The following is a 72,089-nucleotide window of genomic DNA, read 5'->3' on the forward strand; positions in this document are numbered from 1 at the left end:
CGATAAATATTAATTAACTGTCCTAATTTTATTTATTGCCAGAGACACCGTCGTCGAAGGACGATTGTCTCCGTTCTTTATTTGATTTTTATTTCCAACGGAATGGAAATTTGCTTACTGGATTATTGATGTTTTCGACTTCAATGGGATTTCTTTATTGAATTGTTTTTACTTCTTTTATCGTCGCACTCGCTTAGTGAATTGGATATATTTTTATTGTCAGCTCAGCTGGTGGAATGTTATCTTTTTATTACAATTGAACTACTTTTAAGTAATTTATTTTTCTTATTATAAAATCATTTCGTATGTTATTTTTTATTGTTGTTACTATGTTTCACAGACATTACCGTCCTTTCTTTTACATTTACGTTTAATTTTTAAATGTTTAAGTAAAAACCTACGTCTTTTAAACTATTTTAACGACTCCCTAATAATGTCCAATTTTTTTTAAGCTTATATACTATACTTCATCATATTGCAATCATCAGATTGTACGCCAGTATCTGTGCAGCGGTTGTCGTATTTGCTACGTCAAACATAGTGATCGCATATCGAGTCTCGTCTGTGTAATACACGCACGAGTTATTGTTACGTAATATCGCTACGACCTCTCGATGGACATTTATACAGCTCCCGCCCCCCAAAAAAATAGAGCAAGGGGGGCCCCAATAAAGAAGGTCAAACACAAGGTGACAAGACACGCCCAAGCAAGAGGGCGCACCGAATAGCAACTGCCAGGAGGCAGAAGCAAGAAGAACAACACAACACAACAAGACACTGACGACGACTCCAGCACCACCATCGAAGGAGAAAAGCAGCAACACAGCAAGTCTCTTACAGCGCGTCGTAGCGCCGGGAGGCGGCGAATAGTATAGCGTAAAAAAATTTTTTATGACCCTGAAACCGACGAAGTTGTAAAAGTCCCACAAGGCTAACAACGAATACATCAACCTGAATACAGAGTTATACAGCTCCAGATGTTCGTTTTTTGATAGACAACGATGACCGCCTCGCTCTTTATCTCCTGATCCTCGCGGATTATGAGTGTCCTTGAACCTGTCTCTTTACCGTAGCCTTGGTTAATAAAATGTTTATTGGGTTAGGTGTGAGTTAGGTCACAGGATGTTTCTCTGTTTTGCGGTATGTTAATTCTCAGCATCCTATAAATTCACTAACATACGTGTTTATTAGGTGGACGTGAATTACCACAAGAACACGTATTTGTTTATCAAAAATTAACCCAAACGCAATTGCAGCTTACATTACTGACGGCTTCTAAATTCAAATCGGTGTTCGAAATTTAAATTTAAGAATAGTGCGTAGTTGTCAGCAAAACGAATGTTTCTTACGTGAACGCTGCACCGACTTCGTGGTAGTCACACCAAAAGCTCGAGTTCCGCGAATGTCTTATGAATGCCGTGCACGTACAATTTATTCACAAACGATCCCGGTCGTCAATCTGTTCATAAAAGTGACGTCACATCATTAGTACGTCGGAACGTGTGTAGTTTCCCGTCGGAACCGATAAGTGGTTAGGCGATATCTCGCCGGAAGTTGCACGTTTCGGCTTAATTCCGCCGCCCGCGTGCGGAATAACAATTGCACCGTCCAATGGTAAAGGATTACGCGGAACAAACTATCCGTGATTTTGTCATTAAAAAACTTCGCTCTTTTCAGTTAAAAATCTTTGTTAAAGTTGAAAATGCTAAGGTGTCCATGTTTAAACTAAAAATTGACAGGTTCAAGCTCAAGGAGGACCCCTCGTGCTTCTGTGAACCGGGCGTGGGCCAGACCGTGATCCACCTTGTGGCCCACTGTCCGGAGTTCGGAAGACTGCGCGCAGATTCCGAATGCCGGATGGTCAAAAAGATAGAGGAAAGGAATATCTCGGCCATCATGCAAGACGAAGGGGAGAGAGTATGCTTCCTCAGCTACTGCAGGAAGGTGGTAATAAATGCAATAGGTAAAAATAAAACGAACACTAAAATATAGAAATAAAAGGAATATAGTAGTAGCAAAAATGGTGTAATAAATAGTATAATATAAGATGATAATTACAAAGAAAATACGTGTTAAATATTTGAAAAATAAATAATGTTGCTAAATAAAATAGTAAGGAAACCTAGAATGTAGTGGTTGAGAATGGATGTATGGCTAATGGAATGAAAGAGAAAGACTGGGAAAATTGTAGAATGAAAGAAACAGTACGACAGATAAGATGATATATGAAAGAGAAGAATGATAATAATAAAAAATATGAATAAATTACTAGAATTAAAAAGTCACTGTCCCACACGAGATAGGGGAACGAGAGGTCCCCAACAGCGGGGACCATAAAAAAAATTGATTGAGTATATCGCTATTAAAAATCTTGGCTCTGTACAGTTACTTTTTATCATCTACAGGGTGATTGGCTATAGACGTAAAAGCTTTAAAGGCATAACCAAATTGCTGTGTTACGTTTTAAAAATAACTATATTAAAAAAGCTTAATCAAAATTCGAATTGCAGCATTTAAAAATTAATTATTATTTGCTACTTATCCACCTAGACTTTTTACTGTCAGAAGTAATATGCCAGTCGCATTATAATAGAAATAATTAATTAATATATTATATTTCAGAGCGTTCACTTTATAAATGATGATTAAAAATAACTTCAAAAGCTTTAAAGTTTTTGACATTATCCATTCTCTCCTTTAAAGTCTAACCTTTGACCAATCAACTTGTTTACAGTAAAGCTCTATTTGAACTTAAATATTATCTTTTTTTATACTTAAGGCCTAAGTTGTAAAGTAATTAAGGATATTGCCTTTACAAAGCTCTAATCATTTAGAATTTATCGGCTTAATTCTAAAGATCTTTTTTTGTTATCTTTGAAGGCTAAAGTAAATTGATTTTGACTATAGAATGAAATTTTACTCAATGACATTTTATGGTTTCTACTATAAAGTTCTCGTGGAATTTGATCATGCTCTTTGCATATTAATACACATTTTATTTCACATTACATATTTAAGACCTAAAGACACCTTTAAAACCTAATGTAATTAATGAATAAATCATTTAAGTGCTCGGTTTTTTAATGAGAGATTTTTTGTTATTTAAACTATATAGCTATTTTTGAATCTAATATGCTAGTTCTAATACTTGCACGCTATAGTATGTATCCTTTTTTTATAAAGAGTAATAAATATCACAAAAAGCTTACTACCTTCAGTTACTTTTATTATTTATACTTTAAAGTTCTTTTATTGAGTATACTTTACTTTATCCTTGATGGCTAAACTGACATTTTTTTAACAACAAAGGTGATTATGGATTTAGCCTTTAAAAGGCTTTGCTTTGTTCAGTAACTATTTATTTTTAAAACACTAAAACTCTTTTTTCAGTTCAGTATGTTCTTTCTTATTTTGCGCTGGAGTGAGTATATTAATAGCATAAATAGCTTTGCTGTATTCGGATATTTTTATTATGTATACTTTAAGGTTCTGTCCAAAATTGAATATATTATATATACTTTGAAGGTTTGTCTATAATTGAATATGCTATATAATGTTAAAGGACTATGGTGATCTTTAAGCGAAAGACTGATTAAGTATTTTGCTACTTAAAAGCTCTTTTGTAATGTTCGGAGGTCAGAAAGGCGTTTTGAAAATTAAAACCGAATAGTGTCACAATAAATATAATATTTATTGCACTGAAAGAACGCTTAAGTGAAAAATTTTAACTAAGACTGATCAGAGGCTGCACTACAACTTAGCTTTAATGCTACTACGAACGTATTGCCTTTACTAAAAGCTGGAGGACTATTCATAGTGTCTTGAAATAAACAACCCATTGTACTTTATTCTGACAAACAATCACTTCCAATGTATTTTACTTTAACTTGAATAACAATGAGTACTTATATCAATTTAATAGTATATAGACATCAATTAGGTACAACAAATGAAAACATTTTTTTTTTCTCTCGCACCTCTCTCTTTTCTGGGACAGGGACTTTGTTTTTATGTAATATTTTTTTCCCGTAATAATTTTATTTTTGCGCTCTTCTATCGTTCCTTCTATGATTTTTTATTCTTTTATTTTCTTTCTTTCTACAATTCTTCTTTCTTTACCTTTCACATAAATTTTACCTTTTATTCGACACCATTCTCTATCTCCTCATATCTTAACCATTACAATATCTTAATTTATATCACATTTTTGGTCTATTTAGGTATAGATTTTTATATATATATTACTTAAAATACTTATTTATTTATTTGCCTATGTTTACACTTTTATTTACATTCTGATAAGAACATAACACTTTTAATTATTAATTATTTTAAAATCTCTCTATGAAATTGATGACGTAATGTTTTTCTCGTGGTCATACCCTTATGGCTAGTGCCTTTTTAATGATATTTATTGGCAAGGCTTGAAGCAGACCAATTTCAAACATTCCTGTTTGATATCTAAGAGATAGATCTAAGTTAAGCATTGCTATTGCTGAAATGATGATCACATTGGTCGTAGACTTTTTTCTTTAAGCACTGAAGGATATCGGAAGAGAAACTCATTGTAACACAATTAGTTACATCGCATAACATCATTTATGATTTTAATTGACAGAAATTTTTTTAATACGCTCTATGTTTCGTATGTAAAAATTATTTATACATATCTTTGTCGATTTTTCTCTAAATAACAAACTTTCAAAGAAAAATACAAAAATAATTGTTGCATTTATTTCACTGTTCCCAAACTTTTTACTTAAGAATCTTGTACGTATTGAAAATAGTCTGTGTATGAATATTAAAACACCTCAATGACTCCTGTATCTTATCTTCTTCGCTATAAAGAAGGATACACATTAGTAAATATATCGCAGGATCTTATTGAATTCTATTTTAAGTAATAAATATAGTTCAATAAAAAATAGATATAGTAAGTCATGTCAAAACGTAAGTCAAGTATTAGAATAAATTATCCAATAAAAACACAATGCAGCGAGTGCTTCCGATATGGTTCGCTTACCGCCGGACGCCAGTTGCTTCGGCGGTTAGTTACAAGCACGGGTTCGAACCCCACACACGTTGGTGGCGGTTACTAGTTGACTTTCGCGCTTGAGTTCAAATAGCTAGCTTTTGTTTTGTATACTTTTTATTTTTGAATTCGGAATACGAGTCGTACGGTAACAAGATATATATTTTTTTTTTGTTTAATGGTTGTGTTAACTTCTGTGCACCGTGAAGTTTTGTTCTGTTTTGTTTATCAATCTGTCTTTGAGCTGTATCATAGGAACTTCTCGATATGTGGTACCTCATGCATGGCATACTCTTCCTTCAGTGTAAGTTTATATTCTCTATACTGTTTTTTATATATGAATAACCATATGATATCATTACAAAAATTATAACTTGTTACTCAGTTTCTTCGATCTATTTAGTTTAAATGATTTCAATTACTTTTAAAATTAATTATTACTAAGCTTTTTATTCATACAACTTATTGTAATATATTTTTTAAAGTTTATGTACTGTCTAAGTTTAATTTACTAATATTTTAATCAGAAAATCACTGGATTTGTATACACTGCATTTTGGAAAGTGTGCAGCGCAATTACGCCAAATAATTTTCCCATCCCTGTATTCTATCAGAGAACAAGACGTAGGGATTCGCGACATCCGTACACGGTTGAAATACCTTCCACCCGCACTAAGCGAAACACTTTTATAGTGCGAATAGTCAATAAGTGGAACAATCTACCGGAGTTATTGTTTACAGCAAATTATAACTTGAAGTCTTCAAGACAAGAGTGAACAAGTTTCTTCTAGATAAACATGTACCAGCGTAGAGCATCATCGCTTAACATCAGGCGAGTTGAGGTCAAATGCTTCGCCTATAAAGGATAAAAAGTACGTCTGTGATTTTCTTACTGAAAATCAGGTCCATAGTACCAATTAGGCTGCCCTGTTGTATGTAGCTAAATGTTACCTTTGATTGTACTATTTTAAAATATTATACTTGTAATTTGCAAATGAAAATTCTTTTTTACTTTATTCCATTTATTATATATATATATATATATATATATATATATATATGTGTGTGTGTGAGTGTGTGTATGTGTGAGTGTTTTTGTATGTATGTATATATATACACATATATAACATCGTAGGTTTCGTCATCGTTGATATTTCATTTCATCATGATACCTATTATGGTTAAGCTTAATACACTTTCTTTAAACATTGTATATATATTTGTATATATATTTCTTTAAATATTGTAAATAAATGTATTATACAAAGTAAATAACGTCAACAATAGTTTCAATTACGATTAAATATAGTGTACACGTAAAAAGCGAGGCATAATATCACATGAACTATAGACACCTAGTAGCACTAGCACTAGCATCTAGTTTCATCATGATGTCCACGGTTACACATATATCACTCCTATAAATTCCTCGGTGTCCTCGGGCGTCTTTAATAAGGCATCTATTCACCTTGTGAATGTTCTACGTATTTTTATTCATGCTTTACTATATACCCCTTTTTGGGTCTCCTTCCCCCACCTTTTCCATAAACGTTACAAATTCGGATAAAATGGTTTTTCAATTTTTATTCTACATTCTATTTCGTCCTTTACATTATCTTTTATTCGTTCCTTTTACGCTTCACGTGGTTTGCCATTCTTTACTTGCATATCTTTTTTCTTGAATCTTTTTCCTTCCTACATCTACTTTGCCAGATCTCAATTTGTTACATTAATTATTACAGATTATTTTTTATTCCAAAATCATTATTCTATTTCTATTTCTTTTATTATTTTACTATTTGAAACTATACTAATTTCTTTCCAAAAAAAAACTTACTCTTAATACTTGTTCCTATGCCTGAAACAAAATAGATGTTATTTTAATTTATTTTTATGACGTCCGAAAGTCTTACCCTTATTTTTATTTCCGGAGTCAATATTTTAGAACCATGAGAACATAGCTGCCATTCAGTTTCTCGCACTGTTCTTTAGGCATACTCATGTTGAATGTTGAAAACAGATATCTGTTTCAATAAAACATCTACATATTTCGAATAATTCGAAAATAATATTTATCGGTAAATGATGAAAAATAAATTGTTTGATGTAGCGACGATTGGATCACTCATTACGAGACATCGAATGATGTGATATGTTATTGTATCTGTGTGCCAAAGACAATTGGATTTGCGAAATATTTTTGCATTTTTATTTAAAAAACTGATTATACGAGTATAACAATTATATTTATACATATATGGGTTAACGTATAAGAATTTTAAAGGGGTGAAAGTATAAATCATATGTTATTAAAATTCTTTAAATCTTTTACTACTATTTTTAATCACCCAATACAAAGTGATTGGTTTGAATTAACTTTTTTTTTAATAATGAGTCTGATAAATAAATACTGGCAGTACAAATTCTGCAGGGACCGCTGATAAACAATAATTAATTATGCAGTCCGAATTTTAAAAACTTTTTTTCTTACTTACCGTCATTACGCTACTTATAATGTCTAAACCCATTGATATGTTTGGTGTATAATATAATGTATTATACTTATTATATATTGACAGGTAATAAGCTCTAAGTAGTGGCAGCTGAGTGATAGAGGATTAATGACTTATGACCTTAGGTCATGGGTTCTATTCCCGTCGTATAATCTTATGTAATTGACACAATGTGCACCTATTATACAGGGTTGCAACTACCCACAGATAAGACTAACTTTTACACGATGTGCAGCGGCGTCTTTTGTGTACCATAATGTCACACTGCGCGTTCCAAAGCGCCTTCCAAGATGGTGATTACAGTGTATTCCCCATAGATATCTTTGGTGGAGACCTAGGCCTTGTAGGAGGCATCTATGGGTTGAAACGGCGAAATGAGCTATTCATACACCCTTTTAAATCTTTATTATTCTTTTATTCTTTATTATCTTTATTTTTTTCAACTCTTTATTTTTATCTCTTTTATTCTTTATTCTTTATTATCTTTATTATTTATTATTAATTTTTCTATAATCAATCACCCTGTATATTTATACTAATACATTTTAATTTATTTAACTTTATATTGTACAACAAAATACAGCGATTTCTTCCATATAACCATTGATTAGACTTAAATAGATATATACCAAAGAAAACCAAAGTTTGCGGTTAATAAATATAGAGAGTACTTATAAAATATTTATTTTATAAATAAATATATACTGTAATACATAAAGTAAACTGTTAAAATAAAATATATACAATAATTTTTAATATTACGGGGAGTAATATTGAAGCTTTAATACTGCGAGAAATGAAGTTGTAAAATTTGTCCAAAAATTTAGTTTACTTTTCTAGTTTACGTACATACAGAGTTAAAAAAAAATATTTATATAAACTGTCAATTTTATGAAGATTGAAGATTCAAGTGAAATGATTGAATTAATGATCTCTGCGAATTCTGATAAGTACATCAAGCGCCGATTATAATAAATAATAATTATATATATTTTATAATTCTAATTATAGTTCTGAAAGAGCTTGGATGCTAAGTGAATTTAAAACAAAGTACTGAATGCACTAGGATCGCAAAATTATTATACAATCGTTTAAGAACAAAAGGACTTTGCAAGCACTCGAATAAAAATGCATAGAAGAACAATTATTTGGAGCGTAACTCGAACAAAGACCTCTTACTGAAGCTCACTGGAATAGAATGTATGCTATTTCACTTAGCTTTAAAATAATTAATTGAATTGATCTTAAACATGGATAGAAACCAAATGTATTTTTGCTAAATAACATCGATTTTATTAAAACACTTAACATCGAGTTACCTTTATAGTTAAGTATGCTTTTAATGAATCGACTGAAATTTTAACATTTTAAAATGGTGGTCAGTCTGTGAATAAGCTACCACCGGGTCGGAATGCTAATTTGGTAAAAATAGCCAGTCAAAACCTCAACATTTGGTGTTTTTAAATTGAGATTTGACAAACTTTAATATGCAAATTAAAACATCATTATATGTGTTAACAAATCAGATTTATATTATACTTTTAATTTAGATTAACAACTAAGAAAAGGTATGACAAAGATATATCGCGGAAATTTTTTTATAAAATATATGCCTACACTCAGACTTATAAAATATTTCTGTCTTCGCTAAAGATATGTAAGGAGAGATATACCATAACCGCCACACTTAGCAGCCAGGTTGACGATCGCAGTATGACATTATGGTACACAGAGAACGCTGATGCTCACCCTCTAGGAAACTTGTTTGGGCGCAGTGGAAATTTTATAATAATTCAGTGCTAATGCACAGTGTGTAGCGAAATAATCACAGTTGTCAAAATGATTTCGCTTATCTGTCAATCCATCGGTCTACGCATGCGCAAAAGCTAAGGACGCGCGGCGTATGATTTGTAGGCGGTTGTCAAAACCGCGTCTCACGCCGAAAAATATTGTGATATATAGTAATGGCGAACGGCGTCAAGTGACATATGTGTTGTTGTTTGTCAATTTGTATTAAATCTTTCGTGCTGTTATGGAATATTGAATTAAAGACTATATTAATTTTGAATCAATGATTAATATGTACAAATGAGTTGTGAAAGTTTTACTAAAAATTATTTCACTCATGACAAGTAATTTATTACGGCGTTGGTGTATCTGAAGTTGTAGGCGGATGACCTTTAAATTAAACTGTGTCTATCTTACATTTTAGAGCGTTTTAATTTTTGCGCTCCAGATCGCTAGGTGTTGTCTCCAACATTACCTATCGAACCTGTTAAAATCCACCACATGTGAATTATATAAGATTGCATCTCGGGAATTGAACACACAACCCACTATCGTAAATCTCAATACTTTACCGCTGGACTACAACTGTTCAACGATAAAGTATTTATAATATGTTATTCAATATCTATTGAAAAGACGACCGGTGAACTCTTATAATTAGTGCTTAGATGTTTATTTAAATACCGTCCCAATAATAATACTTTAGATCAAAGATTTCTTAATTATTTTAATTAGGATAAGAAACCTTCAATTCCCACACAGCCAAATTACTTAACACAATCCTACAAACTACAAAATCTTATCTGTAGTTTAATCCTATTTACATGAAGTACTACATATTAAGTAAAATCGAATTTATGTGGCATTTTAATAAAAATCGAGTATAATTCTACTTTATTTCAAACGATAAACGTTTATTACAAGACATAGGTCTATCCCAAAGTTCGCAACGATGACCGATGTTGTTCCGCCCGCATACAAGGACTTCCCGCGACCTTGACTTTGTCCTTGGTCTACCTAGAGGCTCTCACGCGTCTACCGTCTACCTGAGTAAGCGTCTACCTGCTCGTGGTCAGTGCTCGAGAACCTTTCAACCCCTACGGCCATCGGTTCCACGAGAAATGTATTAATCATACTTGTGTAGTTAATTATTTCTGAACTTTATAATCACAAATTATTTTTTCGTTGTCTATTTTTTATATCGTTCTTTATATTATTCTATATATATTTTTTAATATCATTAAGCAATATTAAAATGACTAATCAATAAGTAATTTGGCTTACATACGGAATAATAATCTTTGTGTAGTTTTGTTGATTTTCAGCTTAAAAATATCTACTGGATATATACCATACTCACCACTGGTAGGTCTGTTGACAATCGCTGTGTGGTAAATAGTATAATATATAGTACGCAGAAGAAGCTGCTGTCCATCCTGTGGAAACTTATTTTTGAGTAATGGTAGTTCCTATATAATTAATGCATATTAGATTATATTAATATTAGAAAATGACAAATAATCAATAAGTAATTTGGTTTATATAAGGAATAATAATATTTGTGTAGTTCCGTGGATTTTTTAATTATACAATTTACAAAACTGGTCAAAAATAAATATAGTGACCACATCGCGGTGACTTTTCTGTTTACTCGTTACACAAGTGGTGAAAGTCGTCTGTGATTTACCATTTGAAAGCATTCACTTACACGGGAGTTGTTCGGTCTTGCGAATGCTCATGGAATTTGCGATTCAATTATTTTGTTACGATTTTTCCCAACCGCCTGTAAATGTGGGTACTAAGCGAATTTTTCGGTACATCAACAACTCGACGCTCAATTTGAAATTTCTCCTTTCTTGTTCTATACATTCATCTATTTATTTATTTAAATAGGACATCCACTTGTTCCGACATAACTTAGAACTAAGTAAGAAAAGGACCCAGTCCGTCGCATATAAATAACAAAGCGGCGATGGACTAAACTCACTCTTTGTTTGACACTAATCGGTGTTACATAACTCCTGAAGATACCCCGTGGAGGAGTGAAACACGTGTTAAGAAATTTGGCGGTGGCAGTTGTGTGATTCGCATTGTTTGCCGCATACGCATTTATCAGCGGGCTGGCGGGCGGCGCATTTTATTGCATGACTACCACCGCATATGCGGAAGTGGCTAAATATTGGTCCATTTCTTACTTATTATTTTAACTTACGTCTATTACACAGTATAATAAGTAATTTTCTTTATTACATTTTGTAACCTTTGTGTTTTAAATTTTTTACTGCATTCTTTGGTCTTTAATAGCTTGTTTTTTTTTATCTTCTGGCAGTAATACAAGGTCATGCGACTTACTTATTTGAGTCTACATTCCCTTCTATTCATTCGCGCAACCGAAACTGGTATTCAATCCGTAACGCTGAAAATACCGAGCAATTGGTGGCCAGGTGAACCACGGTCTGTCTGACCTTTACAAGGTTGTATGTCTACCTTGTGGTTGGACGTTCTTACTCCATGACATGTAGGCAATAGCTATCGTTTGTTTCGCGCCCTGCCCACTGTCACTTCAATTTGATATCCGCTGAGCAATGAATTTTGCTTACGAATTTCAGTCTTTTGCATTGTAGAGCGTAGCATAAGTTTAGTATCAGTGTCGAAAGGATTTGATCCGAATAATTAATGAGAGATCGATTTCTGGAATATTTACCCTCGACTGTTTCAGTCAACTTTAGAATTAGAAATTAATTGAACGTAAAGTCTCGATATTACACATAGAGTCGCAATATTACTGTTTATTGTGATTTAGGGAATGTTTCGAATCTCTATTAGTAACATGTGGTAAAAAAGTCATGTCATAATATACAGATATAGATATACTTCATTGCTTATTGATAATTTATTCTCTATATATCCACATAAATACAGTATATTTGACGCATTTGTAAAATTAAGACACGATCAAATTATGGCATTACTTTTGCGCCACCTCATATTAATATAAAAAGGTGGATTTTCTTACAATATTATATTGTAACTATAAAAATAGTATAAACGCATATAATTATACATTATGTTTTGTATTAGTTCTGGTATATTATCTGATGTCAAAATAGATTATTCTAAATATTTATAAGGTGTAAACGTTTTACTAAAACTACTAGCAATTTATTTTTTCCTACACAGGACAAATCTTTTAATTTGTATACTGATAGACGTTTGTAATTTACTTAAAAAAGAAAGTGTCATCTAAGTCATATTTTCACTGTCAATACTACAAACATCTTTTTGAATTATTAATATCAAAAAGATAGAGATTAGTGATCATAGGTGGCGGGTTCGATTTCTAGGATAAAATGTTATATAATTTACACTTTGTGCATTCATTATTTAAGATTGCTACTGGTCACAAACAAGTTTCCAGGATTTTCAGGATAAGCAGCAGTGTGCTCTGCGTGGCAAAAATAAAAAATACCAAAATCACTGCGATCGCCTGCTCGACTGTCAAGCATGGCGATTATAATATACCCCGCCATAGATATTTTTGGAGAAGCCATATGCCTTGCAGTCCTCATTGGTTCCGTAAAATTTCTTAAGACTTGAAATTATTTACATAACCGAACTTATTCTTCTTCTTTCTTCTAATGGTTTTAAATGACATGAAACGCACTTAAATATTTTCATTGCTTTAGTGAAATATCTAGTAAATGCAAGGAACATTTGAGAAGCGTCTCGTGTCACGTTTTATAAAACCGTCACATAACATTTTGTTTTGTGCCCGTAAATAAATTCACCATCAATTTCGTCAGCGAAATTGTAAAAGCTCAGATCGCGTTACAGAAAAATTGGATCCACTCGCGTAACTGATAGTGACGCGCGATGGTTATTTATCATTTTATGTCGATATATCAATCTATTTTCGTAACGTGAACATTTAAATTATTTTCGACAATTTATAAATATGCATTCGCATCACTAAATTCACGTTGTAATTGACTATTTTTTATATATCCTCCGATAGCACGCTTATTAGAAAGCTCAATTTCATCATGAACAATGAAGAGGGTTATGTTCGTAGTTTTCCTGTGCAGAAGAACTAAGATCATCGACGTAGGTCGAGGAATCGCTTCTCCGAAGGGGCAGTGGTCGACGCACATCGCTCGTAAAACCGATGGCCGTTAGGGTTGAAAGCCAATATACGTGGCATGGGTAAATCTCCCATTGGATGAACAGAAGACATAATTAAAGTCACGAGAAATTGCTAAATGCTAGTAGCGCAATACCAGTCATGTTGGCTGTCTTTGATACGCCGTGGGCGTCTATCAGCTACAAAAAAAATATTTTAATGAAGACAGCGATATAAACAACCAATCATTACCAAACTCCTTGTTTATTTTAAAGACTATGTAATATATCGAAATACATAGCACGCAAAACAGATAGCCGAAGGCGGTATGATGGTTCTGGTGTGAAGACCATATACCAAATGCAGCAACCTAAAAACTGAATAGACAATCTTATTAGCATATAGTCATTTGAAGATGCCGCGTCCTATATTTCTAACAGTGAACATACTTCGGTTGAAATAATGATTATACTTACATCAGCATCTATAGTTGGCGCAAAAGTAATGTCATAATGTAAATGTATCTTAAATTTTACAAAAACCGTCAATTGATAAATATTTTATCGTTTACTTACAATTATTTTTTATATATTTACATAATAAATGTATATAGTGACATCTATTGACATTTGTAAAAATTATGGCGCATATACATTATGACATTACTTTTGCGCCACATGTCATACAGACGAATAATTTATTTAATTATTTTATAATGCACTCAAGATAATTTATAGTAATGATCTATGTACATCAAGTAAAAGATTGCCAGGAGAGTCTAATTTGATAAAAAGTAGAATCAAATTGTTATCCATAATGGCATCAATTAACTTAAAACTTTGAGAGTCAACGTATCCTAATTTGAGAATAACCCATATACGAGAGATCGCGAGTTCAGCCTAAGTTCACAATCAATATCGATATCAACATTGAACAATTATATTTCAGTTGTAATTATCCCAATGCTAAGACAAGACATCTATTTTCGATATCTTTGGTACATGTTCTTAAAATACAGATGACACCTATGCTTGATAAAGCTATATGTCGTCTTTTTAGCTTAAGTATATCTACGAGATATATACCATAATCGCCACCATTATTAAGTCTGTTGACAATCGTAGTGTGATATTATAGTACGCAAAGAAAGCTGCTGCCCATCCTGTGAAAACTTGTTTGTGCGCAGTGGCAGTTCCTATATAATTATTACACAAATTGTAAATTATTTAAGAATGTATCCCGGAAATCGAAACCACCATCTTACGGTTGCATACAGGCTTCCACCACTGGGCTACCAATGTTCTTTTTTAGAACATAAACATAAGTTTTTAATCAAATTCATTTGTTTGCTCTTATGATATATAACAGATTGTTTATTTCTTCTTATAATGTAACAATATTGTAAGTTTTGTACACTTATTCAAGAAGTACATGAAGTGATTTGTTTCTGGTGTACGTATTCTTAAACAAATAACGAAACTTATGCATAGAATGTAAAAGTTTACACATCCAAAGTACATTGGATGTCCATTGAAGTTTTATACAGAACTTTCTAGAAATATAACAAATAAACATTATATTAAAATAGAATCACAGAAGCATTGCTATATTCTTTACGATAGTAACTTCGGATAAAACCTCCGCTCATTGCATATTCATAAATGTCTCAAATCACTTGTAAAGCGAAAGACCGCCGAAAGAAAGATTCCAAAGTGCTCAAAACGTACGATATTGGCGCTCGAGAAGCCGGTTTTCACGTGTTATGCAAATCGAAGCGGAGAAGTTTCTGAAAGTTCGTCACACTCTAACACTTGCGAAACTTAAAGGCTCATTGTATCCGATTTTTGTGTAACACGGATTGTTTTTAATATACTATATTTTAAAAAAATAAGTTTTGCTGCGTCAGAAAATTTACTGTTCCTGATTAGAAAGTTATGTTTGCAGTGACCAGTTGAACGTATACTTTCAATCGAGACGGTTGTGACCAAGTTTTGTCGCGGTAGGCGGGCGGATAAATATGAAATATTTTCAAAGTATGCACCATAACGCGTAGAACAGATAGACGCTGGAGCCTTGAGGTTTTAAAGTAAAGCCTGCGGACCGTATAACCTTGTGAAGGTCATCGGAAGACGCCGAATGCAGGCCGCTTCAAACCGGCGCTATTGGAAATCTACGGGGTATGCCTTTAACCAATAGTAGACTTGTGCGACTGATAGATAGAGAGAGATAGATGATATTGAGTTTTTTAGAAATTAACTCAATTAATCGAAGTAATTATAAAACTTAATAGCTATATCTTTGGAAATCATGCACTTTTAAATTAATTAAGTGTAATAAATCAAAAAAAATATTCTTGAATGTATAGTCACCCGAACGCAAAAAAGTTTCACAACGTTGAAAGCAGAGAATAAAAAATTCAGAGCTAAAAGTGACACCGGGGAGTGCCGGCTCCTTATTAACATCAGCCCAGTCACTTTCAAGTTCACTCGGTTTTTCAAGAAACTTCGAATTATTCTTTTGAAAATTCACACAGAACAATTTCGCAGGGAAAGTTATATTTTAACAATGGAATTTGTAATATCCCTTTAAGGAAATTTTCAACTACTTCGATGTCTGAATTTCATTCTAATATACATTCAATTCAATGTAAGAAATTTAGCCACTATTGTAATATTCTATTTCACTCTTATTTTATATCATACTACTTAATATTACACGTACATCGTATTTTTATGATTCTAACTTGTATCGCTAGTGTTTTTTTTTTTGCAATATTTTGTTTTCGCTTTTACTAAACGCGGACAGTTGAGAGAGGGTTGCCGCTATTTGATACGGATCTATTTTCTTCCAGCTGCGAGGCACGACAGCGTTTTATCATTATTTACAATATTTCTCTTATGGGTAAATACAACTAAAATTTATACATATTAACAATACAATTTGGAAGTTTTACTCAATGATACATTATTTGGTACATTATTTTATTTCAAGCCCAAGCGCTACAGACCGTTAAATGCATTGAGGTTTAGGACAATGTGTCGGATCAACTCATCAAAAGATTCGTCCGTAGACTTTTTCCTGAGGAGGTCCGGTAAGTTGAACGGAGGTATATTAAGGTTTTCGCATAAAGACATACATCATCATTTCATGAAGTTTCTTCTCCACAACTATAACAGCTTGCGAAGCAGAGTAGAGTCAAAAATAAAATAGATTAAAAAAATAGTAAGTTGACTATCATAATAATTAAAAGTCCTAATGATGAATGAAAAAATTTGATCGTTACCTTTATATATAACAGAAGGGGGAGAGGACATTGCCGTATCGCATTAATTTCTATTTAACATATTTTGACGACCTTCAAAAAGTCACCTGTCTACTTTGTGCATGTCCTGCGCTGTGTTTGGCAGTCTCTGATCTCCACTCCAAAACCTTGAGGCCCCTGTGATCACCTGTTCTACAACTATGTCTCCTGCCCACTACTATTTCCACTTTCATATCTGCTGAACTATATTCTTAAGTCCATTACTTTCGTTTGTCTGCAGAACTGTGAATTATCTATTTGTTACATAGAAACATACAAGCCTATACTTTTTATCTGTGAGATTCTCCATTGATTTAAAATCGAACCTAAAATAGTTAATTTTGTCTTCAAAAGTACACGATTTAAATTAGTTTTTTTTTCAATGTTAAATTCGTAGTAATGTGGTGTACATTGTAGGATTTTACTAACAACGCCAAAGGCACCAACGTTTCCCGAATCGTTTTGCTTGCTCCTGAAATTCCAATAATTCGATGAAGTCGATTGTGCTGTGGATAGGCCCTCTCTCAGACTAGAATCGGAATTCTAAACGCGTATTGTGTAAATAGCCAAATCCCTAGTCTCTCTCGGGCCTTTGCACCCAGTCGCTCCACGGAGCATCCGCATAAGCGACCGTACTTGGCGTAGCTTGGCGGCGTTTCATTCTGGTTTAGTAAGTAATGAAACGAACTCAAACTCCCAAGGATGAGCAGCTGCAGCGCTTTACAACCTGAAACTCGATGAAGCTTTTATGATTTTCGGCCAAACCTTTGCAAAAATTTTATATTTCGAAATTTATAATAAAATCTAATATACGTTCTTTCATTTATTTGTATAATTATTCAACGCTCTGTAAGTTATAGGTTATTATAATATATTATATATAAGAAGATGTATTTTCAAAATTCGAATTACTACATTTAAAGATTTTTTTACTATCTATCTCTGTCTGCAGCCATAAGTTGTTAATCTAAACTTTAAGCATTGTGATTTAAAATATATGTAAGAGCTATGAATAGCTAGAATCTTTTTGGCAGACAAAATAACCATATACGAGTCGTCGTATTCATTTACATGCATAACCAAAAAATCCGTACGTAATAAGTTCAAAATGTTTAAGTCCAAACTATTTCATCTTAACCTAAATTTGCGAATATAAAATCATTAGTTGATTTAGTATATAAAACCTTTGTTTACGAATCCGCATAATCGTATAATGCTAGACAATAAAAATTTTACACCAGAATTTTACACCCGATACCATTTTAAAAAAACTCGTTATAAAGAGCCCTGTTCATAGCACGCGACCAAGACGTGTGTTAACGCTCCGATGCACCAAAGACGCGAACACAAAGGTGATTTTTTGCTGCGGTTTTGTACTTTTTTTTTAATAATGAACAGGATTTTCGCTCTTCTGCGCAGGCGCCTTTTTATTTATATCGAAATATACTCGCTCGTGCCAGTTGTGGTAAAATAATGTAACTCTTTTAATTTTTCTATATCACTTTACTAATAATAGTCTTGAAAGTTATTCCATTTATCAGTACTTTTTATTTTTAGGAATTAAATAAAAAAAAAAAACTGCGCAGTTAAAATTACCTTTGCACATTATTAGCATCATGTAGCATATTAATAAAAATATAGCTAAAAATTTTGAACGTTTCTGTGATAATATCTGAAACGAAAACAAAAGTTGACATAGCCTTCAAAGTCTACAAACTAAAGTGATAAATTCCGGATACGTATGTCATCTAGAAAGAAAATCATGGAATAAAGTATGCATATGAATTTTATTACTCGTGTATTTTATTTAATTTTTTTGTCATGTAAAGTGACGATATGGTCAAAGATGCACGCAGATTCGGTTAGCACCTATTTATTCTGACCCTGAAGAGACCTAGGTTATTATTTTTAGAAAATTAGGATGCCGGCAGTTGGTTTCACACTTGGGCTGTGCGAATAGATTAGCTATGAGATACATTATTAAACAATTAAGATTATTATTTTAACCACTTAAATGTTACGGGATATTTGCCTGAAAAGCCTGATCATTCAGTCTAGCAATTTTTGTTCAACGTCACAATATCCTTAAAATTGTCTCAGAGCAATGAACCCAATGTTTATTATCAATTACGTGCCCATGATATTGTAGTCTTTTTTAGATACAAGTTTTGTTTAATAAACTTCTTAAATTCATTAGATAGTTTCACAATATTTATTAATTTAATTCAATTTAAGTTGAAAAGGTGAAAGTCGTCCTTCTTTTAAATTCAAGTATTCAGTATAGTGCCTGTCTGTAAATGAAAAGAGAAGACGGTAGTTAAGAGAGCCAGGTTTAGGCAAAAGCCTATGTCCAATAGTGAATGACAATAACAGGATGATTGATAGTAGGTGTAAAAACTCTAAACGTTATGTCGTTTGCTGACAATTAATGCATGGTGTACATCATATACAAAAAAATGATTATTATTATACATTATAATAATAATATAATTTAATAATAATTAATTTATTTCAGAATCTATTGAGTCCATAGAATATAAGTAAGTTAGTAACAAAATATACTTAAAGGCTATATTAGTTATGATTTAATATGTCATACAATTTAACTACGACACTAATTTAAAAAAGTCGCTTATTATATTTAGTCCATTCACACTTTTGTGTAAAGTAAGTAATAAAATTAATAATTGTTTACTATCTTTCCCTACAGAATTTGCACTGCCAGGAGTTATTGGGTCTGTCGAATTTAAGTACAAAAAAAAAGTAATTGTGACATATTTTGTTGACATATCAATTATAAAGTTTTGATATTTATTTCCAATCAACCTGCATAGTGTTGATAATCTACATTGATTTTCACATTAAAAGTTCGACCTGATTGTTTTATTTGTAAATATATATTTAAATGTTCTATTTACATCATTTTGTTATTATTTCGAATGCGGTATGTTTTCTTGAGTAAATATACAAAACAAAGGCAAAATGGCGGAAAGCAATATGGCGGATACAGGTGCAATACTGTATCTCATTATCAACGGTTTGGCGGCTAAGTGGAACGTTGCGCACGCGTCTACCGTCACGCTTGGTGGTTCTGATATGTGTTCCTTAAATGCCGTCTTGCTCGCACCATATGCTATTAATACTTTGTCTTGCTCTAATAAATGTCCGGATGTTTAAAGGCATAACTGTTCGATATGTAATTACGTACCCTTGAAATTATACAGTTAATATAATTGATTTCTTTTTTTAAAGTTATTAATACATTTATATACATTTAAAATGATTTTTTTTCCAATTTTCTGTTCAATAAGCTTGCTCGATTCATTACATGATTGTTTATTTAAAATATCACTCTAAAGTGTATTGTCATACCACATACAGCGGCTCACAAGAGAATTTAAAGAGATATATAATAAGCTCTTTATTAGTGATAATTTATTAGAACAATATTATGAATTAAAAAAGGGAAAACGAAAGTCAGCGAACATCAGTCTAATGCTAAATTCAAATTCAAAATATTTGTTTTAATAATATACATTTAGTTTTGTGTTTAAAACAAGAACAGTTAGGTCTAAGATAACTTATGGTATTTTAATATGTATGTTTACACTATCCAAGGACGATTTGTTAACTATTTGGAGATGAAGTTTAAACATATAGAAAATATTTTTTATTTCTTGTATTGATCGCGTGTAAAGATAGTGAATCTTGTATAAACCGTTATACAACACGCTGTACGCATATTTCTCACTGAATATATTGCAGGCAATTTAGAGAAAAAAAACGTGCATTTTAAAACGGGCAATGTTTCTATTTAATGCAAACCATGATAAACGGAGGGTGGGCAGCGGAGCGTCGCTTACTGGTCGCGGCTGGTGCAGTACTTGGAACAGACGTGTGACGTTTCCGATTCTGCGATCACTGATATTGACAATTACATCTGAACAATAACTTTAATATAGCCCTTTGATGTTTCAAAATTCTTAAAAGGTTTTTTTTATGTCTGAAACTACCATATTCCTCTACTATCGGAATAAAATACTAGCAAGGAATCCATGTTGATACACAGATTCGCACACATATGCAATACGATAGCTGCCTGTGTATCTCTGAATCAGCTATACAGAAAACCCTCCTTCTCTTTTAAGATCCATGTGGTCTATGAGTGCTCGGCCTTCCACAAATCAACCGTATTAAAGTTGCTAAAATCGACACCCAACCAAGGGAGTGAGTCTGACAATGTCTTGAACCTGGTTTATATCTTCGGCAACCCTCGTGAATTCTGTAGCCTTGGTCTTGTCATGGTGAAGCTAAGAGAAACCTACATGGTTAGTGAGGCAATGGAATCGCCTCAGGTGACTTCACAGGTAAGAGAATGCCGATATTACGAAGTGACAATTTACATATTCTCTGCGACAAAGTGGAGTCTTGCAGCGGTGGACGGCGGTGGTGAAGATCAGACTTGTCGCTGAAAACTGAGCAAAGATTCTATTTACTAAGTACAAACTCTCTTAGTCTATTTGGTTTCTAAATAACGGAATCTGAGAAGTCTGTCATCAGCGAATGAAAGAAGCCGAGGAGAATGGTGCGCTTAGTTCCGATGTGCGATGTGCGATTAATTCCGATTCCACGACTAAAATGTGTATAGATGTATGAAAGCGTTCCCGTGGCTCTGCTATATATTGATGAATGGAGAAATATTGTTATGATGTCTGTGCAAGTTCGGTATGAACAGTCCTAGACCGTGAAAGGGTAAATGTCGGTTCTTCAGAAACTAAGCAACCAGCCTTCACATCTTGTTTTACCTGGCACCGGTTTGTACATTTTCTACCCCTCTACGAATTTTCTGGAAACATTAGGAGGTAGATGATGGTGTCAAGTCTCGACTAAAGTGATACAAAATTATCATATACCACTCGGGCTCAGTGCTGACTTGAGACTCACGGAGCCTACTTTCTAGGTTTTCACCGTTGTTTATAATTATTTTTTTAGAAACTCTATATTAAATAGCTTCATCATTATTATGTCAGTCATAAGATGTCCACTATTGGATATAGGCCTGTGTTATAAATTTCGAATAAGACCTTTTTTAGGCGGTATAATTCCAGCTACTTCTAACTTAGGCTATCAATTGTTCTAGTATATCATATGTTCTAGTATATTCTACCTCTAGTACTACTGCCTTCTTTAAAACACATTGTCTAGTCATCTAACCCATAAACATTTACATGTTTACTTATATTTAAAAAAGATAGTTTTGTTAAAAGTACCCGCATTGTTGTTATTTGAAGTCGGAACAGTAAATTCGAGCGTCCGATTACGGAAAAACCTACATCGTACCAGAACCTCTCTACAGTATTAACTGAATTACGAAACCGTGACAATGTGAACGAATGTGTCTTGCTTGCGTGCATATACCAGTGGTATACTCCTCGCCCGCATGCTTTATGCATATTTATAATAATATAAACTGAATATTGAAATCTTTTCGATAGATACTTGCTTTAACACGTTCACTGCGGGCCCAATTTTGAAGAACTTTCAGCTGGTGCGGCTGAGGTCGAATCAGCCTCAAGCTGAACTTCCTAGTAGTGCGGTTGAGGCCTTTTCTGCCTCATGTTCATCAATATTTTTTACAATATTGAGTCAATGCTTCGCAGACATAAAGAAAGTTATATTTGTCTTTGTCATACCTCATAAGGTTGAGTGTAAACAGCCGCCGCACTAGAGAGAAAACACGAGTTTTACGCGCCGCACCAGTGCAAAGTCTACCATGAGTCTGAATCGACCTCAAGCCGCAGTGAACGTGTTAAGGTTAATTTTCGTAGACAATAATTACATAAAATAAAACTAAATTGTGTAGAAATATAACTCGATTTATTTCTATTTTATTATGTCGCCATTTCAATAAAGATAACCGTAGTTTATAACGTAATACCACAACAAATATAAAGTAAAACTTTATTATAATGAATAACATGACTTCGCGCCTCTTACTCATATTTTCTAATTGTTAAAAGTTACAATTCAAAATAGTATAATACACATGGCTCCAATATTTAATTCATTTCATTTTCCGTTTACTACAGCCTTATGCCTTGTCTGCAACTGCGACAGAAGCCATACAAATATTCAAGGCTTTGTCAAAAGATATTTATTCACTGAAATAAAATTATTAAATGTCTGCTTATAATAAAAAATATTTTTTATTTTTATTTTTACGCTTATATGTATAATTAGAGCATAAATACTCTTACATGTATTCTTTTATGTATGAATTTACTTTATCGGAAGTAAAATAGCATATTATAATTAGTACTCGTTAAACGAAATATTAATATGTTACAAAATTTAGACAAAAATATTACAATTTTGATATTTACGTAAATAGGGCAGAAATATTTTAACATTTATAAAAATGAATTACAAATAATTTTTCACTACGTGTCCTATTACTTTATTTTATATTTCACAGTACATAGACGCCCACTGTAAGGGTTTGGTCTTCCCCAAAAGATATCTATGAGGGATATATCATAATAGCCACGCTTGGCAGATAGGTTGGCGATCGCAGTGTGATGTTACACAGAGGACGCTCTTGCCTCCTCTGGAACCTTTTTTTTGTGGGCGGTGTAAATCCTATATAATTAATGCACAAAGTGTGAAATATATAAGATTGTATCCCGGGAATCGAACCTAAGATCGCAATTCCCAGGCATTACTGTTAAACTAACACTGCTCTGTATTATACGTGTATGTTGATTTAAACCAGTGATTTCCAAAGTGGTCTATGACAACCTGCAAGGGGTCTACGTCAGCGAAAAAAAATTTGGGGTCCATGAAATGAAAATGGGGGTCCACGATAATGCAATCTCGTAACGAAAAAAAGAAACAGACTGGACATTATTAGTCGAGGAGATTCAAGATTAACCTTTACAAAATTGACGCCAAATGTTGATAATTTATTATTAAAGCATCAGGTTCATCCTTCTCACTAAAAATATTGACTTATTTTTTATGTTATTTTATTTATAGTTTATTTAATGTTACCTATATTTTACATAACAGATACAAAATTTTATTTTGAGTAGTTTTAATATAAATTCAATTAATAAATGTATAAATTAACATGTGTTTTTACTTTAAGTTGTTAACACTTAACTACAGCTAGAAATTTACAGAAAATCAATATCAGGTAAGTAGGAGGTCTACCCAACACGGAAAAACATGGCAAGGGGTCTACGGCACAAAAAAGTGTGGGGAACTCTGATTTTAACAAAACTTTAAATTTGTAGGCTCAATAATTAAGTTTACTAACATACTTGAAACCTAAACCTTTTGTATGAATAACCATAATTTCATACAATTTAAATCTTTTTATGGAAATGTTGCAATGATATTTTAGATTGGAATCAATTTCAAAGGATTTTGTAATAATATTCCAGCCAAGTCGTTTGATTGAGCTCCCGAGCGACTAAACCTATTTGCCTTCCGTATCGTATAATGTCTTGCCGCATCACTTCATATAAAAATTAAGAACTTTCTAGAAAGGTTAATATTGTAATGTCTATTAATAAATCGGTTTTATTTCAAACATAATATTCTAGAGATTATTTTATTTTACTATCACATTATAATTGAAAATATAGAAGGTTTACGAAATGATTTTGACGAAAATGACTAACTTTCGATATAATACAGTTTAGGAATATCTTCTTATATTTGACAGACAGCGTAACGTCTTGAGGCAGTTCGAGCAACAATTTCCTTTTTCGTGCCGTCGGTGCGTGGTTATTTTGACATATCAACAAGACTTACGAATATCTGTCTTATTTTTTTTTAACAATCAGGCGGTTATAAAAGGTGTATTTCGTAGCACATTAATATTTATTCACAAACCTATAAATTATATATATATATATATATATTTCGGAAGATGATATTGATTAATGTTTTTATTATAGGTATAACTAGCTATGCCCCGAGACTTCGTCTGCGCAAAATTGAAAAAAAAAATTGTGTTTTTATTTTTTCCGCACATGAACTTTACAATTAATATAAATTCTTAAGTTACCCATTACTCGAAACGTCATCATTTGTTATCTGTTTTCGTTTCGATTCAAATCGGCATGAACTGTCATGGCAATATATGAAAAATCTTAAAATAACAGTGGCGCTATCTGTCGAAAATTGATCATTTTAACTTGGAAACCTTATTTAGCTCATGCACAACAACTTTGCCAAAGATAATTACATAGTATAATGCAGAGTTTACGATACTATAAAGGACATACAGACAGACATTAATTTTTAATATGTATGATTTATACACAGGAGCTGTAAATATCATTGCTAATTATACAAACGGCTAGGCTCAATATCCTATTGACCATCCGGTACGCTGTTCTTATCTGCGACGGAAGTCCCATATCCGACTATACGTCTGTATTGATTATTCAATTTAAAACTTTGTAGTTGTAAGACAATCAATGAAGGAATTTCAATTCAGTGGAATATTTTCCCACCCGCGAGTACATTTCGATATCGTCATCATTATTCCAGTTGTGAAAAGTTCACTAAAGCCACGATGATGATGATAGGCTCGTCAAGTAAAAAAAAGCTTTAGCGAAAATATTCATTTCGATTAAAAATGCTTGGTTTCGGTTGAAGTTGATGATGTTATCCCGGCGGCTTTTACAGCTTCATCGGCACTGAGTTTACGGAGCGGAAGGGTCCGTGAACTTGAAAATAAAATAAGATCTGGATGCATTACAGTTGTACGAAGTTGCACGTGGTAAACCGCTCTACCCAAGTAGAGCTGTGTTGTATTTATGTTGTGTATATGTAGCTTAGAACGGCAGCGTGGACCACAGGTGAGCCAAAGAGGTATTCGGATCCAACCTCGGTACGCCCACGCTGTTCGCGGTTAGGAAGCAGGCGATCGCCCTTAAAATACTGTTTACTCTACTCTTCTATATATTTCTTTCACAGGTGTTCAATCTGTTCACATCGTCAACATAAGAGTGCCGGAGGTAATTCAGTACGGCACTCGAGATGCAGTGACGTTGGACTGCGACTACGTAACAAGAAACGTGACGGGCTTGGTCGTGAAATGGTTTTTCATGGATCGATCGCAGCCGGTGTATCAATGGATACCTCCTCAAAAGCCGCAAGCCTTGAGTATACTTAAAAATAAAGTAAGTATACACCTCGTCTTTTTTAATTTGTATTTTATTATAAACTTAAATAATGCAACTAACTGTGAATTACATAATGAAGAATCTAAAATCAACAACATGTAAATACATATTTCGATTCCTTTCAAATTATTGAATGCGATGGAACGCTCTGTTATCTCTTTCTATTTATATCTATCTCTCTGTCTATCAGTTTTAAATAATCTCATCAAGAATATATATAAATATATAAATTTCAAATAGAGGATCACAATAAAACAAGAATTGCAATGTCCATCTTGTTAAAGTCATCTTTACATTTTTAACAAAGGATGATCTTTCTATCTATTGGAAGGCTATGGATTAAGTCTAAGTCAAACAGTGAACGTTCTATATGACGTCATGACGATGGTGAAAGAACAATACTCTGAAATATGTAATATGTAACGTTATAAGTATACTACTTACTTAACTGAAATATGATACGTTATTATTATATTACTTAACAATAAGATGTCTTGCTTCAGTCTGTTACTAGACTGGTAGTTTAAGTATAAATTATTAACAATGTTATATTTAAATAACATTTTTTTCGATGTTTAACAACTACACTTCAACAATGTTATCTAATGATCAAAAAGCAAAGTTAATTTGTTTTTAAAATATAAATTATTTATACTTCAAAATTAATTTTCATTCCCTTCAAAGTAATCCCCGTGAAATAAAGTGCAGTTTCGTCAACACTTTTTCCAGTCCTTGAAACAATCTGAATAGTCTTTTTTCGGTATAGACTTAAAAGCCTTCGATTCAGAGTCAAAACGGTGTAACCGCATTGTTTTTTTGAGTTTGCTAGATAGTCAGAAGTTGTACGGAACCAAATCAAGTGGAAACGGTTGTCGCGAAACGACATGACTCAATTTTTTGCCAAAAAAGTCAAAAGAATCAATGCAGTATTACATAAACTAATCGAGACTTGACGTATTTGAGACACAAAATATATTACAAAATGATTTTGGCCAAGCCATGTGATATTCCAACTTGACAAATAGACGCTTGGCAAATATTATAGACAGTCCTAAAAATCTAGGAAAATAATTACCTGCCTTCCTAATTCTCCTGAGTTTTAAATGACAATATCCAATTTACTTATATCACAGTATAAGTACTCTGTAAAAAGGTCCTCAGGAATCAAATACTTGTAGAAGTGTAGTTCAACTTCACAATTTTTTTATATTTTTATTTGCTTACAATCGTTTAATGATTCGTGTACATCATTACTAGAAGAGCCCAATTTAATATAAGAAGATAATAGAATCAAATGTTCATACAAACGAAGATACGAGAGTTCCAAACTTGCTTTAATCTGAGAAGATGCTCACAATAAACTGAGACTTATATGTAAAAAATATTCTTATTCTGATTTTGTTATTTCAGCTGGACCTCACGTTCAAAGTTTCAAATAATCCTTACACGCAACATCGAGCGCTTCGTGTGCTGAAACCTGGTACGGAGCTGACTGGCAACTACACGTGCGTGGTGTCGACCTTCCTCGCCGAGGACGAGAGAACTCGACCGATGACTATATTCGGTAATTATTTAAATTATAATTAAAACTCCCGTTTTGTCATCCGTAAATGATCTCCCCTTTTTTCATTCAGACATTTCTTCTCTTCTTAGGCTGTCTATATCATCCATTGCTCCTTTTCTAAAATTTTACTTCCTTATTTTTACATGATCCACAGTACAGACTTGAATACATTGGCGTTTACCTTCATAGACCTCTGCTTATAAAATAATCAAAATAAATATAGCCTTTATTTCTACTACTAAATAGAATTGGCCTCTTTGGTTAAAGCCTCTCCTAAACCTCACGATCACGCTCCCGTGCCTCTCACATCCATAAGCGTACCCGTCTCTGGCTAAAGATCTCGTTCCACCTTCCATTTGTTCGGGTTCTTTTTTTTTTGTGTCCCCTGGCACTCATTTTTAAGGCGTTTTGTCCATGTGGATATATATATATATGTATGTATATATATGTATATATATATATATATGTGTGTGTGTATGTGTAAGTATAGATATATGTTTGTAATTTTATATGTTTTATATACGTAACTACCCGTTGTTTATACGTCTACTGTATCCAGACTATGGCTGTCTGCAAAAATATACTTTGTGTGATAATACCGCCTATTGTACTTTTTTCTTCATTACAAAATTTTTCTAGTGTGTACAATTAAGAATATCAACAAACTAAATAAATCTACGCAAACTCGCTTATTAACACATAAATCAACTTAAGTATTTATTTTCTTAATTTCCGAATATATGTAATTTTAATGTATATTCAACCATATGTAATGGTATATCAAGAATCTTTCACTTTTAGTAAATATTCTGTATATTATAATCGGTCACTATAACCATTTTGGGTGAGGCCCATGTCTTAAAGTGGGCGTCTATCGGCTGATATGATAACAATGATAATTCTAAAATTAAAAGAGCAGACATGAGCTATTTACAAAATATATATTTACCCTTCAATAGGTGATTGAAACAAATACGCGATTTTATAATGTGATCACATCGATGTATATACTCTTAACAATTTATAATATAAATTTAATATACACGGTTACTACAATATGTAATAAAAGAGGTTATTAGCTTGAATACATAAAATCTCTTTAAAAAGACATTGCATTTTGCAATGTGAGACTAAACGGAAATTACTTGGTTCAACCCTAACCATTCAATGCACCCTGCGAATTGACGTTCGTTGAAATCTGAACGACTGAGGGGATTAACACCGTAGTCTTCAGCTTTAAGGGGTGTGATTTAGGTATTTGGTTGGACTACAAATGCCATTTGTTGCCCGTCATTTTATACAATTCTAGCTGTACCGACTTTATGTTGTTGGAAATCATTAGCGACACAAATTCGTACAGAAAAATAAATAAATATAACGTATTCGTTTTAGATTAACTAATAGCGGATGCTTGTTAAGGATTAAATGCGCCATTACAAAAGTTTTAAAAGGACACTTTTAACAAATAAAAAGTTTTGTAAAAACATATATTTTTGTATATATGTGTGTATAGTAATGTATGTATATGTATGTACACCCTGAACTGCCCTCTCCTTCATGTCTCTCATCTCCATCCAAAGGTTGTCTAGAAGAGATCGCCTTCAGTGATAAGACTGCATCTTGTACCTCTATAAGCATTGTTCCTTTTTTAGTTTTTATGTATGGTGTATAAAAATGTGAAAAAAATACATCTTTGTCTGTTTACTAATTTTTGACAACAACCCTTTTGTAACCTGTCATGAAAGAGCGCATGGAATTAAAAAATTCAAACGTAATATAATATTCAGCCTCGTCATATATATATATATATTTATATATAATCTATGTTAATGTGTGTGCTTTGAAAATTGCAAATTAATAATTACAGAGTTAAAATCCGTAATAACTTCGATGAACGTTACAAAATATAAACAGAACGGCATACTAATGCGATGGATAGAGGTAAGGGTAGCGAACTAATGGAATACAAACTAGCGTTTTGCTTACACGATCAAATCAATCTATTATTGATACAATCTAAACGGTATCCGAACGATAGCATGCCATTAAACCGAGGTTAGAATTTGAATGAAGTTTTATAAACTACCAAAAAGTTCTAAATAATTATTCGTATACACTATCTAATCTATTTATATCTACAACATATGTATATGTATATAATACATATATATAATATACAAAATACGCAATGTCTGAAGACCAATGCATGTTTCTAATAGATTAAGGCGATATTTTGCGGAAGTCCATCTTAAGTAAGAAGGGTACTAATATATAGCTACTTTCGCTATGCAGCAGTAGTCGTGTAATAAAGTGCACCGCCCGCCAGCTTGCTGCTTGATGCATGCGCATGCTTTAAACAATGCGAATTACACACCGAGTCTCGGTGTTTGGGACTGGTCGGTGTAACATCTCCTGAGGATGCCCCGTGGAGGGGTGAAACACGTGTAGAGTAGATTAACGGTGGTAGTTGTGTAATTCTCATTGTATGCCGCACGCGCATTTATCAACGGGCAGGCGGACGGTGCACTTCATTGCACGACTACTGCCGCATAGCGGAAGTTGCTATATATTAGTCCCTTTCTTACCAATGCATATTGAAAGCGTGTAGAAAGAATAACATTCATCCGTGACGTGGTCGCTTACGACAGCCTCATAATAAGGTTCACGCTGAGCTATGGAAATGGATATTCTCGAAGTTTCGCTGCGATAGAAATGAGATTTGCAGAAGAACCAAATTCATCGACCTGGCTCGAAGTGCTCGTCTGAAGTTTCACGGGCGGGTAACGCGGCGTAGATAGGGCCCTCCAATAGGTAGACTGACTAATGAAGAGAACCGAAGTAGGTAGCTCAAGATCGGTCATCTTGGCGACCTTAGGGAGTGACCTATGCCTTGTTATATGCGTCTCTATAGACGTCAAAATTTCATCTTATTTTCAGTCCATACTGCGACAACGTCACGGATGAATGTTATTCTTTCTACACGCTTTCAACATACATTGGTAAGAAAGGGACTAATATATAGCTACTTCCGCTATGCAGCAGTAGTCGTGCAATGAAGTGCACCGCCCGCCAGCCTGCTGATAAATGCGCGTGCGGCAAACAATGACATAGACGTCAAAATTTCACCTTATTTTCAGTCCATTCTGAAAATAAGATGAAATTTTGGCGGTAAATACAGGTCGCATTCAGACAGTTATGTTGAAAAACTATGGAGGAGGCTTATGTGCGCAGTAATCGTCTTATGGCCGAAACAATAATGATATAAACTGACACAATGTTTATAAATTTATTTACGTATTTATACAGGGTGTTTATAAGCGTAAAATCTTTAAGGATGTGAACGTATAGTTCATAAGAACTATAAAAATTTTACAAATGTTTCCAATCAACACGTATATAGTGATCACTCTGAAATATATTACAATATTTATTTGTTTGTATTAGAATGCGATAAGCCAATAACTTCTTTTAAAGTCTTCAAGGATATATACGAGGGCCAAACTGAAAGTTTTTAGAACTGGCAACTTAAAAGCATTATATTAAAAAAATAAGTTTAAATTTTGAAAATAGAACTCTTTACCAATAATATTGAGTATACATTTCATTCATTTGTCATTTGTTTTACGATTTGGCGGCAAATTGAAAATTGTCTGTGCACGTCAGAATGAATTTAAGCCGAGAAAATTTTCGTGCAATGATTTTTTATGACTTTCGATGTCATATAAGTCAACAAGAAAGTTATGATAGACTTCGATTGGCTTTTCACGATGAAGCCCCATCTCGTGCCACGGTTTACAACTGGTTTAATGAATTCAAACGTGGTCGAACTAATCTCACCGATGATTTGCGTGAGGGACGGCCTTCCACAGCGACGACTGAAGACAATATCAGTGTTGTGCGGCGTATGATAGAGACTGACAAAAGAGTGACCTATCAGCAGATTCGGACAAGTCTAGGCATAGGTATGAGTCAAGTGCACAAAATCATCCATGAACATTTAGCGGTCAGGAAGCTTTGTGCCCACTGGATACCGCATAATTTGACCGAGGCTCAAAAACTCCGCCGTGTTGATTGGTGCCGAGAAATGATCCAAAAATTTAACGGAGGTGACTCAAATGCTGTGTTCGACATACTAACGGGTGACGAAAGCTGGATTTACTGTTATGATCCGGAAACCAAAAGACAGTCTGCTCAGTGGGTGTTTCCTTCCGAAGAGTTGCCAACTAAAGTGAAGAGAGGTCGAAGTGTTGGAAAAAGATGGTGGCCTCGTTCTTCGGAAAGACAGGTCATTACGCGACAGTTGTCTTAGAGGATCAGAAAACGGTTAATGCAGAGTGGTACACTAGCAACTGTTTGCCACTTGTCTTGGAAAAAGTTCGAGAGAAACGACCTCGCAGCAGGATCCTCCTTCATCACGACAATGCCTCGTCGCACACCGATCGACTATTTGGCGACCTCAGACGTGGAATTACTGGGTCACCCGCCGTATAGCCCCGACCTCGCACCCTGCGATTTTTATTTATTCCCTAAAATAAAAGAAAAACTTCGAGGAAAACATTTTATGGACGCCGAAGAAGCAGTGGCTGCGTTTCAAAACGCCGTCGAAGAGACCCCTAAGGCCGAGTGGGCAAGGTGCTTCTCTCAATGGTTCCATCGTATGCAGCGATGTATTGATGTAAATGGACGCTATTTTGAAAAGTTATAATAAAACTAATAACTTGCTAGAATGCTTAGTTTTTGATTTTCTAAGAACTTTCAGTTTGACCCTCGTAGTAAATAATAATTAATATTAAACGCACTTTTTCTTACTGTATTATCATTGCATTATTTATAATTCATGAATACATTTATTTCTGAATAAGATGTAACAAATTTATTTGCAGCAAAGGAGCTTTAGATTCATCTCATTAAACCTATTAACCCTATAACCAAACAATATGTATAAATAAATAAAATCCTTTATGAATATATGTATAAATTTTCAAAAACATACGACGATACGAAATAAGTTTATCATGTCATTCAGAATATACTCTGTTCCGAATAGCATAGTAAAATTCTATTCGTTTAAAAACCATCGCTTGTACGTTGGTCTGTAAAAAAGAAAAAAGGAAACGTACCGTTGACTGAAACGCATTTGTAGAATTCAATTAATAGAATCCAAATCTCACAAACTGAACACTAACAAAAAGCTGCCCTCAGGGACGCCGCAGGCTGTACGTGGTATGTATATATATATATATATTAATAAAACTTCCTAAATATTAGTTTTTATTGTAGTAATATGAATACATATTAAATATATTCGAACTTTCACAGTATAACTTTGAAAGTTTCTTGAAGCGTAAAGATCATTTACTTCGGGCCGAAGTAGTTTGACTAAAACAATACAATCATATATGTTTTGATCGATAAGACGGATTGGTTTGTAAAGGCATAAAAACTTTAAGAGATTGAACATATAGCTCAATTTTCAAGCTTTTATATTACCCAATCAGCTTGTTTAAAGTGATCACTCTAAAATATGTACTATTGAAATGCATCAGCCCAATAACATCTGGTAGTACAGAGTTCGTAGGAATAGATAGTAATGTAGATGTAATCTCTTTGTGTTACTAACATAGTAAACGTAATTTATTATATCCGATAAATAAATTAACCCAATTAAATATTTTACTCCAATAAGCAATATATTTATATGACAATATGAACTTGTTTTTTTATATGACATTTTTGAAATTATTTTTTTTCCAATTTTTTACAATCTATAAGGCTTGAAAGAAAAGTATTAACAGCTATTAAATTTAAATAATTAAAAAATATATTGTTTCATTGCGCTAATAATAAAAGATATTGTATGATAACTAGCTGATCCCGCAAACGTTGTTTTGCAAAGAAATAATGTTTTTAATTTACAAATAAAAAATAAGGGATGATCATAGAGGGGTGAAAATTTAGGGTTGTATGTGTTTTTGTATGTTGTATCATAAAAAAATTAAAACAAAAAATTTCGTCAAGAAATTAAAAAAAAAATATTTAGGGGTGGACCACCCTTATCACTAAGGGGTATGGAAAATAGATAGTAGCCGATTCTCAGACCTACTGAATACGCATATGAAATTTGGTAAAAATTGGTCAAGCCGTTTCGGAGGAGTTCAAGTTCGAACACCGTGACACGAGAATTTTATATATTAGATAATACAAGATGTAAGGAGGCGGTTCATCCAGCGCTAGTCAGGACTTGTAGGTTCCTCCCTAAAGATACTTATGTAGGTATGTACCATAATCGCCACGCTTGACAGAGGATGGTGCTGCCCATCGTCCCAAAGCTAGTATGTGAGCAATGACAATTTTATATAATTAACGTATAAAGTGTGAATTATATAGAATTTTATCCGGGAAATCGAACTCGCGACCCGATCGCGAGTCTATTTCCTCTTATGCGAATTTCTACAAATCTTATATATACAAACTAGTTGCCTCTTGCTTCTCGGGGCCTAAAATGCAGAGAGAAATGTTGAGCAAATGAAACAGAAGTTCAAAATAGGCATCTTTTCGACGAAAGCTCCCTCAATCCATTTTTCGACAGGAATTATATAAAATTCATTCTTTACCACTACTCAATAAAATGAATAATCCTACCAATTTTTAATTCTCCAAGCCTTATGGTACCAGAGATATATTGCCGAGTCAGAACATAGTTGGAAGCGCTTACATCAAACTCAGTTCGTTTGCGATCATGTCCACAAATACATTTGTTTCCTTTCTCCTTCTTTCAATATATCTCTTAATGGAAGAGTGGCATTTAATTTGCAAATAATGAAAATTTGTTGTATTCGGGAGAAATGTCGTGGACTAAAACAATCGCTGGCGACAATATCCTAAAGTCTATCTTGTGTCCCGACACTTTTAATAATCTCCATGTTTAGTTGTTGTATAGGATATTTCAAATACTAGTACATTTTATAACTAGTTTTGTTTGAAGATTTTTTAAATTTGCGCGATAATTCCAAGGATATAATAAATTAGGTAAATTTAATACTGTTCGGCAAACATCAAAGCTATATTCGACTGTAACGAACCCATTGAGTAACTAAAGATTTATTACTTGCATGATATGAAACCATCGGATTCGCTACCAAAGGCATACCACATCGAAGTAATAATCGTTAAATTTCATATCGCCTGTGTACACGGTAAAGCGGTTTATTGAAGTTCCCTTTACAGTGTACGATTTTTAATAGTCTTCTTTCTGGATTTTCGTAAATATTTATGAATTACGAGTAGTTTTTGATATCGTTTGTTTTTACGTTTACGGTAAAACAGACTTTGAAGTGCCTTCTACAATTCTTATAATAAATTTCAATTTCGTAACTTTGCTAATATTTTTTGACAGGCGATGATTTTTTTTCATTAAACTAGTAGCCAACACAATCCAGTGAACTGAGAAATTTAGTGTTGTAGCCTTAAAGTTCTGGAGTGAAAATGATGGACCGGCAAGCGCAATAGGCATCCGCCCAAACAAAAACAAACTAACAAAGCTTGTTAAGATTGTCGGAAAATGCTGGATGGAAGCTACTTTTAACTAGTCTGTGTCATAAGTTATCTTTTGACTTTAATGACAATAATGATGATTCAGTCAAACTTCTTTTAAAAAAAAATATTTTACAAATTTTTAATAATTGTAAGTTATCATTAATAACCTTAAATATTTGTTTCAGTGCCTGAAACGAGGTTTGACATGATCCAAGACCGGTTGAACGACGGCTTCTTAAACATCATCTGTTCAGTCGAGGGAGTTTTTCCGAAACCGGAACTTGTTATTCTAGTGGGAAACAGGTATACTATATTTTATAACTTATTTGCGCATTAACTTTGGTATCAGGAAACCAGTTCTATTACACCTTAATTATTTATTTTCTCTTTTATTACAAAATAAGTGAAAAAAATGCTCTTTAAGAAAACAGTTTCTATGAAAATATGCCTTTTAGCACATAGTTTTCAAATTAGTTGTGTAAATTGTAGATATGATTATATATACTAACTGTGATCGTATATTTAGATCCTTATTATTTCTACATGTCTGGACATTTCTACATATTTTTTTTGGATCTACAAGCTACAAAGGGCAAGGCCATTCATATCCAATAAATTCTGTCAATAGGTCTCAGATTCTAACAAGACCGATCACCGGGACAATTTGATGTCATCAATTGTAAGCAATATACAATATAGCTATTTATAACAGGTTTCAGCAATACATGTGGAGCATGAATGCTTTTACCAATTAATACGCTTCCTGAACTTACGTACAGGACTGTACATATGTACTACACAGCGTCTAAGTCGTTTAACGTTGCTCTCAGCCATGAAATCTTTCACGTCACACGTCATGCACGGATTGGTAAATTTCGTTTGCAACGGACTAGCTGTTATGCATTGTTACATGTTACTTTTCTTGTTGACTGTTACAAAACTATATTTCTCTATCTGAAAATGATGGCGACTATCGAACTTTTACGTAAATTCAGAACCTTAAAAGATTCTGAAATTTCAAAATAGTTATAATCCTTGCTTAAAGTAAAGAGACATTTTTTACGTCGATTACTTAATCACTATTTTAACAATACTCTTCTTCATATCTGTACAACCAAACTTATACTTTTCTAACTTAAGATAGATTGATGAAGTTATTGGCGACTATATTAAAAAAAAAAGTCTGTTATAGAAACGCCTTTGGAATTTTTAAAAAAGAAGTGTCTTAAATTTAGATATGATGTCACTATTTTAATAATTATTTTTTACACGTCTGTACTTACAGGCCTATACTTTTCTACTGACCATATAAAATTAATTTGTTAGTATAGAAACGCTTCTAGGATTCTGAAATTGAAAAAATGATTTCAAAAACTTGTAGTCGTCAAAGCTTTCGTTGAAAACCGTATAACATATAAAAGAAGTTTTATGAAGACACTAATTTAATATCACTTTTCCACACATCTGTACTTACATATGTATATTTTTTTTTAACTCAGAAGGATTTATGAACTCTTTAACAACCAGCAACATATCTAATTGAAATGTTAATATAGTGACGCCCCCAAGATTTTTCGAAAGAAAAGTTACCAAAAATATATACAGAGCTGAACTATTGCTAGAGCGAGAAAATTTTAAAACACAAAACACAAAAATTAAAAAAAAATCATTTTAATTACTAGGTAAAAAATTATGATAATATTTTTTAAGACAAAATAAAAGAATTGGGAGCTTATTTGAGTCAATCTTTAGTTAATTTAATGACACTTTTCTCGACGTCTGTACTTTTCATATATTCTATATTGTTAAAATTTATGAACAATAAATCGATTTTTATGATTACTGAATGTACTTATACAATAACTGATAACTTAAAAATAGTTAATAGCCTGGCACATTCTCGCCGAGGATACCCGTGATGTATTTACCTAAAATTATTTTCAATATTTAATTTAAATTTAATCAAGATAAAGATTATTTTTTAAAAATAATAATAGAACTACTCATTTGTTTACATTAATGAAAAATTTGTTAACATAAGTAAAAAATGTTTACGTATACAAAAAAGGAATATACCGTTATGAAAATCGTCGATCAGTCGCTAGATTGAAAAAGCTCTAACAGTTGACACACTCAATCGCTCTAGTGTGCATGGATGTTATTGGAAATCAATATATGTTGATACCGGCTCAACGACATACGGTACCGGAATCTCTGATGTAGAACATGAGAATACAGTTTATAATACTTCTCTCTATCAAAACTTACTTCAACTAATGTAACATATAAACTGTAATTTGATTTTAAAAGACATTGATCCGTTTAAACTTTAAATCTGGCAGTTCGAGTTTGGAGTATAACTCTGATGATATATTTAAGATGCCTTTACGGAATCTTATCAGAAATGTGGAGACTCGCAGACAAACAAAAGTTACCTATATAGCCCTGCGGATTGACTGGTTGAAATGACAGTAGGCGGGCCATGAAACGCGCAGAAGAAAGATAGCCACTGGTGCTTTGAGGTCCTGGAGTGGAGAACACAGACCGGCAAGTGTAGTGTAAACCATACGCCTACAAGGTAGACAATTGACCTTTTAAAGGTCATTGAATACTTCAAGGTAGACAGTTGACCTTTTAAAGGTCATTAAATACTACACGGTAGACAGTTGAAATTTTAAAGGTCATTGAATACTGCGATGTAGACAGATAACCTTCTAAAGGTCATTAAATACTACAAGGTAGACAGTCGACCTTTTAAAGGTCACTGAATACTACAAGTTACACAGATGACCTTTTAAAATTCATTGAATACTACAAAGTAGATAGTTGACATTTTAATGGTCATTGAATACTATAAGGTAGACAGATGACCTTTTAAATGATGAGGATATTTAATTAAAATGTGTATCACTATAGAAACACAAAAGTCAAACCTATTAATGAAAATAGAAAATAAAATTTTGCATGTAATATGTTTTACCTTTTTACCTTAGTACATAAGTCTGAATACTGAACGGTCAAAGAACTACATTTTTACTTTGTATTAAACTCACATGCCAATGTAATGTGCCGACACGCTTTTCCAATACTTTAGAAATATTCAATACGCGTAGAGGTATATTTAAGTTTTATTAAATTCAATGCAGAACATAATCTTTGGACTACAATAATGGTTAAATAGATTTCAATACACTGTATGTTTGCTTAAAATAATACCCTTTGTGCTTGTTTCTTACATATTTCAATGTCTAACATGGTTGAACTTATAATGAAAATAAATTATTTCAACTTTTAACAAATTTCGTTAGCTATGTTCGCTCCTTAAAACATGGACAAAATTATTGGGATCTTTGTAGAGAGTTTTATAACAACTCTTTTGTTTTGGGTATACAGAACAATGAGTAACGGCCGATCCAATGTTCCTAGTTAGTTAGTTTTACTTGTTGAGCGAAAATAAAGTTATTTTACAAGTTTTTAAATAAAAAGATAGATATTAAACAATTGTATTACAAAATATTTTATTTATTTGTCAACAAATATGTATGCGGATATATTTATTAAGAAAATATTAAATTTATGATCTAAACCTCAAGAAATGTTAGTTACATTCAACTAATACAATTGTGCTCTAACATACAAAAAAAAATCTTTTCTTGAACACAAACACTCTTTGGTAGGTTACATATTTTGCCTTTTCCACCTCCTGAAATTTGGTGATACTGTTTGTTAACTGTTGTCTTCGATGATACATCCAGTGCATGGGTACTGGATAAATCAGAATGGGCACTGGGCACATCGGCATGAGCATATCATTATTGTTATTATTATAGATGAAGTATTTCCACTACTAGACATGGAGCTCCTATAAATTTGTATTAAGACCTGTATGCCTACATACACTGTCTTTCCACGACTTGATTAAAGCCGTCTATCCACTGATTTCTAAATAGTGTGCCCAATACTACTTAAACTTTTTAATACGTTGAGTTATGTCAATACTTACACTCGTCTACGCATATCTTCATACCAGATTCGATCTCGTAAAGAAATTCTGAGCATATATATCTCTTACATATGCCCTAACGCATGGTGATTGACCTAGATTTCTAATTATTTTATCCATCTCCATTTGTGTGGTTTATATAAATAAATTTATTAGTAAATCCTTTTTTTATAAAACAGGTAAAAAAGTTGTAACCAAATTTATTTTGTCCAACAGGCCGTTGAACGCAAAATCATCTATCAAGAACTTTGAGGGCAGATACACGGCTCTCACGAGTGCTGTAGTAAGCATCGATTCTTTACCGCCTACAGTGGAGATCCTCTGCGATATGCAAGTGCCTTTGGCGAATTACTTTAGCAGAAAAAGAGATATATTTTACAGAGGTAAGAAATTTTTTAAATATGATGTAAATGTCGCAGACAATCAAACTTTACAGATGAGTTGGTCCTACCAGTAAAAGTCACAAAGTAAGCAATGAAGAACAAAGTTATATTTCTCTGAAAGGTATGGATTTGGAACGAAAAAATTCGACAAAGAGCTAAAGCTATTCCTATATCTCTCAAAAACTGCGAACTAACGCTACTAAAAGTAAAGCCTTAAACGTTTTTTGTTATTTGCTGACACTGTTAAAGTTATATTTTTTTAGTATTATCAATGCATATTCTCACTACACATACTAATAATTTAATGTCAAGTGATATTTTATAATCTGTTAAACTTGTATATTTTTATCATTTTTTAGATCCACCTTCAACTTCGCCTGATTTAACAAACTCACCGCACACATCTCCAGATAAAGGTGATTTATTACTTCTATTGGTCATTTAAATATTTCTGAACAAGCATGTAGTTTAACTGCCATCCATTAATTGTACCATTTACCATGTACTATATATACCATAATTGACAGGAATCTACCTCATACGAATTGATATGATACACTCGTGAATAGGGGGATTGATATCGCTATGGATCACGGCAGACCATAAAGTGTTTTTCAAGGCATTAAATATTTCGTAGATTCGATTAACTGAGCAAATGACTTATTATTTACAAACTCCATCTATGAAAGTTTAATTACTTCAACTTTTCAATTTCTACAATATTCTGGTACAAATGATCGAGATAAAATAAAACGCGATCTAGTATCTTAGATTTAATGATGGTTACATAAATCATATACCAGAACAGAGCCCAACAGATAGTGAAGAAACGATCTTTATTTTATGCAGCAAATGTGCCGCAAAAACATATAACCCATAAGAAGTCATCATTGGGGTCCTATTCGAGAGTGCGTTTTCCCTGGTTACATGCCAACCCTGAGTGGGGGTACCCATCTCTATTCTCTCAATAAAAGTCTGGTCAACTTAAACTAGAGCTTAACTCTAATACCCAACTATTCCGCATGTTCTCGTCATCTATCTAAGCGACATCTTTCAAATGGTTACTATCAGTTTTATCTATAACTAAATTTAAAATAAATAGATATGCAGGAAGTATGTATATCGTTTACGCTACCAGATGGAAAGTAACTGGTATTTTATGGTCGTTATGGAATGCAGCATCGTATCTGGTTGCACTAAATTATCAATGCGATTCAGGCCCAGTTTGGGCGCCAGTTATAAACTTTCATACATAAAATATATACTTTAATCGTTATACCAGTTTTTCGATATCTGTTAACCTAGACAATAGCATCCCAACTATAAATTTAATTTAATATTTTTAGTAATTTTTAATTTTTTTTTTAATTCCTCACAGGTACTTCGATGAAGTCGGTGCCACTTTTGATTATTGCTTCAATAATACTATGTTACATATTACATACAAGGTGAAATTATTTTGGATAATTTAATAGATAATTATTCTGCAATAAATATGTAAACACTACGTTAGTAGTTGTACAAATGGCCAATTGAAAATTGGCTGTTATTAATTCATGTTTTTCATAGCACATGTACAATATGAAGGATATGAAACCTTCGTAGTGTAAGAAAGGTTGAACTGTCTGTCATTGCTCAAAATGATTAATAATGTTTTACTTGACTGTATTTTATCATAGATAATATTGTATACATCTACATGAATTAAATAATATTGTTAATATAATAAATATAAATACATAAGTGCGTCTAGTCTTTGCAATATTGTAATTAAATATTTTATTAATCAAATATAAATATAACATTTCATATTTTTTTTATTTATGTCTCTATCTTATAGTGTGCACTTTATATCATCATCATAGTGCTATCAGGCTATAGACGCCCGCTGCAAGGCTCGCCAACCTACTATAAAAGATCGCAACGATGAGCGATCTTGCGTTACCTAAGTGGACTACCTACGCCATCTACCGGCTCGACCCAAAAACCTGAAAACTGAAACTCAAAAGCCTACTGTCACTTCAGACCCTATACATAAGTTAATAAATAAATTATATTTAATGTAGTCGGCGAAACGGACGTCATTATAAAGCACCGCTAAGGCTACATCTCCGACGAATAATACATGAGAAGTTACGTAAGAGATTTTTTAGACTTACCCACATTAATTCCATAGACGAGTTTAGATCGTAGTCGTTTTGTTGGAAGATTAAGATTTGTACCGCACATAGATTTCCCATGAGACACGTATTTTACATTAAGCGAGGCCTCTGGGACGCCATATGACCCGCAGGAAGTTAATACAAATTTGGAAGGCTTAGAAGTTTTTCCCGAAAATACTTTGAGTATTATATTACTTATTTTTTAATTCGCTTCCTTATATCTATTACATATATCTCGCATAGAGAGAATTGTGAAAAGAAAACGCTGAAAATATTAACACCTTTATGTTTATTACAAAAAATACATATTTTGCTAATAATCTACAATAAGTGTATTTCTAGGTAAAAATTAAAAATAAAATTATAATGATTATAATAATAATGATGACAATTATGATGAAAATGATGATGATAGTTATGTGGTAATAAAAAGAATAAAAATCGGTGATTAAGGTTCTATATTTTTTTGCGGAGACGTACCATGACTTATTGATATGCCATTATAATCCGCAAGTTTACGGAAAAAAAATAAAATTAAATGATAAAAAGAAGAATGGTGATGATGATGTTACTAGTAGTGGTAATAATAATGATAAGGGTAATAATCTACATCTCTCGCAAAGACTAACCATACTGAAAAACCAAGGTTTCAAGACTTTTACAGCCTCAACTGCAACAAAGTCTCAATAGACTTTATTGGGTATACAACAGCGTCTAAAAGTGCGTGTAAATTATTATCGTTTTTCAATAGTATTTTGTAAAAAAATATTTAACAAAATGAAATAAATGTGCTTAAAATTTTGTAAACCAGTTCTCGTTCATTTAAAACATTTAGGTTCAGCTAGGCATAAAGCTTTACTTTACATCTGTGGTAATGAAACCATTAACTTTAAAACATTATAATACATCCTTATTTATAATGTCTGTGTAAACTAATTGTATACTTGATATTATTGGTATACTTTTTAGTGGACAGGAGAAACTAAAAAAACTTCATACTAAAACAATGTTTCTTTATATATCGAAAAACGACGCTGTAAAAACCTAGGCCATAATTTTTGATTTCTTCCTTTTAACATTAGAGTTAAGGTAGTCGAGAGAATAATGACTGTTACATTTTTAAGTCGATCTCGAAGAATACACCATGAATTATATAATATCACCGTTGGACCCAAATTATGAAAAAAAAATCAGACTATAATAAATCTAAAATTAAAAAAAAAAAAACAGAGTCAGTAACATCTAATATTCTGGAAAGAATGCCATTCTCCATTCCTTGCGTTTTTGTTCCTGCGTTCCACACTAAAGCTCTAAAAAGAAAATCATTGAACTAGTTTTTTCATAGTCGTAGCAGGATTGGGTTCAGTAGCTATGAGGTGAAGCTAAAATGAATCTAACTAGCTTACCAAAGGACAATATGTGTTCTGGATCTATCGGTTAGAATTGGTTCGACTAGAAGTAAAAAAAAACACAGTGTTCTTAATTTAAAATTACCAACTTTTTGTTGTCTTAGAATAAAGGGCTGTTGACATAATTTTGTTAATAGGGTAAATCGCTGTTTCCGTGAGTCGCCTATTATTTTTAAGAGTTTTACTGACAATATTTGCAAAAAAAAAACACCTTGGCGATTTTTTGACGATTTTCGATTTAATGGTGTGGCCCCCGGGGACAGTATGCTGTCGGACACATGGTGTCCGCCATGGCGTTCAACGTGTTAAAACAGAACTTCAATTTATTCAAAAAAAAGTTGAAAAACACTGCCACGAGTAAATATTTTCACATTTTACGTTAGATTATTATATGTATAAATAAAGCTTATGTCCGGCACACAGCGTTAAGTTTGTGGAAGCATTTCAATGTACTGCCTGGTGGAGCTCTAAATCAAACTAAATTGAGACGCATGGCCTCGTCTCATAAACTAGCGGTGCATAAAGTTGCCTTGCACGATGAATGTTGATGAAGCCGATTGCAGAGGACATAGAGCATAGTGATGCCGCAGAACAGCTCTGCAGTGATCATAAACTAAATAGTTTTAGCAAAAACCAGTTAGTGTCACAAGTGGCTTACTTTATTGCAGCCTGCATATGAGACCTGGGATCGAGGAAACTACATGATTATCAGTAAATCTATGCTGAATTCGGCCAAACTTCCATTATTTCGAAGTATTCACCTGATTATAATGATAAACTTCCGTGACACAATCTATTAAAAGAAATAAAAAAACATACGTCATCACCGTCCTGTTCATATTATGAAAAGTAACGTTATTTTTTTAAATCTTATAATGTTGCAACATTTTGCTGAGACAGGTGCGGACAGCGTTGCAACCTATGTAAACTATAATATCCAATCCTGTTACGATAAGTGTTGATTTTACTCTCTCTTGGTTTAAAATTGTTGTGTTTTACAATATATATATATATATATATATATATATATATATATATATATATATATATATATATATATATATATATATATGCTTTACCGCTTTGAATATTCACTTGATTGTTAAAAAGTACTTGTTCGGTAAAGACAGATATTTGTTTTGTTGGGAAACCCAAACACTTATTAAAATCACTGTATACATGTATATATATATCTATATATCTATATATATACATACATATATATATATATTCATTTATATATGTGTGTGTGTGTGTATGTATTTATAAACCATACATTACATTATACACATTACTTAATCTGGTTTTTTATTAAGGATCTCTTCTAAATGGACTCTCAAAAAACCAAAACTACTGCTATAGAAGTGAAACGTATATCCAACGCAAGCAACAAAATCTCTTTCGTTCACAGGCCGTATTATTATAACCATCCTATATTATCCCATAGTCGCCGAATCGGTATTTAATTTGTTATTCTATAGCAACTGACTTCCTAAAAAGCCCGGGCTGGTAACTGTCCAATCTTGTCTTGAAAGATGTCTTTATAGCTGTTAAAAACGATGAACTTTGTAAAAGATCCTAATTATAAAGTATTACGTATGTCTCAAGAATCTTATATATTATACACTATTTTCAAAGAAACCTTTTTACTTAATTAAGTTAACGAAGGCATATAAGCGTTTCAAGTTAACAAGGCTTTCATTACAGTTAAGCTCGCTAATAATTTTCGAGGAATTAATAAAAATTCCAATCGTAAATTGAACTCGGAACGAAGCAATAAAACGACGCAATAAAGTCGTATTAAAATTATTATGAATCAAAAATAATAATAACACTTACCTTTATTTCTTTACTATGGAGATTTGTTTTGTTTTTTATCGTTCAATTATGTACTTAGTGTTATCGCCGTAAATTTCTTTATGCGCCTTTAAAATTTTTTTCATGTATTTTATCGTAATTTTTAATGAACCAATTACCGAATTTTGTAACGGTATTTAAAAATAATCTTTTAAAATTCTACTGAAATACAGAGACTTCCTGCGAATTTTTGTGAACTATTTCTTTAGTCAGAAGTCTTAAATTTTGTGTAGACGTACTTCATCTGTTAAATTTAAAATCATATTCTAATTATATTAATTCAAAGTAGGTGTATAAATACATGCTTTTGAATCGTTAGTTGTTTTTAACTTTATCAATAGATTAGTGTAGTCATTCTGTGAATAAATCATTGCCAGATTGTAATACAGATCTGCTGAAAATAGTCGTGAAATCATTTGCTCTTTTTAGATGAAATATAACAATCTTTGAAGCATATATTGTGTATCAAGATTGCAAATGAGTCATCATAACAAATTTCACACAATTCTATGAAATATAAGAAATTCCATCGAAACGTTTATTTAATAAGTTGTTATTAAAATAATTTTGCATTCAAAACTAAGAAAAGGCCTTCAATTGTTATAAGGATTGTTAGACTTTCTAAGTTACAATATTTTGTAGAACTAAATTATACATAAATGCTTTCTCCCCTTTTGCCCGCTTTGTGTAGCAGAATCCAAATCCTATCCACCACCTCAATAACGGAAACCTTTCGTTGCCTTTCCTAGGCTCACGGCTTTCCATTCTAGCAGACACTTTCACTAGGAAAATCTTTATGTGACCAAACTATTCCTTTTTGAATTTTTCCACTTAAAGACCGATATCTGTGACTTTGATTCTATTTATGAGCAAATTGTTTATCTTTTGGTCTCCTAGATTGACACCCATTAGCTTTAATATTTAATGGAATCAGGCGTTATTTTGCGGAAGTACATCTTAACTAAGAAAAGGACCAATATTTAGCCACTTCCGCACATGCACTCAACATATCATCAGAGTCAGTCACGTGTTGAGTGATTTAACGGTGGTAGTTGTGCAATTGGCATTGTTTGCCGCATGCGCATTTATCAGCGGGCTGGCGGGCGGTACACTTTGTTGCACGACTACCACTGCATGTGTTGAAGTGGCTTAATATTGGTCCTTTTCTTACCCATTAGCTTTCTTTACATTTTCACTTGTCCCAGTTCCTTAATGACTTCTCAAGGACCCAAATTTCTTCTTTTTTTACTTCTATTTAAAATTTTTTGTCTCCTTTTTTTCCATCAAAATCTCAATCTTACATTCCTCTATTTTTTTCACAATACATCAAATTCCTATAGTTTATTAGTCTCCTTCTATACAACACCTTTCTTGCTGTCCTTCGCTCCCAAAATATCACAGTAGCTTTTCTTTTATATGATAGTACAATTGAATTCTTTTCTTTGGTTAAACGCCTCCAATTTGTCGAGCTAATTACAATTTCTTATAAGTTATAATATAGTACATGGATATAGGCGATGTCTCCTACCTCAATCGCCTTTCTTTATATTGTTAGTAAAAGATACAATCGAGAACTATGAATCTAGTTTAATCAATAATAAAATATAGAAAATTAATAACCTATCAGTCCAATAGGAAGAATAACTAGCATAGTTATAATTTCTTAAGTACTAGTATATCATATATACTCCAAACCGATAATTTATTTTTATCAAAGCGGATAAGGTACCAAGTAGATTTCAATTACACTTTTCACTAGTTTTTCTTTTTATCATTTTATCATATTCACCTTCCCTTTTTGAGGGCCTCTTTTTCTCCTATCTCAAATTTATGATATGATTTTCTGTTTTAAATATTTTTTTATTAGCTTTCTCTTCTGACTTCAAGTTCAAGAAGACAACAAGTTCTTGTAAACATTTTTCTTTCGTTCACAATCCTAGTTTTCAATGGCTAAATATACGCGGTGACATACACAGATTACAAAAATAAAAAGGAATAGAAGACAACTTGTTCCGAACATTTAAAACGAGGGTACGAAAATTTTTTTAGTTTAAATTCGACCGATAAAAGCATTGTTAGTTTTCGTGAGACTAAATTTGCTTTTATTTTTATCCGAAACAACCTCGAATCCAATCCTTTCGGTCGCAGTGCACTCCCGTATGAATTGGAAACTAGAATACGGCTCTGATTGACGCGACGGAGTTCTGAAACCGCATATTGCAGTGGGCTTACATTCGGCGTGTTAAGATAATCGTACTTTCGATTCAATTTTTATTCGTAAAGGATTAGTTATAGATTTAAATTTATATGTTTATATTGATAATGTATTAAGATAATGATTGATAATACTTATCAGCGAATGACCTATACTTTCATCGCTTTAAATCTTTTACTTGAATCAGTCCATATAAAGTGATCACTCTGAAATATGTTACATTGATCTATTTTTTCTATTGAATTACAATGGCAGTAAGTATATAAGCCCAGATAGAATAATAATTAATTTTAATACGTATTAATCAGAATTTTTAAGCGCTAGTTATGTGTTACAATATTTATTGATTTGAAACTATTAATTTTTGGACACACACACATATATATATATATATATAAATAAATGTTTATTTTTTATATATATATATATATGTATAGGAATACATATATATATATATATATATATATGTATGTATATCGTATATTTAAATATAATTATAGTCAGTATTCCACATACTGTATATTTATATAAGGTGTGTGTATAAGTGTGTTTCTAAATGATATGTAATATAATATGTGATTATTTTCCCTCTTCATTTGCTTTTACGTTTTAGTTTATTTATGATATTACTTGTTTCATCCACCTTTATTAACTTATCTCTGCACCGCCTAACGGTTCACTAGTTGATAATGCCTTCGATAGTAGGTTCCGTTATACATAAAATATGTAAAAAGTATTTTAAAGAAACAAATAAAAGTTTCACTCACTCTTCTACTACAGGCGATAGTTTAAATATTATAAAACAAAATAAGTAATATTTAAACCACACTCAATACTGTTTAATATGAATTTAAAAAAGTGTACAAATTTTCATAACTTATCTTCCTTGACACGTTCCGACTTATAGATAGATTTTCACGTAACTGGCGCATGGGATTCCATTTTTAAAATTTCTTTTTGCAATCAGATACTATTCAAATTTAGAATCGAATAAAACTATACACTTTTTTCAGTGTCGCGACGTAACCGTAATATAACAATTATACTTTAAAAATAAACAAAAGATAGAATTTCACTACATATTTATTACAACAACACACGTATACTTCAATAGTAACACGGGCACAAGCACAAACTTTATATACAGACACCAAAAATCAGCAAGTAAACCCGAGCGACATAATAGTCTCGCGGGGCGAGGAATTGCGGCGGCTACCGAATATTGTGCGCAGTACATATCTAGATCGCGGTTACCTGCTGGCATCAGTCAGGTTTTCTATACTACACTGCACCCATACACTCATTTGCGTACCTTTGTCTTTGTTTTAACATCTTTTTTATACGAAAGGTATATGTAAGTCTTGATAGCACTAATACAAAGATAGCAGGGGCGTTTAGATCTATCAAAGACATTTTCACTCGGTTATTCGACTATATAAAGATTCTCAAAGATTGTAGTACTGAGTTTTAAACACCAAAATAATGTTAGTAATGCCACAATTGCTGACATCATCATTGTAGTAACTGATAGATGTCCACTGCCACAGGCATAGTTATAATCGGTCTTCTACTGCCTTTATCCAGTTACTTAGAACTTTAATTATGTCATCCGACCTCCTAGTGGGGGGCAACCCACGCCACTTCTACCGGCTTAGAATCATTCGAAAATCTTTCGTATCTATCCTTGAGCTTGCTTCTTCTGCGTACTCTTCACATCTGAATCTATTTCTCTCTCTTTCCATTTCTCTCTGTTTGACCTTCAGCTTTCTTATATCGCCCATCGTAAGCAACCAGATCTTCGAACCATAGGATCCGAATTTGCCAACACGCGTAAAAACACCATTTAGGTTATTTTTTCAAAAAAATACATTTGCTTTTACATATAACTTTAATTGAATTGACTGTAATTAGAAATTTTGTGTTCATTAATGAGATACTTCATGTATTATTAATTTAAATTAAAATATCGAATTCTGTGAGCGAATTGGATTACATACAAATGTAATTTATACAGGAATGAGGTATTAATCTGTAAAAAGAAGGTTCCACGTAAGCATCCTTATTTTTAATACGAGCGGTCCTTTTGGGAGTAAGGGGCGTGCTTTAGAAATCACCCGAATCAATAGCGCCATTAGTAAGGCAGTGAAGCATTTCCTTTTGAGGTCGGTCGGAAGGCTAATGTGGGTACGTCTTAAGAAACTTGATCCTTGTTGCGTTATATCCGTAGTTAATTCTATCGGATTCTCTGAATTTTTATATTTGCCTTTATAAGCGGAAAACGTAAGGAGATTTACTTAATTACTTTTATATCGTTAAATTAAGGAAGGTACAGTAATCTCATATGACTACTTAGCTTTTACTCATTTCGTGAAGCTTTTTGTGAACTTTTCATTCTATTTACGTGATGCCAAAGCGAAGAGGTTTCATATTTATGACATATGTTTAAGACGCTTTTTTTAAGGAAAACCCTTCAATGGACTGTAAATAAATATGGAGGCATACGCCTCCCCCAAATCCATAATCCGCATCTAAAGTCTTACCGTCACTGTATCTCATCGGTTTATATAGAGAGGGGCTTACCCAAGCCGTGTACTTCTGGCTCTTGGTTGGCACTCTCGAACATATCTAGTCAACTACAGGAGTCGGCTGTAAAAGCGCTGTTCCCCGCTCATCACCATTTGAGACGAGCATTTCTTCGATTTACGTTCGTAACTGTGATTAGATATCGCAACAAAACTCCAAGCATAGCTTTCTCAATTGCGCTTCTTATAATGCTCATCGTAAATAATCACATCTTAAACCCAGAAGTAATCATCGGCTATCGCTTCATACAAAAGGTTGCTTATGAACTCCTACAATATGAGAGTATTTAGCTATATCATAGTAAACGCTTATTGTTTACTTGATTACAGTTACATCTCATAACCTATTAAATCTATTTGTACGATTAATTAGAAGTAAACGCGTCAATTCACCAAGATAGAGAGTGACTGAAATAAAGGCTTAGTGAATATCACTCTGCGGCTTTTCTGGCATATATATGCTAACCTTCGACTTATAGTGTTATAACAACATTAACAATAAAACCAAAAAAAAAATAAGTAAGAAAAGGACCAATATTTAGCCACTTCTGCACATGCAGTGGTAGTCGTGCAATAAAGTGCAAGAGGAAAACATGCGAATTACACAACTGCCACCGTTAAATCACTCAACACGTGTCAACACAACAACACCCCTCCACGGGGAATCTTCAGGAGTTATGTTACACCGATTAGTGCCAAACACACAGTCGGACTCTGAAACACATGTTGAGTGATATAACGATGGCAGTTGTGTACTTCGCATTGTTTTCCGCATGCACTTTGTCGCACGACTACCACTGCATGTGCGGAAGTGGCTAAATATTGGTCCTTTTCTTACTTAGGATGGACTTTCGAAAAATAACGCCTGATTCCATTAAATAAAAAAAAAACCTTTATTGGTATAAAAGCTTTTTTAATAAAATGAAGCACATGTAATCAACCATAAGGTTTATAAGTACGAGACAATGTATACGTATACGAGTATATATCATTTAGTTTTTTGATACGAAGAATGTGGTATATACCACTTTTGACTCTATGTTTCCTACACTGTTTGTTAAAGCTGATGATGTTATTTTTAACACAGAGTAAGTTTTCCGACTACCTATAGTTTTTAGTCCTCGGTTTTTATGTAAATACTACTGTTTCATCTTAATTATAGACGCCTACTGTATGATAGATTGACCTACTAGAATGTTTTGGGAGCCAAGAAGCAGACAGGTGATCTATAAAAAAAGACTAGTAAGCCGGATGAATAAGAGATATTTTGAAGAAAAATAAAGGAACGTATGACTGTTTAAAAAATGTATTACAGAATTGTTGAATTGTAAAACCCTGAAGCTACCTAAGTAAGGTGAACGAGATAAGAAATGGTATAAGCCTGACCCACGATGTCAAGCCTTGCTTGATGACAAGTCTAGCGTTGCCCACATCTAGCGAAATTATGTCGTTGGTCTGGTAAGCAGTCATAAAATTTTATGAGATATAAATATATTAGAAGCTAACCAGTATTAGACACAGTGTTGATAAAAAAAAATAATTTTAGTTTCTTCAAACCGCGTAGTTATTTCCGTGGTAAGGAACGCTTGCGAGATATCCCAGTCATTGAGTTCGTACGTGAGTGCATTAAATTTTCCAAGGCTTGTATAAACCTTTCTAAATGCCGTCTTCGTTTTTCACTCCAATAAAATTTTATGTTCCATAGAATTTATTTGTGGTAACCTTTTAAATGCATCGCACTGTAGTACTTTAATAGTGTCTTTATATATACGTAATAAAATTTTATTTTAGTTTTCGGATATATTTATGTAAAGAACTGTGAGAATTGGTTGCCCAGCGATAAGGACATGGGTTCTATTCTCGGGACGCAGTCTTATTTGCACACTTTGTGCATTAATGATTGCCACTGCTCACAATCAACTTTTGCAGAGGATAGACGGAGACCACATCTAATAAATCAAAAATATGGTGCTCCAAAATCAGCGATTGATAATCAGAGACTTTGCTGACAATGATGGAATATCATTTGACTTAGCTCAAACTATTCTGAAGGCTTTCGATTGGTGGATATCATACTGCATTGGTTTTTGGTGACTTTTGCCAAAAACACGACAGTGTTCACAACCACCGTATTCACCTAATTTGGCTCCGTGCGACTTTTGAATATTTAGGATATTCAAAAGGCCAATGCGGGGACGCCATTTTGACACGATGGAGTAAATAAAATCCGAATCGAAAAAATCTTGAAGGCTATTTTGGAAAAAGACTATTCCCACTGCTTCGAGGTCTGGAAAAAGACTTGGTAAAAGTACATTTGATCGGACGGGAATTGCTTTAGAACAAAATTAATTTGAAAGAATAAATAAAAAACAAACATTTTATAAACAAATTCACCTTTTCATCTCAGTATCATTTATCGACGTATTTATCGATCAATTATCGTGTATTCACGCCTTTGGTATTGTTATTTTATCTTTACTTAATTTTCATAGCATATAAAACATAAGCGTAAGTTTTTTTTTAACACACACTTTCCTACAACGGAAGCTATTTTTCTGACATCCAGTTTAAACCTTTTGAACACTCGCATATGAACAGGGAAGCGTATCGCAGCTGCTACGGTGCCTGATTGACGCAGTGCAATTTCGAAACTACGTTGAGATAGTTTTTAATTCAGTTGAGTGTTAGAACATTGTTTAGATGCGTATTCAATTAAAAAAACCTTATGACACGAATGTCCTTTTTTACTTTTTCACTGTACTAACCTACATTTTCCCAAAGCGGATTGACGTAAATACGTGTTTTAAGATAAGCAAATGTCTTTTTGTCGTTGACGAGTTTAATAGGACTTTCCTTTATTTATTTATGGGAACGCTTTTACATATTTTCAACCCCGAAATCGACGCTTGCCCTTTCATCGTTAAAATAAACAACTGTTAAAAATAATCTGTTGAAGTAACTACAGAATAACTTCTATTTTAATGTCTTAATAAAAAAATCTACATGAAATTAAAACGGTAAAAAAAAAAACTTTCTATTGAACTGTTAGAAGAACTAAGGCGTTTAATAATATTGTATATGTAGGCATCATAACAAAACTGAAATCTATCCGATATATATACAATATATTTCATTTCTGTTTTCATTATTGTGATGTGATTTGTTGATATTACATTATTTTTAAAATGTATCTTATAAGACCTGTAGTAGGGTTGCCAAAAAGGATTAAGACTTGAAATTGTAGATCGCAGGTTTGATTCCCGGGAAACTATGTTGTGTAATTCACACTTTGTGCATTAATTATACAGGATTGCTACTATTCACAAATAAGTGTACAGATGATATGTAGCAGCTTTATATATGTACCATAATACCACACAGCGATCGTCACCTGCTGCGAAGCATGGCGATAACAGTATATCACTCATAGACATCTTTGGGGTAGACCTATGACTTGGAGAGGGCGTCAATACGCAAACTCACGTTATGATTTTTTTCTATTTATGCCTCAATAATTAAAAAGCCTTTGCACTATATTCATTCTATGTGGCGGAAAAATAACGTCGTAATAGAAACACGTTCGAAAAATATGTGACATCCACCGGTCTACTTAGAGAAAAGGCTTGTATTACAGAACTGGAAACATTAAAAGGAAAATATCGCGGAAAGTGGCACCGACAGGTTTTAAAGTAATGCGACAAACGACAAAAATTTCTTGGACGGCTTTGAAAATTGGACGTAGTGAATATAGCGAAACGTATGAAAGAAAGTATAAGCGATACAGTCATCTAGATCTTTATTAAAGCCTCAATCTGTTCACTGTATAGATTTTCAATAAGACAGGATATCAGTAGCCTGCATTCAGAGGTTTCCTCATCAAGGCTATCTGTTCATCAGTTACTAGAATCTAAAGGTCCCTGTGGTCAATTGTGCAGCCTGACTATCACCATATATATACTACGAAGCCGGTTGAATAGCGACGTGACTAAACCCACCACTAGGTGAAACGACGACACTATTAAGGTCCCGGGAAGTCACAGGATCCCTAGAGTCACCGGCAGCAATGAAGGAGGCCAGAAATTAATTAAAATTATGTAAAAAACCGGGACCGGGCCATAAACTAAAAAAAAATATATAAATACCCAAAGAAGTACAAACGGAAATTTGTCATAACTTCAGTAACATTGGCAAGTTCGTAGTCGCTTAACAAACCACGGAGAGAACCTTGTTCGTAGTTTTAGATCAAACTAAGAATGATGAGGTTCGTAGATCAAAGAAATTAACTGAAATAATCCAGTGGATTATCAGGTCAAAGTGGCATCAGGCAGTCAGGGTTTGGAAGTAGAAGGTACGGACAGGATAGCGCTTTGTTAGTTTGACCTAGTTAGGGTCAATAAAAAACCACGAAGACAGACTTTCAGCAGGTCTTCTTGGAAATCTATTGAGGAGGTCCATATCACACAGTTGATGATGATAATTGACACAAATGTATCCGTATTTCTTGCTTACTATTAATCCATTACCTATATAGTCACAATGTCGTTCTGCAATGTAATCCATGCAATAAAAAATTCAGAAGTTGAAAAGAAATCATCGTTTCAATTTTCAAATTTATCGGAAACACGGTAATAATTGAATAAAATCAATTGTGATCTATTTTTCAATCAACTACACTTCACTCGGCGCTGTTTCAATCGAAAAATACATTTGGAATATTCAAATTTTAAAAATTTATATCTCTTTGAGAGCATGCCAATGATATTGCTGTTTAAAATTAAAAATTTATATAATATATTTCTGTCTATCATATTTGATATAATACATATGTTTGAAGCGAAATGTTTGTAAAAGCCATGTGATGATAAATATTGTTTTTACGAAATATTCCTTTCATTGATTATACCTTTTTATCGACTATAGATATGTAAAGCATTTGACCTCTGTCACACTTGATTTCAAGTAATGACGAGGTCTACGACGCTACATGCATGCCTAGAAAAACCTCTTCACGCTTGATTTGCAGACTTTCAAGTTAAAGTTAGCTGGAAACACGACGCCGGTAGGTTGTTCTATACTTATGCTGTAAGCACTATAATTTTCAATCTCAATCAAGAACGGATGTCGTGAATCCATGCGTCTTGTTGTCTGATGGAAGAAAGGAGATGGGAAATAATAAATTAGTTTAAGTAACACTTACGCTCTGAATACTTATAAGTAACGAAATAATTTCATACATCCAGTAAAAAACAAGGTTAGTAACAAAACTGTTATACAATAAATTTCAAAATACGAAAAAATGTCATTACACTAAGATGTGAGACGTTGAATAAACCATGTATTTTCTGATTTACGACAACCAACCTGAATGAAATAACTCTTGTATCAAAGGGTAGTTTGGAACAGACAGAGCCTAGATGAATTAAAAGATATTGAGAAATACATTTTAAACATTTTCTAATTCATTATTAGACAAATACCTACCTCGACTTTCTAGTTTTCTCAACACTGAACAAAACCAAGTTGAATTTCCTGTTGAAGCCAACTCAAAGCAATCAACATTCCTATACGGTGTTAGCTTCCTATTTATAATTTTAAAATAATTGATGATTCAAAATTGTATATAAATGCTTAGGTAAATAAAGATATTTGGAATTTGATTTTGAATGTATAGTCTTATTAAAACAACGATCTTAATTTTATTTTAGGAAACACTTTCAAATATTCTGCTATGTATTTTAAAAACTCCGATGGCAATATGTATGAGACCATTGAATGTAATGCACCGTGAATCCTGCGACCCGGATGATGCACGTCCCATCCAAACACTATGACGCAATATCAACTATTTTTTCACGCCATAAAAACCAATTTCTTTTGACGCGGGGCATTCCCGTGCGAATTGGAATCTGGACTGTATCTGCGGTTGATTTCGTTTGACGCCGCTTCATACAGACATCGTGCTTGTTAGATCCAATGTAGTTTTCGGATGGAGTCTTTTTTAAGTTTATATATGCTTTGGTATATTTTCTACTTGCAGCGACATCCTTATTATGTACCTTCATCATCGCTATATCGTTCACAATAAATCTCTCACCTTGGAGGAGATAATTTCTTCCCTTCCCTCTCAAATAAAGGTGAGCCTACATCAAAGACTTAGCCATAGTTACAATGCATAGAAAAAATTTAGATTAGCTTCGTATTTTCATATTATTGAGGTAAATTTTCCCCCAGACAAAGACCCCGTTATATTTTTGCCAGTTCTTGAAAATACTTGTACCTTTTTTCCCTTTTCTGAGCAATTGTAATGTTACACACATACGATGTGAGGCTAAGGGAAATGGCGTAGTAACCAAATACTGTAAGTTAAAATTAACATACTTTTTTTAAAGTAAAAAAGGAACTAATATATAGGTACTTCCGCTATGTAGCAGCAGCCGTGCAATGCACCACCCGCCAGCCCGCTGATAAATGCGTATGCGGCAAACAATTCGAATTATACAACTACCACCGTTAATTCACTCATCGCGTATTTCACCCCTTTACGGGGATCCTCAGGAGTAATGTTACACCGACCGTTAATGTTACAGCGGGTGGTGAATTTCATTGCACGACTACTGCTACATAGAGGAAGTAGCTTAGACTTTTTTCCTCTCATACTTCCATGCCATACGTAAGCAGAGATCTTTTTTGTGATAATAATTTTTCCACGTAATTTTTTATTTTCATTTTCATCTTAAATTCTACCATTCATTCTTCTTTCTTCACTTTATCTCTTTCATTCGTTTCCATTATTTTCCATAGACTCATCGCCTCAGTTTTAATGCCTCCTTCCCGGATACTAATGTACATACACTATATATAGATTTATTCATTATATTAATATATTTCTTCGGTTTTTACATTTTTAAAGTTATTTCCTAATTCTTTTTCTATTTTTTACTGGCTATGTCACAGATTTAGTTTGTGACAATTTTTATTATTCTATCACAATTTTTTTTAACTGTACCTTACCTACTCTACCTTAAATACTTTTTCGGCACATAAACAAAATCTTAAAATCAATAATCTGAACATATGCTTTATTTCAATTTTAATTCAAAATTATTTTAAATTAGGAAGCACTAGGTGGGCCAACGACAAATGTCCTGAGATTCACAGATTAACTATAGCTGCAATAATAAACACTGTTCGAAAAACAAAATTATAGCGTATTATTTGTGAAGCTTTTTGACTTTTAGGTAACGGTAAGTCATTGACGTGCTTTGTTCATGAAACTTAGAAATATATAGTAACTTTTATATTTAATAATAAAACATAAAACAGTATATTTTTGGCGCATATTATCATCTACTTTTTCCCTTGTAATTACGTGCCTGAAAAGAAGCCAAATTAAAGATGACCCACTTTATACGAAAGTCCATGTAATCATTAAGGGAGTATTCCCGAATCCTTCAAATCAATGACTTCATTAGTAAAACCGTCGAGTACTTCCCTTTGAAGACGCTCATAATGCCAATGGGTGATTGGACTTAATATTGACCCTTGTTATGTGATACTGAGAGTCCTTACTCTTATCAAAGAGATTGAAGAGCTACGAATCAAATTATTATATCGCGAATTTTCTGATTAAATATAATAAATCACGCGATTATTGGATAATCTCATATAGGTGTCTTTCGATAAAAGTGTGTTATAATCTGTGAACAAAAACTAAGACAAAATTGTTATTTAAATCTCCCAGGCAGTAGGAAGGCAGGTATTTTTTTCTAGGTTAGTACGACTGTATATAACATTTGCCAAGCGTCAGTTAGTCATAAAATTTAACTATCTTTGAGTATACGTGTAGTGTTTTTTTAAAAGTTTCAATGTTGTCAGACGCAAGTCTCGAATGGTGCCAAAATTAAAGTGTTCAATATTTTGGGGAAAAAAACCATCAAAATTTCAACTTATATCGTTCCGCAACCGCCGTATTCGCCTGATTTAGGTTCCGTGCGACTTCTGGCTATGCAAACTCAATAGGTCGATGCGGGGACGCCATTTTTACACGATTGAGGAGGTAAAAACCTAAACGAAGAAATTTTTGAAGGCGCTACCGGAAAAACACGTTTCCGGCTGTGTCGATGACTGGAAAAAGCGTTGGAAAAAGTGCGTTTTTTCGGACAAGGATTACTTTGCAGAGGATGGAATTTATTTTATAGAATAAATAAAGAATTTATATTTTTCATACTACACGTAACTTTTTTATTAAGGTTTTTTAGGATTTTGAATCGAAGGACCTGAAAGTGCTTTTAACTTTTTTTTAATAACATTTATTTTTGATAAAATAATCACAATGGTAAAGTTTGTCAAACTTATGTTTATAGGTACATATTTATTAAACAATTGCTGACTTAAAGCTCTGTACCCTACATATTATTTAATAATGAATAGAACACTGCATCAGGATCACAAAAATCGTTGTCTGTAAGAAATCGTCTTTTGCGACAAGACCGCGTTTTGTACTTAATTTATTGTTAGACTAAATAAATAAATAAAATACAAGTAGAACGAAAATAATGATCATCATTTCAGCCATATGAGGACAACTGTATGCCCTGGGCTTTTCCCATAAATTTCCAAGAGGATCTGTAAGAACGTCTGTATCTATTGTCTTTCCGTTTTCCATTATAATCAATAATTTTCAACCCTTTATATGACATGCGTCACCTTAGCTTTTCTAAAATTACTCCTTGCTTACTTCCCCCCCCACCCATTTGTAACATATTTTCTTTTAAAGCTTAAGGTTTAAAATCGTGTGAGTTCACTTTCAAGTTGTCTCTTTTATAATCAAATTGCCCTCTAGTGGGGAGTGGGATTCGCGTTTGGAAATACTGATACAAACAACGTTGACTGTTCATATTATACGTGAAGATAAATTCATAAAATCTTATAGAATCGGCTTTAGGAATAAGCAGCGATTTAAGATATTACACGAACAAAATACAATACAAAAAATTTAAGCAAAAAAAAAAAATTTTTTTTTTTTTAATTTATTTTCCGGAATAGCATATTGCGGTGGTCATTTTTAGATAAAGCCGGGGAAAGTAATTTTTCCGAAAGTTGGCACACTTTCCTTTTATTGAAAACTGGATTGCTATTGCAGTGATACTCCAAAAGTGAAGGGTGCGGTATAGTTCAAATTTAAAATCCCACGTCCCAATAGATATTTGGATATTTGCCAAACAATCCGCAAAGTTTATATAAATATATGAAAATTATCAGCTTTGCTTCGGCCTTTTGAACCATTATTATATTTTTAAATATTAAATAGTAACAGTAAAACATTTTTATACTATTATATTGATGCATTTCGTGTATGTATTTAATCTCTATAACTCTTTTTTTGGCATTCTTTTTTGGGTATATTTTTTCAGTTTCATACTTTCTTTTGTTCTTCACCTTTCATCCTTCATAATATCTGCCACTCTTCATTTTTTATCTACATTCTAAAGATATCACAGATATATTTTAACCATCAGTTACTTTGCTATCATAGACTCAGTTACTAGTGAACGACTGGCGTCCACATCTTGATAAACGGTTTTATTTAGTTCGACCCATACGGAATTTGTTTATTTATTTGGGTCAAAATTAGAAATTGAAATTTAAGCACCTTCCCGTTGTCAGATTGATCTAAAATTTGGTACACACATTTAATTTAGATGACAATACAATATAATAAAATCAATAATACTATAAATCTAAGATGGCCGCCGACACAAAATGGCGGATTACATATTTTTCCTAAACCTCCTCAATATGGGTATCAAATGAAAGGGCTGCACTAGTAAAAGACGATGATGATGCCAAAATTTAAAATTCAAGATGGACGCCGTTCCAATATGGCGGACTAGGTACATATTTTTCCACAACCACCACAATATGGGTATCAAAAAACCGTTTAACTTAAAAGTTTTTAAATGTATTTATTTTTATATAATTCTTATTTTCACGTACATTGTAACGTTGCATGTTAGCGCATCATATGTCTAAATTAAAATTTTAACATAGAATAAATGTCACATAATTTGTAATACCGTAAAAAAATTGTGGCAAGTGGCGTGGGATTGTGGAAGCGTGCTATCCGTTCAGCGGAACTTTGTTTTTATAACCAACATTCCAATGCGCCCGCGAACCAGCCACAGGAGTGTAAAAAGATTGCTCGGAAGATGGACCCTGGCATTGGTCGCGTTCACTATGTGACGTATCACGCACCGACTCACACTCTTTTTGTCGGTTGCGTTTAAATTAACATTGTAATAGTTTATAGGTATAGAGGCTTAAATAGGTGAATGTAAAGCCTATTTGTTGTCAATTAATTTATGACACCGTGGTCTATGTCTCTGTCCACCTGTGGACTTCTTATAGCTGGCTAATTTTTTAATATAATGTACTAGTCATAAATTGACAGCTTATTAGTTATAAATATAAAGGTTTTACAGATGTAACAAGTTATCTTATATAATTAAAAAAGTACTCGTACTTTTTAATAATTTTATTCGATTGTGTTTTATTTTATTTAAAAACCATTTTAAATTCATCTAATTACACCCGAACATCGTCACGTTAAGTACTTGAGCGTTAAATACATCGATTATATTTATAAATTGCTATAATATCAAAGCCTCAATTTGAAAATACCCGAGACAGGGGGATATCATAATTAAGCAAAGCATTTCTTAGGATCGCGACGGGGAAACGGGAGCAAGGAGGACTACTTATTTACAGGTGGATTGAGCGCAAATTAATACGGGAGATTTAATTTTATTTCATTACATAAATTGCTATGAACTAGTACGTTAAGGAGTTATTTAATTTTTTTAATATTTAAGGTAAGCTTATTGACTAATAATACTTTAGTACGTTTAGATTCGAATGTCTACTACGAACCAGTATTTGCCACTAAGTTGACCCAGCATAATAAAGGTATAATATATTTTTGTTTCAATTTGCATACGTAATGCGAGTACACGGGCGAGTTAAAACTGCTTAGTCATCATTGATTACATTAATAAAGCACACGTGTTCAAATTCCCTGAACTGCGTATTAGAACGAAGGAGTAGTCAACCTCGTCGCTCTACTAAATTATTTATTTGCTAAGTGTTAGTTCTGTGTAAAATAAACGAATCATTACATTGGGTTTGGACGATAAACAGATGTTTGTTGACGTGGGAGTTGTTCGTCTAATTTGTATCCATATGTAATTTATTCAGACATCGCCTAATGGCGTCTTTGTAAGGTCAATTTATATTTTTATTATTAATGTCGTATATAGTTCAAGGCTTTAACAGTAAATTTAGAAAACATTATTACTCTTTAGATTTTTAATACTGTGTATTAATAAATAACAGATGTTTGTTGACTTGGGAGTTGTTCGTCTAATTTGTATCCATATGTAATTTATTCAGACATCGCCTAATGGCGTCTTTGTAAGGTCAATTTATATTTTTATTATTAATGTCGTATATAGTTCAAGGCTTTAATAGTAAATTTAGAAAACATTATTATTCTTAAGATTTTTAATACTGTGTATTAATAAATAACAAATGTTTGTTGACTTGGGAGTTGTTCGTCTAATTTGTGTCCATATGTAATTTATTCAGACATCGCCTAATGGCGTCTTTGTAAGGTCAATTTATATTTTTATTATTAATGTCGTATATAGTTCAAGGCTTTAATAGTAAATTTAGAAAACATTATTATTCTTAAGATTTTTAATACTGTGTATTAATAAATAACAAATGTTTGTTGACTTGGGAGTTGTTCGTCTAATTTGTGTCCATATGTAATTTATTCAGACATCGCCTTATGGCGTCTTTGTAAGGTCAATTTATATTTTTATTATTAATGTCGTATATATCTCAAGGCTTTAACAGTAAATTTAGAAAACATTATTATTCTTTAGATTTTTAATACTGTGTATTAATAAATAGTGACGTTTTAAATTTCTAACATAGCCATGATCAATATATAAGCCACTTTCATACATTGCTGGATGTAAGCCGTTCATATAGATTTCCAAAAGGAGCGGTTGGAGACAGCCTGCATCTCTGTTTATTCAGAAAACTTGAAACCTGTTGTTAGCCTTGCAAGGCTGTTATATTTCTATCAACTCAGGGTCAAAGACCCGCGAGCTAACAAACTTATTTTATAATCTTAAATTACTACTTAAAAACTATTTGAGCCTTCTGGCGCATCGGTGTGATGCGTAGTCCTCGGTGCGTTATTGTTGTCCCCGCCGCCACTTACGTTGCTTGTCCCAGTGTTCTGTTCTTCTTGGTAGTTTCTTTTCGGTGGGTCCTCTTACTTGTACGGGTCGAGTTTCTTTGTAGGTGACTTGTTAGAGTGCCTTTCCTTGTTTTTTTGAGCATCGTTTTTTAATTATTTTCGGGATCAGAGCATCTTAATAATACGTAGCTCTTTTCTGGTAAATAATTGGCCGCTTTGGCAACCAGATGGTCCAGGTGGTATATAGCAGCTTAGAAATATGTCCCCGATACCTCTACGAAGTACTCCGTTATGGTCCGGAGGTTTTGGTGGCTCGCTTTGGATGTCGATGTTTCTCTGGTAATGCTCCTCTTTGGTTGTCTTCCGGGCGTGGGCAACAGCTTGCATCCAACAACTTCCGAAGAACTGAACCAGGTCATCTATTCACCTTGTAGGTGGACGTCGTATGCTATGCTTGCAGTGATTTTCACTCCAGAATCAAGACGCCACAACGGCCATCCAATTTGAGATCCATATGGCCTCCCCATTGAAACTTAAATTTACCATCATTAAGGCTACAAAATTTATATTTATTATTATATAAGTATCCTCACAACTTTAAATATATGTATTTTAAAACTAGAGAAGATATTCAACAAGTACTATTCGATTCATTTCTTCGTCATGAATACGGCTTGATTGGGTATAGCAAATTGTATCGATAGGAAATTCCATCTTCGGAATATTGAAGACGAAGATTTAAATCTTGTAGGGTTTTGAATGCTTATGAATGCCTTAACACAGCCTGCAATTTAGTTTAAAATTTAGACTTCACTTATTTAATAAAATCAAATTATTATTCTTCCAATGTTTGTACACTGCCCGTTTTACTTCACATACAAATAATTATATGGGACATGACACTGAAAGATTTTAAAAGAACAAAAGATAAAATCTTAACTAATATAAAAGAAGTGATAAATGATTTCTTGTTTTTCAAAATAAGCCCCTTTTAAATCGAAGCATAAATAGGATTTAGGATCATAGCAATAGTTCTTAGTTTTATCAAAAGCAATGGAAAATAAGACATTTGAGGTATCTACGTCAAAATTTTATATTTCACTGCACGGATCAAAGCCACGATGTTTGAGCCTCTGTTAAAATATAAGGTATCCATTCATCTATTATATTAACATTTAGAATTTGACTTATATCACTGCCTGGGCAGTAAATTCTCTCATCGGACTTGAAATGGATTAAAAATATTGTAACACTTATTTTTATATTAAAATCTATGTTCCTTAGATTTTAGCGTTCGTACTTTGGATTTTACATTTACTTTTAATATATAAGTGTTTACTTTCTTAATCTATATATAAACTTAAATAGGAAACTATATAAAAATAACTTGAAGTCATGTAATTATTACGATTAGTTTTTAAAATCAATAGTGTCTCGTTTGTTTTTAACAGTTTTTTATAATTACGTAACGGTCAATCATTTGACCTAAATCGTAATCATAAATCGGCAAACGCGTGTGAAAGTCGCCGGATGATGCAGGGTGCAAGCCACTTTTGGTCGGTTCTATAGGAGGCAAAAGTCTACTTTTGCCTAGCCTATTTCTATCTGTAGAAGTCCTGAGGCTGAAATGATGATGACGATGTCATAAACAAATTGTGAATTAAAATCTCTACATTAGTAAAGTATGTAATACTTTATGTAATACAAAATATTCTTTTGTATATAATCTTTTGTATTATCTGTTGACTAAAAAACATTACGTTGCCTGTGTAACCCCACCGTTCACCACTTGTCATGGAACCGTCTGACTAAGTATTTGTCATATAACTATTATAATAAACTTTAAGAAAAACATATATGTATATAATATGAATGGAATGTATTTTCTTGAGAATTAATTATTTAAGTAAGTTTATTTTTCCGGTATTTTTTGCTCTCATCAATGAAAACTTTCCGTATTAATTTCATCTTTTTATATATAGCTTAATTTTAAGATCATTTTGCCTATATATAAATATATGTATGTTTGTATGTACATTTAGATTAAACGCTGCATGATCTTATATTTCCATGCTATACTTGTCAGTAAGAAATTGCCTTGAGTTATCTATATATCTCTTTTGTAGCGTAACGATAAAGAATATTAAAGAAAAATAATAATAGAATATCATTACTGTCAGAGAAGTTTATTTAAATTTTCGAACTAAATCCGTGTTCTATTTTTAAAATCTCTATTTATAATTCTTCATTTCAAAGAAAATGAAAAGTATGTGTTTGACGTATCTTATCGTAAAGGGCATACGTCGTTTTTCATTACTCGGGTATTTTCGTGAGATTGTCCTGTGAGCTGGCAGGTGCTTCTTATCTTCACGAAACGTGCGTTGCGGAAAAAGTCCTAAGGTTCACAAAAGCTTCTTACACAGAATAATGAAATTCGAGAAATTTATCTTTTGTACTGTTCTTGTCGTAGTTGAAATATATAGTTAATAGTAATAAGATGTAAAAGATTTAAATAGGTAAATGTACAGCTCATTACCTATCAATGAATTTATTATACACCCAGAGATTCATAAAAAATAAAAATAATTCGCCGCCTCCACCAAATGAAATGACAATCATAAATACAACTTGTCAATTTTTTCCATATTTTTCTGGCTAAAATGGCGGAGATAGGCAAAATCATCTTTTTTATATATACCATTTATATTACCAATATTTACTTACTCGTCTCTCCTGAAAATTTGCATTATTGGACTTGTAATTTAACTTAGTTGGGGCGGCGAATTGTCAAAATTTGGAATACTATATATTAAAACTATATCAGGCTTTGCTTTGTAACGCCAGAAATCTAGCGTGTTGGATTCCAGTAAAAAAATAATCCAAATTATTTTAAAATAATTACTTAATCTGAATTAAGATAGGTATAAAAGTTTTATAAACTTTTACATCTGCGAATTACAATGTACATTATAAAAATAAGTGACTAAACATTACGGAAATTCCGAGACGAAATTTTATTAAAAATTAGTTTTATTGCAAATATAAGTTAACATTCTTGGTATAGTGTGTGTGTACACTCATTAATCAAATATTTTGCTTTCAGAATTCAGTATTTGGACTAGTTTCAGCCGCTACAACGGAGCAAGTTCAAGTGACATTCCGGAAGTGACGTTATAAAAGTAATAATAGCTCGCGGAAAGTTCCTTGCTGCAGAGAATTTTCAGCGGCGCAATTTTTCTTTTTGAAAAATGATACAAATTTTATGAAATATCGCGTTTTAAATTTTTTTATACAATTTTTCACTTATTACGAAATATCCACTGATTCGACTCGATCGTTATAAAAATACATTGATTTAAGCATTAACAATTACTTTTAACGCATTGATAATTCAAATTAGTTTAAACCAACTTATGGCCCGCGCTCTACAGGAGAGTAATTTGATTGTTAAAGGGCGCAATTCGAAAGAGTACATAATAAGAGTGTAATGGTTTCGTTCGAACATAAAAATTATATATGTTAATTAGGGGGGTGTAAGAATTGTAGTCAGACAAAGGTGAGGCACAAAAAGGTTGAAAAACAACCCCTAAAACCTATATATTGTTCAAAAAGCAGTCGCAAGACATGATTAACATGGCATATCAAGCGAATACTCCACTTGTCCTATCTCTTCATTGTGTAAAAAAGAAATTGTCCGGAAAAATTTCAGGGAATAAAACTGTATTACCCAAAGTTACGATAGGGCCACCATAATACGTAAATAAGGCTTATTTAAACTGGTACTGTAATTGAATAGGCCCTGCCCTGCCATAAATATCGAAGTCCACCTGCTTCCAGGTTTATTTACTAAGACACTATGGAAACAAGGCTTTGATTCCCGCCTGACCCAGTGACCTGAACATCTTTGTTTTGCACCTTTGTAACAACTTTCAATGTTTATACAATTAATTATGCTTCCTGATTTAAGACTCGAATATATATATTTATACATACGCATACATATATACATACATATATAAATATATATATACACATACATACATATATATATATACATACATATATATATACATATATATATGTAAACATTACGAAAGAAAGTTTGTCTTTAAGTTTCTGTTGGTAATAATATATTTGTTACTTTTTAAAAGGACAGTTTGGCTAAACAATATAAATTTCTTTATATGTCTAGTAACAAAGATAATGCGAACAAGTACAACGATCTATTCGACTAAATGACTAGAAATAAATCGATAATGAATTTCTAAAGAAAAGGTCATCGCCATCAACGTCGTTTCAGCTACATTTAAGATTTCCAGGACACCTGACTTGATTAAGAATCCCTATGAGGAAATATATTGTTAGACTTTTATTCGAGTTACAGTTACTTTAACAGTGGTTTAAAAATGAAGCATCGATAAGTTGTTAGTTACAGTTACTGTTACAGCGGTTCAGAAAGGAAGCATCGATAAGCTGCCGGCTCTCTTACACTCTACTCCGGCTGTCGAGACCGCGACTACGTTTGTTGGCAAAGATCTTCACCGGTCATGGTTTTTTTTTTAACAAACATCTATTAACATTAGGCGATACCGACAGGCCTTTGTACAGATCGTACCTGGAGGAGGTCAAGACTGCTGTCCACGTATTACTTAGGTGTACGGCAGTAACACCCTACAGAGTTACCCATCTCGGATCGCTGAGGTACCTCTCCAAGATCGCTGGAAACATAGAAGGCTCTGCTGGGATTTCGCGGGGAGTTGGGTTGTTTTAATTAAGACCAACCACGACGAAAAATGAGAGCATTCCCGCTTAGTAGCGGAAACCGACCTGCTAAGACAAGACATGACTAAACAACGAAGTATCGAAGCCCGGCTCGGCCCGCTTATTGCTAAAGTCACGCATAAAAACATCCTGCATCCATGCATCCTCCAATCTAAGTTATTATTATAGTCATTTCTTTTTTATTTAAAGTTAATTTTTCATTTAAAGTGTGCACTTTCCATGGCGGTAAAATGATGTTTGTATTTTCTTATTCGTGTTACATATTTAAAGATTTTACTAATATATTAATTAAACATAGAAGTTAGGATGATTGTTAGTAATTTGTTTTGCTGTGATAAATCTTAATTCTACACTACACTACACATAAGCCCATATTACAAGGTGAATGCCGGCTAACTTCGGTGCTGGTACAAACGGGTTGTCCAGTGGACGCCGGCTAACTTCGACGTTGGTAACGAAAGGATTAAAAAGCAAGAGGCACTCAGTATCGCGGCAGGTAAACGCCGGTTTAGCATTCACCTGTGGCCGTCGACTATACTCGACGCTCGTACTGAAGTGGTTAAAAAGTAAAAACTTTAAACCCGAAAGTAATGTTTGCACTTAATTATATCAAAGCATTTAAATATGTATTATATCTAACTGGTTGCCTAAAATTACTTCACACACACAAAGTGAAACATGTCAACATTGCACACATACTCACGTCACGTATTCTATTTATGGGTTTACCTTGTGATCATTTTACGATTAGAAAGCTCGGGTCCAGAGGCAATTTTGCAAAACGGCCTCGCTTTTTGTTGACCTTAATTTAAGCAACCATAAAGCTTTTATGTCTGATGACTTGATAACTATGTACCTTACTACCAGGTTTATTTCTGTACGCTTTTGAGTTTACACTTTACTTTTAATCAATAATTATTTAGAATAATTGGACTCATTACATTTATTATCATTATTATTTCATTCTTAGCATGTTCACTGCTGGGCATAAGTTTTTTGTTTGTTTGTTTTGTTTAAAACACTATGTATCTAGATCCACTTCCGATAACCATAACATACGAGCACAAAATCGTCTACCGCAACATATATTGATCGCATATATAGGAAAATAATCAAGCCTGAGAATCAAATGGTCGGAGTGGCAGTAGGCAGGCTATATGATGTGCAGTTGTCCGCTTAAGACTTAAAGTTCTCAGAGAGAGACTAAGTACCAGTAAGCCCAGCATTGGACATCCATTCACAAAGTAATATACAAGTTACTTGTAATCTATAATATTTGACAGATTTACATGTGGATGATGAAGAAGAAGTATTGATAACTGTATATTTATTTACTTTATTTAAGATAAACAGTAATAAAAGGCTCTAAGAAAGTACAAACTTAAATATAAAATTAGTTACAATTGTTACCGTATAATTATCTCACTGAGAACATTCAATGAATCAAAGTCAAACAATAACAAAACAAATAAAAACATTACCAAACTGGGATCAAAGATACAGCGCATTCTGCAGAACAGACAGTAATAATTAAACAGCAAGCCGTCACGTTCCAATCAGGTTTAAATTGTATTGTGTTTATTCGATAATTTAGAATGATATTGTCTTTTAAAAGATACGGAAGCACGAGAATATATCAATATCACTAATATATGAATTTTGGAAGGATTTCATTGAGAAAGCTAGTTATGAAAATATTGTAGATTATAAATGCATAAATAAAGTTAACTTTAAAAATAGAAGCCTACTGTAGAGGGTCCCGCAAGTTATCGCGGAGAGCAACGCCACCTGCCTCCGACTTTACTTGAAATTTAATTAACATGGACTGGTGTTCCCCTCTAGATAAGGCCGTTAATTCTACTTAGCCAACGTTTACGGTAATTTCGTAACATTATACATACAACTGTACAGTAAAAGACGCAAGTTTGTACATGATATCTTCGTTATATTTACTTAAATATAGATTTAACTATATGTAAATGTTTATATCTATATAAGTTAAATTTTAATTAGAGTTGCTTGACGTAAAACAAGAGGACACATCAATTAAATCTTTTTTGTTGATGTTAAGGCAAAATAAACGCTCATATAGTAAAACCAAAATTAAAAAATCGTGAAGTTAATAAAAATGAACACTTTTCAAATACAGTGTCGTAGATTACACTTGTCAACTTTTTAAGTAGGTTCTTAAGTATGTAACCAAACACAAAACATCGTAGAACGTTAAGTATTCGAAATTTAAAAACTTGAATTACAAAATATATTAATTCAAAAAACATTTACACTTACTTTTGAAACGTCAGTTATTTTAACATTGAGTAGAAAGCTACTGCCGGCTTAAAATGCTGAAAATAATCGTCCAGTAACTAGATGTTCTATTTTTAAAAAAATTAAACAACCTTAGATGTATATTGCAGTGCAAATATAATCACGATTGAGATATAAAGCAATCACAGTGATGTATAACTTAGTAGTTTAGTTTTTAAATTGAACCAATAATAGCAATTACTTTGAAAGAAAATTACAATGAAAAACAAAATGAAATACAGAAACAAATTTGACTAATAATTAAACAAATGTACAATGTACATGAGTCAATATTTATTATTGAAATATTAAAAAATAGATTTTTTTTGGACATATGTAATAAATATGCCTCTATTATTAAAAATAAATGAAACATATACATGGATTAATATTTATTGAATTTATTTTAATAGTTTTCTTTTATTACTTTCAGTTGTGTATTGTTGAAAAGCTCTTCAATAAACTGTATATCTGTAAGCTCTCGTCTTCACGCGCAAGCTTTTCCTAAGCGTTCCCTTAATTGTATTTAGTCAATTAGCATACGAAATTTCATTTACTTGTCTTCGTAATTACCGTCTTTGCATGTGCTCGTATATGGTCTTTTATACGATTGTATTGTCAATTGCTTTAAAGTTACATAATCTTACTTTTAATTGTTATTTTAAACTCATTTTATTTTGTAAAAACAAAAGGAAAGTGTGCAGATAATGAGACCAAGAAGGTCATGCTACAAACTACTTCGTAAAATATTCCAACCTCTTTCGTGTGGTGTTATCTGAATAAAATGATAATTAAAAAGTTAGTATGAATTTTCAATTTGGAATGTCGTCGATTATATAGCAAAAAGTCATTAATATTTCAATTTATTTTTTGTATTTCATTTCGGTCGCTTTAATGCTGTGCTCGATTTTTTTCAATTCAATTAAGCTTGTATACTACTATACTATATGTAACTTATAGCCTAAGTACCTTATGTTTTATTTATTTATATAAAGTAGGCAGACCAACAGCAATACATAATGTTTACTTTGATTTCTAACAGTGACAGTCCAGCGGTAGAGGACGAAAACTTAGAATTTGATTCCCAGGATATAGTATTGTATAATTTACATTTTATTTACGTAACTTTAGGTAATATAGTTTTATTTCCCGAATTTTTTCCAGTAAAATTTCTTTTTTACACAATGAAAATACAGCACGAGTATTCGCTTGATACACTATGCTATTCATGTCTTTTGACAGGTTTTTAAAAATTTATACGTTTTATGTATTAAAAATACCGAAACAGGGATACTTCCTCGATAGAGGACTGAGTCTTGCGGGCACAGGTCGAAGGTTCTATTCACGAGATATAATTATATATAATTTACACTTTGTGAATTAATTAAATGGGAATGCCACTGCTCACTATTGAATATCCAGGGGGTGGGAAGCAGTGTCCATCATCATCGCAGTGTGGTATTATGGTACGCAACCATAATACCACACTGCGATGGCCAACCTGCCTGCCAAGCGTGTCGATTATGGTATATGCCCCCATAGATGTCTTTGGGAATGGCCTATGCCTTGAAATGAGCTATAGACTTAAACAACGACGACATTACTTTTTATAACATAGAAACTTATTGTTGATACATAGACCTGGCCATGTTATTTCAAGCTTAACCTAAACTAAATAAAACAGAAAAATAATGTTAAATTCTCTAAATTAAATAACACAAAACACTCACAAAAGTGTAGTCCAAGTCGGATATTTCTACGTTAAATTGTATCAGCGTAACAATAAATTCCTTTTTTTATATTATATATTTATATATGATCTATTAAAAAAATCACATAGTACCATTTTAATCTTTAAGTTTGTAATGCAATATATACCTTATAAACACCTTACGTAGAGTTCAATTTAAAATTGTACGTTTAAGTAAATTTAATTATTTACCGTGAAATCAATAATAAGCTCATAAATTGGTAATTTGTGATAAAGATATATATAGATATATCTTGTATGAATAGTCATAAACGAAACGCCAGCGGGCACGGCAAACTATTCTATGCATCCGTGATAGATTCCATCAAGTAACCCGCGTATGTTATACCAATCGCGAACAATTGTGAAAATCCTAGTCGTATCGAAATGTATTGTACTACTATCACTGCTTATCTTTAAAAGCAGATTGCTTTATCCGGTCATTTTAATTAATTTACTTACGTAAACTTTTTTGTACACCATAGATAAGAACTAAAAAAATGTAACAATTCATATATATATCGCTCGAGGCGATCTCTACCAGACAACCATTGGATGGAGATGAGAGACATGAAGGATGGAGTAGCTTAGGGTGTATTTACTTACAAATACATATATTACAGTACAAATATACTTACACAAACACACACATAAATATATATATATATATATATATGTGAGTGTGTGTGTGTGTGTATGCGTATGTATATATACATATATATAGAGAGATGTTATATGAGATATTGTGTACCATTTATTATTTATTCGTATTTATGTAATTTTTTATAATTTATATATGTGGATTACTCTAATAACCAGTTTGATTAACGGAAAAAGTAAAATTTGGTACATATAAGGTAGCTCTTCCTTTTTACCAACTACCTTTCTGTGTAGGAACAAACTCCTAACGCTAATATTGACGGTAGTGAACTGCTGATCCTCCACCACACCAATCAGCTGGGCTGCGCCGGCGCATTCATATATTGTATGATCATACGAGGCGCTTCACCACTTGCGTTAATACAGTGTTTTCGTAATAGATATTTCATATTTAAATAAATATCATTTTAGTATTATATCTTTTCAAGTAATTTGACCGTCTAAACTAAATTACATTTAAAAACGGTTTTTACCAGTTCTTAAATAATAGTTCAAAATTATTACATTGTTTTGGTTTACAGTGCGTCGTGGCTTTAACAAACATTGAGCTACTGACACATATTTTAAGAATGGTGAAGCACGTAGTAGATTCGGCGTAGAAACTGCGCTACGATACCTCTACGAATCGTAGCATGGCTCACGTCACTTTCTGATATC

The 72,089-nt window shown here is 32.7% G+C and overlaps 1 protein-coding gene across 1 annotated transcript; it reads left to right on the forward strand.

Annotated features, from left to right (window-relative positions):
- Nucleotides 1–16,486: 16,486 nt before the first annotated feature.
- LOC137929004 (uncharacterized) lies at nucleotides 16,487–40,892 on the forward strand. The gene is made up of 7 exons (XM_068772017.1): nucleotides 16,487–16,544; nucleotides 25,746–25,951; nucleotides 27,365–27,518; nucleotides 35,240–35,357; nucleotides 39,274–39,440; nucleotides 39,800–39,856; nucleotides 40,819–40,892. The coding sequence occupies exons 1-7, from the start codon at nucleotides 16,487–16,489 to the stop codon at nucleotides 40,890–40,892; spliced, it is 834 nt and encodes a 277-aa protein (XP_068628118.1).
- The last annotated feature ends 31,197 nt before the right edge of the window (nucleotides 40,893–72,089 follow it).

The sequence above is a fragment of the Battus philenor genome, unplaced genomic scaffold (assembly GCF_028537555.1).
Source record: "Battus philenor isolate CCGP_79_NKW_IND1 unplaced genomic scaffold, ilBatPhil1.0.hap1 SCAF_4, whole genome shotgun sequence".
Lineage (NCBI taxonomy): Eukaryota > Metazoa > Arthropoda > Insecta > Lepidoptera > Papilionidae > Battus > Battus philenor.

What these genes read in the sequence shown, in the direction of transcription:
- LOC137929004 (XM_068772017.1), top strand. Translation starts at nt 16,487, where the DNA reads ATGTGTCGGATCAACTCATCAAAAGATTCGTCCGTAGACTTTTTCCTG. An exon ending in CTTTTTCCTGAGGAGGTCCG is followed by an intron (nt 16,545 to 25,745) that starts GTAAGTTGAACG and finishes TTTCTTTCACAG; the next exon opens with GTGTTCAATCTGTTCACATC. An exon ending in TGAGTATACTTAAAAATAAA is followed by an intron (nt 25,952 to 27,364) that starts GTAAGTATACAC and finishes TTGTTATTTCAG; the next exon opens with CTGGACCTCACGTTCAAAGT.